Source organism: Martes martes (genome assembly GCF_963455335.1).
Source record: "Martes martes genome assembly, chromosome: 14".
Taxonomy (NCBI): domain Eukaryota; kingdom Metazoa; phylum Chordata; class Mammalia; order Carnivora; family Mustelidae; genus Martes; species Martes martes.
Genome location: NC_137902.1, coordinates 63,520,652 through 63,592,740, shown reverse-complemented (window position 1 = coordinate 63,592,740; position 72,089 = coordinate 63,520,652). Strand labels below are relative to the sequence as shown.

Here is a 72,089-nt window from a genome sequence, read left to right as displayed (position 1 = left end):
CAAAATCTAATTTTTCTATATTTGCACAAGAGGTAACTAAATCCCTCTTAAGAAATCGATATCCCTAATGCTAAGTAGCTCTGACAGTAAACAGTTTTAATTTGTATCATGTTCATGCGTGTAACCATATTAATCCATAATGAATATTACCTCAGAGTTTAATACTATGAGATCCCTGTTAGCTTTCTTAATCTCTCCTTCAATTTATTCATCTATAACATGGTGGTAATTGCACATACCTTGAACAAATCTTAAACTTCTTGCACCTCAGTTTTCTCATCTGTCAAATGGGTATAAAATAGTACCTATATTACAAGTAGGTTGTGAAGATCAAATAAGCGGGTATATCTAACACATTAAGGAAATTTTTCTGCACAGTATAAATGTAATTATATTATTATTATTCCTCATATGTTTATTTTACAAAGGTTTTATGATTATCCAATATTAATTTCCCCAACTTAAGGGCTGGAAATATAGGTTTACTGAAACCAGTACTATATTGGGCTGAAAATTACCATTAAAAAAAATTCATGGTCTGCCATTGCCTCCATGGAGTTCTTTGTTCATATTGATCCTAAATACCACAAAAATTAGCTGCTATAGAGCAGTAGTTCTCAACCAGGTCATTTTGCACTCCCTCACCCCTAGGGACATCTGGTGATGTCTAGAGTTATTTTTGGTTGTCATAGCTGGGGAGGAGTGTGCTAATGGCTTCTAGTGAATAGAGGCCAGAGGGGCTACTAAACATCCTATAATGCACAGGACAGGCCCTACAACAAAGAATGATATAGTCCCATTTGTACCCTGGTTGAAAAATCCTTGTATAGAGTTTCATGACCAAAAGGGGATTAACAGAAGGAATTGTCATAGAACTTGTGGAAATAAAAATCTTTTTTACTCAGTTACTGCTGTTTCTGTGTATTTTTAAATTTTAGTTTTCACTTTTGTCAGAAGCTTAATAAATACGGTAAAAATATGTGACATCATATAGTTTATAAAGAGTCCCAGAGATTGTCATTACCCACCACAAATAATTCTATATTTTCAAAAAAGTCGGTTAGACCCAAACTAAGAATATCAAAGAAATCCATTAGAGTCTTCATTTAACATACATCCTAGAGAAACTTTTATGCAAATGAGTCTACAACATCATTGGTAATGGTGAAATTAAGATACAATCTAAATACCTATGGGAAAAAAGTGGGTGGAAAAATAAATTTAAAAGTAAATAAACTATATTTATATATCAAGTGGATAAAGAGTGAACATAATTTGAGTGAAAAAAAACAGATTGTTAAGGTAATATCATTTCTATAAAAATCTTAAAAATAAAATAATACATTAACAGTTAAGATTGTGTTTGGCTGCATTTAAAGAAATGCAATGACAGTGACTTAACTAAAATGGCAGTTTACAATTTTGTCCTCTAAGAGTTCAGCTGAAGGTGATCCAGATGAAGTGGCTCCAAGGTGCCATCAGTCAAGTCCCACAAAGTGAGAGATGGGACACTTGTACAATTAACCAGGTCTGGTCCAAAAGGAGAACAGGGTATGTACATGTCTAAATATGTTTAATTAGTCCATCTTTGCCGGAGGACTCAAAAAAATATTTTCAGAGGGGCTCAAACCTGAAGCCAGTGTCTTTTTTCCAAGGCTTGTTGCTCATTCTGTCTCCCTCTCTTTCATTCCCAAGATGACGAGATGATAGCTTCCATGTCACACATTGCATCCATGCCTTAGAGCTGACTCTGAATGTATCCTCTTTACCAAGAAAACAATGGTTTTCCTAGAAACCTCACTTTCTGATCTTCTGTGTAAAGCTTCTTGACCCAAACTAGGTCACATTCTTTCCTACCTATCCCTTCACTCCTTAGCTACACCACAGACGAGTGTGTGTGTGTGTGTGTGTGTGTGTGTGTGTGTGTGTACCTTCCTGACCCACTGCTTCCAAGGTAGGACCAGGCTTCTGGTAGAATGGTAGAAGGCAATGTGACAGTGATTAAGTGGACAGTTAGATTTATCTGCTTCAAATATTTAAAGATACATAGTAAAGATATAAAAATGTGGACTGGGAGATTATATCCCAAATTTATGAAAGCGTGTGCCTCTAGAGAGAGCGAAAGAAGAATGCAACTGAGTAGGAGTACAAAGAGGATTTTTATTTAATCGTCGCTTTATTTATATATTTAACAAGAGAAAATCGAAAGCAAATGTGGCAAAATATTAAAATTATTTTGAGCTGGGTGCTAGATGCACACATCTTCAGTTGTTTTATGTAGTTTTTCTAAATTAAGGAAAAATCTTGAAAAACTTTTGTTAACCTTCACTATGCTGGGGTTAGTGGTCGATATTCTTTTGCCTTGGGAGAAGAGAGAAATGAAAGTATCTGGCCAAATAATGAGACAGGAGAGTTCTGAGATGAAATTTCCGGGGAACTACATTCCCACTGGCCACTAAGCTGGACAATTTTTGGAAGCTCCAACGCACAAATCCATATTGTATACAGCATCTCCCAGGTGCATATTCTGAAACAATTAAATGAGGAATCAAGCCGAACTATGGGGAAAGAATTTTAAGTATTCATGATTCATCTTGTTCTCACTGAAAGTCAGCATAAAAGCTTGCACGTACAGTGTTTCCGAATAGCTGACTGTCCTAACATTTTCTTTCATAAGAGATAGGTCATGCAGGATACTCATGTAAGAGGTGCTTTTATGAAGGGTACTTTATCCACCCCACCACCAAAAAAAAAAAAAAGGTATAATGAATTATTTTCTAAAGCTGATGATTTTGGAGCATTCATTTTTATGAAAGTCAAAGTCACCCCCACTCAGTAATGAATTCCTTTTGGATGCAATTCAGACTTTCCAAGGTTACCAATACAAATTTTACAGAAAAAAAAAAAAAATCCTACCAGTATGACAAGAGATATCCATGAGAGGTTGAGGGACAAAAAGTTAAGGAAGCCAAAAACAGGATGAGATGACTGGGCATTTAATGAGTACTTCAAGAACTTACTTTTATGCCAAAGGAAAGAAGCCAGTTCAGGATGGGTTTTAATTTATGCAAATGAAGAAGTCACAGAAAGAAGAGAAAGAAAGACTTACTGGTTTCCTCTTACTTTTACCTGCTGTAGAGTCCTATCCTTGTGACCTAAAGTACTCTTGTGAAAGGGAAGAGCCTGGAAGGGGAGGGAAGGGAGAAGTCTGTCAAGGAAACTCCAAAGCTCTTCTGTAAATGAACCCTACCTCTTCCCTGTCACTATGCCTTTCTTTCATTATCTTACTTGTTTCAGAAAATATGGAAAGGGTTTCTGTGTGGGGAAAAGGAAAATGGAGTTTTATTTTTCCCAGCTCCATTAAATATAGAAAAGGAGACAATCACAAGAAAACACTCAGATATAATTAATCCCAGTACCACAGAAACAACAGCAACCGTTGTCTTTGAACGAATATGCACAATACCAGTCTCTCTTTGGGAAGAGGCAGTCACATTACTTGAATACTCCTGAGGATGGAAGCTGCTGGGAGCACACCAGGTTAGGGACCAAAGAAATAGAGTCATAATTTAATCCCGTTCTGATTATGCTGGCAGATGTTGTCATCTATGGATGCATGGCTTTGGACCCACTCCCTGGGACATTAGAACAATATTGCTGGTCAAAGCTAGGTTTGGAAATTTTCAGACCAATTGGAAAAGCAAATCTCTTAGATTTTTAAGTTGATTTATGGGCAGGGCTGCTTACTGTTGGAATAGAATCATTTCACAAAGCTTACTGGCCTGGGAATCAGAACCTTTGGATACAGGCCCCTGTGAAGACCCCAAATCCTGACCTTTGCAAGTGTTCTAGCCATTCTGAGTGCTCATTTCCTCATTTGTTTAAGGCAAAAAAAAAAAAAAAAGTTTCTAGAGCAGTTGTGAGGATCGAAACAACTGATGTGAAAACATTGTGTAAACTCTAAAATGTTGGGCAGGTAAGATTATGTTTAGGTTATTATAGATACTCAGTGTTATTAGATAACTAAACATGATTAATTTTTTGTTTTGTTGTATATTTTTGTTTGTCTTTTGCTTTTTTTGTACAGGTCATTTTGGTCTAAAATTTTCCATTCGCTAGGGTATATCTAGGATGACCCTGCTCTTCTTCCAGCTTTTATTTCTTCACTTTTATTTTTTATTTCTTCACTTTCAAAGAAGTAAGGAGATCTAACATCGGTTCAAGCTCAAACACTCCAAAGGTATGTGACTCAAAGCACAAATATAGAGCAGAATCTGTCTTGAGTAAAATCCTGTGCGGACAACATCTGAAAGGAAGTCAACAGGATGACACTAAGTGAGGCACTTGAAACTAAAATATAGAACTTTTAATAGTTGGTGTTTGCTTTGGCTTCTCCAAGAAAGTTGGAGAAATGAGGTCTGTATTCTTTGGAAGATTCTGATTGAAAACAGGATTTTTATTAAGTTTTAGAAAAGCCATAAGGCGAGGATGAATTCTCTGATAGCCGTTCAAATATTTCCTGAACATTATCCCTTTCGAGGGATTGGAGCTTTGATGAATGTGGCTGTCACCCCCAGAGATGACACGTACTGTATAATAAATGGATCCGTGCCTGGGTGTTTAGTCTTCTATGGAAGAACACAGAATACAAAGATTCGAGGGTAAGCTTATTTTGCTTGGTGCTGATTTTACATCTGTGCAGGTAGGTGTGCAATTTTAAAACACAAATTACCAGGATGCTATAGATCTCCAGCAGTCGGGCCGTGAAGAGGCACATGTGTGCAGCAGAACCAGAGATGTCTGTGAGTTCAGTCAGGTCTGACTCAACAGTCTCTAAAGTAGAAGCTATAGCAGATCCAGAAATACCAGCCATTGCCCACTCATGGCTGCTGACTCTCAAGCCAAAATAAACTGGGCTGACTGAACTTTTTTGTCACATCTGATTCAGCAGCATGCAACTTAATGGGCTGCTTCCCCCAAAGAGAAAAGTGGTGGACATCTGCTCTTAAAAATGACTGACATGTTCTCCAAGCTAGCATTTTCTCTAAGGCTTTCATGCCATGTATTGCTTCAGTAAAATTTAAAACTTTTTGAAAAGTATTTTTCAAAAACTTAAGGAGAGATTATGCTCTTCGAGTGTAGGGCAGGCATGTCTTCCTTCCAAGACTGTTTTGCTGTAATTGAGATCGCTAGGATGTGATCGCCCCAAGTGTTCTTCCTTTCAGGCCAGTGGATGTGTAAAAATAAATCTCTCTGCTCCCTTACATGTAACAAATGAGCATCTTCTGCCTTGGACATCTGCTAGGAATACACTTTAGATTATCCTGAAGGTCCACATGATGCTTTTAAGTCTCCCATGGTGCTTTCACATGAATGGTGTCCCACCACTTTGAGCCTAGAAATATGGCTGGGTTCAGACAGAAGCCTCTGCAGAATGGCTGCATCCTGTGAAAAGAAGGCAGCAGATTACAGCCAAAATCATTATATGACCACGATGAGCTCTTGCAATGTTTGAGGGATCCCACGGTGGCCATCCTACAGTGATCAAGGGCCATGAAACTACAAAATATGTTTTCAGAAAACAAACAATGTTCATTCCTTTTAAACCTGTTCTCTCAGATCTCCTCTCTTTTTTGCATCCACTCTCACGTATCAAAGTGCATGCTGGGAGCAAGGCCAAGGACTTCAGGTTCTACACAAAACCCACAGAGAACCAAAAGGAACCCTTCACAGGCATGAAGATAGGTGGGAGGGAGTGAAGTTTATGGAGGTTATAGTGGCATTTTTTTGGAAAGATTATGGATATAAATTTCCTCAATAGCAAGGGAAATGTCTTATTCATGTGTGTATCTCACACATAGCTAGCAGTGGCTTGTGTATAGTAGGTATTAAAAGATATTTGTTGATGCCATTGATCATTCACAGAGCAAAAAATTGCTCCACATGTACCATGAGAGTCACCATGGGGCATAAAAAGATGAATAAAATAAGGTCCCAATTCCAGAGTTTACCACAGGGGCACCATTTGGTCCAGGCTTCAAATTCACAAAAGGCCTGAAATGTGGACATTTTTCATTTTTGAACATAAGATTATATATGCCTTCCTAGAGGTAAAACTGACAAGACTGAGGACTGAAATTGTTCATCATACAGATTTAAATGAAGCCACAATTTTTTGCAACTTCTTCTATGGTTTTTATTTTAAAGATTTAATTAGCCTATTATCTTATTTATGTAAACGTGTTTATGTATCCAAGTATTGTCTATCATTTTTCTATCTGAGATAAAAGATTAACAAAAAGTTGGCTTTTATTAATGATGGCATTATTAATGGTGAACATTGTAGTTAGGGGGTTGCTGCTCCTTGTGATTTTTACCTTCTTTTTTGTTTTCTAAATGTTTGAAGCATTACATGGAACACATATGACTTATATAATCAGAGAAAAGCAATAAAATTATATTCATTATGCAAAACAAAAAAAAAAGATTCAGCAAATGTGTGAATGAGGAAAGTCAATCAAAGATGACAGCTTGGTTTGAGCTAAAATGGCTGGAAGGATCATGGTTCTATTAACAGAAATAGAAAGTTCAAGAAAAGGAACTGATTTGGAAGAGGGCTTGTTTTGATCCAATTGTGGACATGTTGATCTGGAAGTGGCAGAAGAGCATCTACATGGAAATGTGGAAGAGAAGCTTGGGGAAAAGCTGGCAATAGAGACTTAAGGGATCATTGATGAGAGCAAAATTGCAAAGGTAGGGTTGAGCCCAGATGGACAAGATAGAGCTTATACATTTAGAGAGTGCAAGAGTCAACAGACCCATGGATGAGAAGGAACAAACAATGAGAGAATATGAGACTCAGAGGTGGGGATCTCACATCACCACAGGAGTGGAGGAAGCCACAAAGAAGAGGCATTCCACAGCACCAAAGGCAAAGTGTCAAGGAGGAGGGTGGTTGGGAAAGCCTATGGTGGTTTCGTTAGGTTTTTTCCTTTCTTTCTTTTTCGTCTTTCTCTTTTTAAAAAGATTTTATTCATTTATTTGAGAGAGGGAGAGAGCACACGAATGGGGGATGGAGAGGGGCAGAGGGAGAGGGTGAAGCAGACTCCTGGCTGAGCAAGGAGCCCAATGTGGGGCTCCATCCCAGGATCTTGGCATCATGACCTGAGCCGAAGGCAGATACTTGACTGACTGAGCCACGCGGGTGCCCTGGGTGATTAGATTTTTCCTACATTCACCCAGAGGAGTAGGTAAACATTATATTCTCAAAGAATAGTTAACTTTAGGAAAAGCTCAAGAAATGATAATAAATGAACAAAGTAGAATATGTACATAAATAGTATGATTTTAGTCTCGTAAAAGAATTAAAGATATAAATAAGCACAGAAAAAATAACGCACTCAACAGTAGTTTCTGAGCAGCTACTTACCATGTGCTAGCCTCTGGGACACAGAGGTGAACAAGACAGATACACTTGACCTTTATATTTTCATTATAGGTAGGATAGACAGTAAATAAATTTATAAAATAAAGATAATTTCACCTAGTGAAAAATGCTAGGAAAAAAATAAAGATTGATGGGATGGGGATGACTGAGGAAGGCAGAAAGTGATGGTCTCTTTGAGAACCTTGCATTTAAGCTGGAATCCAAATAAAAAGAAAGAGTCCGGGTGAGGGTTGCTGGAAGCACCAGTAAGAACAAAGTCCCCAAGACAGAAAAAAACTTGTTTTCTGGGAACAGACAAAATTTCAGTATGTCTGGAGCTGTGTGGTTTTATGATAGAATATAAGAGATGGCCTATGCCCCCAAACAGCTCATAGGGACAGGAGAGACAGACACATAAAGAAATCATTACATACATTATGATAAACACTGGGACAGAGGCAAGTACAAAGTGCTATGAATACACAGGAAGGAAGGAGAGCCACTCAGTTCTGGAAGCTGTGAAGACGTGAGAAGAAAGGAGGAAAACTTCTCAGAGTCGTTGGCCTGCTGCCTCTCCTAAAGCCTCTAGTCTGGGACCATGATAATTGATGAATCCCCCAGTTCTACACAGCGTTGTTTCCTTGAAGGAAACCTTAGAAATCAGAGACCTGAGACTAGAGCATTCTCTACTCTCCAATAATACTTGTGTTCACTCTCCTAGAGTTCCTACAGCGTGCAGAACAATCTTGGCCGATGGGATTGTTTCTCCTCCCCTTAGCTATCAACTCTGGTTGGTGAAATGGGCCACCCAAGAGAGATGAGGGCTGAGAAGACAAAGAATCCCTAATAGACTAGTAGTAATGAAGTGCATCACTGAAAAGAGAAATAGCAATGTGTGCCAACTTTATATTGTTATGTAAAAGATAATGACATGTTTAGGGGAGCATGAGTACTATGTTACAGTGGAAGGAGTGTGTGTGTGTGCGTGTGTGTGCGCGCACATGTACATGGTGATGGGAAACGAAGTTGAAAAGTCAAGTTAGGGTCAGCTTATGAAAGGTCTCCAGTGATTTTCCTGGGAATTTATACTTGATCCTGTTGGCAATGAGGCACCATCATTTTAAATAGAAGAGATACATGATCCACTGTGCATTTTGGAACAGCTCTAAATGCAGTTTGAAATATTTATGGGGGATTAACCAGGAGGTTGGAGGGCCAGTTGGGAAATGACAACAGTCACTGATGCAAGAAATAATGAGATGCTAAAAGAGGACAGTAGCTGCTGAAAAAGAGAGGGCAGGTTAAAGATTTAACGAAATTATGAGCAGCATAACTGAAAGAATGAGGCGATTACTTGGGTAGGAAGGATAAGAAAGAAGAGCAGAAGGTCAAGGATATCTCCAGATTTAGTGTGGGTGCCTGTGTGGCTGGTGATGCTGCTAGACATTACATGGAACATAGGGAAGAGAGCCTATTGGTAGTGGAGTGTGTCAGATATGTATTCTATATAGACTGAGTGTGAGATGCTTACAGAGGAGCTGAGGGAAATGCAAATCCAGGCATAGAGTTCAGGAAAGAGGTTGAAGTTAAATACCAAAAAACCCCACAAGTTACAGAAGTTAGTTGAAACCAAGAGAGCTGATGATATAATTATAGCTTTTGACCCAGCTGTTAGCTGTCATTCAGGTCATATGGGAACCTTTGAATAATAGGGAAGAACATTCTTTGCCAGAAGGTAGAAACAATCCCCAAGATCCCAGAACCACAACCATCTGAATTCTCCAGCTATGCACTTGGCAGACACTGAACAACAGCATCCACAGAGAAAACATATTTTGTCTTGTAGATTCAAATTTCCTTGCCCGAAATTCTTAGTTTGGATACAAAGACTATACGATATCTGACATATGGTTGGTTTAGGAATTTTTGTTTTCCTCAATAATGTGATCAGATTTGCATATGATCCATTTGATCACTTACACAATCAATTTTAAGTTTAGTAAATATTTGACAAAAATCTGAAAAGCTTACATACACAAGTTAGATGGACTATGAATATGGACTTGGAAACAGATGCACAGATTCCTTCTGACTTCTCTTTCAGGGCTCCTTCAGCTCTCTGTCTCTCCTGGGAAAATCAATTTGACTCTGTAATTCAACTGGGAAATTCTTCTGTGGTTTGTTTTGGTGGCTTCAAAAATGTAAGGAGGTGTGAAAGTATCAGACTGGCCATTGCAAAATAGTCTTCGTAGTACCCATCAAGAACCAGTGAATCGTTTTGGTCAGTTTGATTTTTCTGTGGTCTTATAAGTCTATTCATTACTTAATTACCTAAGGTTTGACGCTTCATAAGGCAAGCAGAATTTGACGTGGTTTTAACTGTTGATTCACCTAAAGAGTCTAAAGATTATTTTTAGTTATAATGGCAAAGTCTATATTTTCTTTAGTGAAAATGATTGATGTGCTTTTGCTCTATTTGCAAAATGGTATCAGAGTGTCTGTACATGGCAAAAGGCTCTGTAAGTTGGTGAGGTTTCCTTTTTATTAATAATTATTTTTAAAATTACTAAAGTAATGAATACTTAAGACTTTCAAACTATGAAAAGTATAAAAGCTAAAAACACCCTCAGGAAAGGTGGGAATGTCTATGATCATCAGAAACTTGGGGATCATTTTCTAGGTTTACCAGCCACTTGTAAAGGTATGAATAACATTTATAAAAATAGCAACATATTAACCTCATGGTTTGATCCCTTGGTGTTACCTAACAAAATTTTAAAGTGGTTTTTCCTTATCAGCACTTATGGATCTACTTTATTCCCTTAAAAAGCTACACACTATTATGTAGTATGGATATTTCATAATTTAATAATGACCCTATGGATGGACACTGTGCTGCTGCTACAGAAAATACTGCTTTGATCAGTCTTATACACACATTCTTGTGCACATTGTCTGTAGAATACTTCCTTAGAAGTTGAGTTGCTGGGTCAGATGACAAATGTATTTTTAATTCAGACTGTTACTGCCAAATCATCTTCCAAGTTATATCCTCGCTAGCATTGAGTAAGAATTCCTACTTCCCTTGAGCCCCTCTAATGCAGCATCCTAAAACATTTTTGAATCTTTGCCAAGCTGATAATTGAAAAATGGTATCTTGTGGTTTCATCTGCATTTGAAAAATGGTATTTCATTGTGGTCTGATTTGCATTTCCTTGACTATTCCTTTCACATCGAATCATGTATCTCGGGCTTATTTTTCCAAAGAATTTTTTTTTTCTGATTTGTAAGAGCTCTTTGCTCATTAAGAAAACTAATGCTTTGTTACATTTGTTGAAAGAGTAGTTACCCAGTTCATTGTTCAATTTTTGAATTCACTTATGGTATTTTCATGATGCTAAAACTTCTTAATTTTACAAATTGAAATTTATTCATTGCCTATGGTTTCTGGTTTTGTATCTTGCTTAGAAAACATTCTCATCATTGCAGTTATTTTTTTTTTTTTAATTTGAGTGTTTAATTCTTTGGTCCCTCTGGAAATATTTTGGACATAAGGGTTGAGGTAGGTATTTAATTTGATATTTTAAAAACCTTCAGGCACTTACAATACTTTATCACTCCCCACTCATGATTTATCATATATCAAAATCCTTATGTACTTCAGTTTATTTCTTGACCTTATTCTGTTCCGTTTTCTGCCTGACAGAATTGAATTCTCTTCGTTATTGTAGATCTATAATATATTTAAATATCCTTAAAGCTCTTTCTCATTTTCTTCTTTACTTTTAATATTTCCCAGGTATTCTTTCATGCTTATTTTGTCATAAAATCTTTAGAATTAACATGGTTAGTCTTTAAAAATGAAAATCTTGTTGCTGTCATTGTGGAGATTGTGTTAAATTTGTAGATCAATTTAGGAGAAATTAATACTTTTTAAAATGCCAAGGCATCTAACCATTCCCCAATAGAAATATAACCTCCAATTTGTTAAATTATCCACTGATGCTTTTCAAAATCATTTTGAAGTTTTCTTTACATGGATCTTGCACATTTACTAAGTCTATTCTTACATGTTTTATGGTTCTAATTTATATTACAATGGAACTCTCTCCTTCAAATATCTTATGTAATCTTTGTTTATATATAGAAAAGCATTGATTTTGGCATGATTTTAGATTATTATTTTTAACAGTTTCTTATGTTTTTATGTGCTTTTCTTGGATGTTCAAGTTTCAATCTTCCATAATTAAGTGATAAAATTGACTCCTTTCTAACTTCTATAACTCTCATTTCTCTTGTATAACTACACTGACACCATTCCCCAGAAAGGAGAGTAATAGATATATTTATGACACCTTTGGCCATTCAGAAATTTTAAACCTTTATGTAGGAAAATCTGTCCATCTTTTCTCTCAGAGCTTCTGGGTTTCATGTCTTGCTTTGGAAGATCTTTTCCATTCCCCGAATGCTAAAGACACATCCTGTATTTTCTTCTAATATTTTATAGTTTTCACTTTTATATTTAGTTCTTTAATCCATCTGGAATTTATTTCTATATATTGCGTGAGATAAAAATCTAACTTTATTTTTTCCAGATGGTTCACAAATTCCCCAACATCATTTATAAAGTTGGTCAGCCTTTCCTCGCTAGTTTGAAATACCACTTTAGTCACATTCTAAATAGATCTGTTTTTTAAAATCAAAGCTTAAAAATGAAATGAAATGAATGACAGTAGAGAACAAAGACAAGAAATGCAGACAAAAAAACAGACATCAAGATACTGTTGTACACAAACTCTTTAATGTATATAATAAAATACAAAGGTCATTCGTAGTAAAATAGTATTGATATAAATAATTTGGAGAAAATACTCTCACAAAATATTCTAGAAAGGACTTAGAGGATGGACATGCGTAAAATATAAGGCTGCAGCCGTTGATTATTTGAACACTGTTTAAAGTTCCTCCCATCATGTGGAATGTTATTTGAAGCCTCAGGGCTATAAATGTCCTCCAGCTGCTGAGTTTTACCCCCAAATAGGATATTTGTGAGAGTGGATCAGAATGGCCCAAAGTACAAAGAAATTAGCAAAACCAAACCAAAACAAAAAACCCAAACAAAACAAAAAAAGTAACAGTCTCTTCTTATAATTCAAGATTTTTTGTGTGTGTACGTTGTTAAGTCTCTGCAATATATTTCAGCATTTCACTTTCCTAGCGCCAAAGCAGAGTGAAGATGGACAGACACTTGGCCTTCTACAATTCTTTCTCTCTCTTAACCAGAGAACAGATTAAGAATTGAAACTAAGTGCCAAAGGGAATAGATGTCAGTGCTGAAATCTGAAACCTTGGAGGAAACTTAAACCATGTGCACCTATAATGCATGCTTTTCCAAAACTTTGGAAGCTTTCTATTAAATCACAAATCCACAATTAATATTACAGTAGAGAATCCCAATGCTTCTTGGTTGTGTCTTTCTGGTTTTACAGGGCCTGAAGTGCTGCGACATATTAGTGGAAGCACTACAGGTCCGACTGGTAAATTTGTGTAAGAGTCTTCATTTTGGAAGATTAGCTAGAATGTTATTGGCCAATACAAATTTTTATTTTCCTATGTTAGCAGTTCCAGCTGAAATAAAAATTCACAGAATAATGAAAGATAAAGACAGTTTAAGGATCTTGCAATGGGAAGTCATGTCCTTTGGGACTCATCTAGTCAGGGTCAAAAGAAAACCCGGGCCATGGTTACGTTTCCATGCAACATCATTAAAACATGTACCCTGTGTTTCCTCATGAGTAGAATGATATGATTTTAGGAAAGACATTTGATTGAACTTCCATCAACGAATTAGGTAACAACAACCACAACAATAACGACACCACCACAAACGAGCCACTGTCCTCATTGGCTGGGATTGGTGTGTTGTGGGTCTGTGAGGCATCGTAGAGAGGTATGGCTTGCGACACATCGTACACACGATCTGAACAGTTACCTGCTTACACATACCATGGAAGCAGGTCCCGGGTTGTCAATATACGCATGGTAACTGCTGTTCTAATCACTTTATAGGAAATGCTGGACTGTTTTCAAACACTACAACATTTAGCAATCTAGAATAAAAACAGACAATTACTAACACAAGTTTAACTCTTTTCATCAGGGGTCTTAGAGATACAACCTGGATTTAGGTTTTGTTTTTAAATGAACTAAATGACTATAAAAATAGTCCATGAGAGTAGAGGTACCCGCGGTTAGGTTAACGAATGCTGCCCTTCACAGATTTTCCTGGAAAACCTTGTGGAGTGTGTGTCTATTTCTGCCACCATTCATTGCCGAGATGGTCCTCCATGCCCTTCGCCTTCCTGGAACGCTAAGTAAAGCCAGACTCTGGACTTCCCATTTCCCAGGCCTTTGGAGGAGTGCTAATTACAAAATACTTTCCTGAAACACTAGGAACTCATTCACGAAGCCAAGCCAAGTCTCAGATTTGAAAACGTTTAAAAATATCCTTGCAACAGCCGTACTACTTTATAGTTTATCTATTTTTAGATGCTCAATGTTTGTTTTGCTGGAAGAAAAAAATTAAAACATGAAAAGTATGCCATGAGCAAATCTGCAATAATAAGCAGCACATACATGTTGTAGAAGAAAACATTCAACATAAAATAGTCAACAGAAAAACAGATTCTGCTGAGGCGTTTTTATAAATAGTAGCACTTATTATTTTGCTTCCAATTGCTAAGCATTTTAAATAACATGCCCTTAAAAGTTGTCAAGTTCTTTTCTTTATATAAATATAATTTCCTGATCTTAACGTTCATAAAATTATTATGAAAATTATAAATGTATTCCACTCGTCTCATGTGTAATTTTACAATCATCATACTGTTAAAATTAGAAACATAAGGAAGAAAAGGATGAAATAAAAACATGCTATCAGGCACTGGAAAAGCCAGCGAGTGGAAAATATTAATTTCTCTGTATAAAAATAGAATTTGCCTATGAAACGTTGAATCAAATATTTTGAACAGATATCCTGTCACACAGATTTATAGATAAAATTGTCCCCAGTGGTTGTCAAACGGTCACACCCAATTTAAGGTCATACTCCGGTTTTATCTTTCATGTCCCTTTGAATTCCTCAGCATAATAACAAGGAGGAATTATGCTTTGAACCCTAAAAGAGCAGTTTCGTAACTGCTTGCCTCAAATGTAATCACTGCTATACAGTCAGGTAAATTTTCACACTATATCTTTAAAAGCAAAAATCATTTAAAAGTGTTCCGAATGACCTCCATCTGGAAAGTACAGAGGTGTGTAAGGGGAAAGAATGTCTATTTCAACACCGGGGAGGTGAAGTCTTAATGCAGGGAAGAAAAGCAAATTTCCTGATTTCCACAATGCCGTGGCGTGGCGTACTCTGCACCCGGTCACCAGTCAAGGGCTGCTGGCTGCGTGTTGGGCTGATGCAAGCCTCTATCCCCGACACCTTACCAGAGACCAAAGGCCGACTCAGGCTCCCATAGCGGCAGTTAGGAGGGGTTCAATCTACCTCTGGCTGACTCCAGAAACTATGGTAACACTTAAAGGGCCTGAAACACCTTTACTCCCTGTTCCAGTGCTTCCTTGCATCAACCCACATAATTCGACTTGGCAATACAGAAAATGGTAAAGTAGAGTTAAGAAAAATACTGACGAATACCGCAAATCATGTTTCAGAGTGGAAATTGTGACTTTGCTAGCATTACCAGTATTTCCTGCCTCACAACCGAAATGGCTTGCTGTGAATTTTGCAGTGCCCAAGCCAAAAGCAATAAAATTTCTGTAAGAGCATATGCACCATGACAGAATACCACATCAGCCCAGAAAAATGATTTTCCTGGGAAGGTCTGTGCAGCGATGGAGAGGGCTCTCAATGCTACGGAAGCCGGGCAGAGATTTTCACTGCTTCCAGCTCACAGTGAGGTAATTTTAAAAGCACTTTTCCCTTCATTTGTTCTGCATTCACTGAATGTACATTTTTTGATGTCAGGGACATTGCAGGAAAGATCAGATGAGATAGTCTGACAATGGAGCCAAAGTTCAAAGCTTCTCTATTTTCAGGTAACAGCCGTGACAGTTTGTCTGCACTAAATCTTTTGAGGGCATGTCACTGTAACCCTGTCCATAGCTTTTCAAACAGTTCAAGACAAACAAATCACTTAGTCGTTGAACAACTGTAACATCTGATACCATCGCACAGAAGTTGTAGCGATAGCCACTAATCAAAGTTCTTTCCATTCAGTTGAAAATAGAAAATTCCTCAGCTTTGGTTTAAGATCACTTTTTATGTTGTTCTTTTGAAAATTATTATATGCCAAAGTTAAAAAAGAGGGAGAGAGAGGAGATTCTGTCCCTAAGAAGGACCAGGTAGTCAAACGTTCTAGCGGCTGCCTTGTCAGTAAGGAGCTACGGGGTGGACTGAGAGTCCTCAGGGGTGACTGGTAAGGCCTGCAAGGGGACCCCCAAGTCGCCCTTAGAGCCGCTCTCTGGGTCTCCAGATGAGATCCCACTCGCAGTGGGTTCACACGGGCAGCGGTGTTTTGCTTTCAGGCTTCCGGGCTGATGTAGCAAGGAAGCGCGGACATCCATCGCCAGCACCACCAGGCGGTAGAGCTGTAACACCACCACAAGGAAATTCTTGGCGGCAAAGAACACCAGCATCTGGTTTATGACTTTGAAGTAGGTCATCAATATGAGACGCACGATGAGGAAGGGGCCGTCTTGTATGAAGATACTGATCCCAATGTTCCAAAGATCGGCGCTGTATTGGCAAAAGAAGAAGCTGGGGAACCCCCTCATTGCCATGGACAAGGGGCAGACCACATGCTGTACTGAGAACACAAGACAGACCAATTAGTGCACCTCTGAAATGTGTAAGACAGAATGAAATGGGGACAAGTCATCAACAATGGGGGCTGTACCACTTAACAGTTGGGACTGATTCTATAGTTTAATTCTGGGGGGGAATGAGTGGGCTCATCCTTAACACTGAACACGACGTTTAGCCACCCCTTAACCACTTAACATCCATGGTCATTTTATGTTTAAAATCAATTGTCTGTTGTAATTTCAATAAAACACACAAAAGAAAGCCAGTCCTCAGCTTTCCATCCATGTCACAAATTTTAGATCACCTTCTAGTCCCCATCCTGGGGACACCACACCACCTTTTCTGTCCCTAGGGTCTGCAGTGTAGAGAGACAGCACAGCAGGGCATTTTAGGCCTCAAGCCAGGTAGCCTGGCTGCCTCATTTTTTTCTTAGTAAGATGCTGGCCAAGTTACTTAACCTTCCTGGGCTCCAGTTTTTTCCTTAGAAAACCAAGGTAACAACGATGTCTGTGAGGAGAGGGGCCCTTATTCCTTGGCTCTTTTTATTTCCATGAGAGTAACACCCTCGGCTCCTCTCTGATTTCTCACTTCTTTCTTTCCCTGGGGATAATGAATGATTTAGCTGATGCTGAGTTTGGGATCCTTCTGTATCCTCCCTTTGGGATTTACCTGTTTCCTGGTTGACTCACTTAGCCACACGTGTAAATGATGTTGTGGAAATGCAAGTGTTTATAATTCAAATTCAAACCTAATTCATGTTAAACATATTTTTCTAATGGTGGGTGGACAAAAGCCCAAAATAAATGCCATTGTTATTTTATTTTGTCTAATGCCGTATGGTTTCATTTCACGGTTTACAAGAAACACTGGATATAATTACTGATTTTTCAGTTGAACAAAAGGAGGCCCAATCAACAGATGAACCTTTTTGTTTTAATTTCTAAAATGCTAATTTAATTCAAGGTCAAGGGCATAAAATAATCCTTTATAATAATGAAGCCTTCCATTTGGAATTTTCAAACAAAGAATGCCTTCGTCTACTGGAGCCTGCAAATATTATGAAGCTGCTTTGATATGGGTGAACATAATGTACTGTTTGTTGGAAAATGCAATAGTGATTTAGTCAGAAGTAACATTTGGTCTTTGTTTTTCAAACAGCTGCATAACATTATCACCCCTGAAAGTTTATACAATTTCTTTCCCAAATAAAAATTTTCTTAGCAAGGCTACAAACCACAAGATATAGGAGGGTGAGGAGGAACGGTGTGAATAAAAAAAGAAAAACCAACATGAGATCAATAGTGGCCTCTCTCTCTTTTTTAAAAAAGATTTATTTATCTCTTTTAGAGGGTGAGGGGAGAGGAGGAGAGAGATGGGGAGAGAGAATCTCAAGCAGAATCCCTGCTGAGGGCAAAACCTACACAGGGCTTGATCCCACAACACTGAGATCATGACCTGAGCCGAAAACAAGTGTCAGATGCTTAACTGACTGAGCCACACAGGTGCCCCAATAGCGGCTTCTCTTAAGAAGTTAGGGTCGGGGAAATGGTTCCAAGGGGACCTCCTAAGAGTGTTCTTCAACATCTAAAGTGATGGTACCAAATATTCTGTCAGGAAACACCACCTGATCAAGAGGTATAGATTGGGCACATTACAACAAAATGTGTGTGTGTGTGTGTGTGTGTGTGTGTGTGTGTTATTAGCATACATTTGTTTGTAATTATTAATCGGTAATTAGATTTTGGGTATTTCTAAAAATCCACCCCCATTCTTTCCATCTATTTTGATGACAGTTTTGTTTCAGAGAGTGTTTGCTAAATTCTAAAAGGGCCTCTGAAAACTCTGGGCCTATTAAAGTAAGCCAAAAGAAGATGCAGAAAGATTTAATATCTCTGTTTTAGATTAATTTTAATCCTGAGGCCATAGAGTAGGGCGCCATAAAAAAAGAAGTCAGGCTTAAGGAAAATGTAATTATTAAATCCTAGAATTTCTTCAGGGTAAAGTAGCATCCTGGAGAATTCTCAAGTCAGAATTCCAGGTATCTTTCCTGGAAGTTAGGGATGACTCCAGATTAATGTCATCCAACTGACCTTCCTGTGATGGTAAAAAATGTTCTGCCTAACGCACTGCCTACTACAGCAGCCATACGCGGTAGATGAGCACTTGAATTGTGACTAGTGTGACTGAGGAACTGAACTTTTAATTTTATCTCATTTCAATTAATTTAAATTTAAACAGCCACATATGGCTAGTGGATGCTGTATTGGACAAGCAGCTCTAGATCATCACTAGTATGATATGCTTGGTAAACAGTTTCTTCTTGCAAAGTCTTAGGAGTTGATGTATTTGTTAATATGACCAATGGAATTCTAAGGGCCACTACTGAGGAAAATTTTAATTTTCCTTGTGGCCCCCAAACTGCTCTTACTCCCTGTGATATTCTAAGATACGGGTCTGGCAAAAGAATGAAAATGAGGTCTGAAAATATCACGAGGTAACATTTGTATCCCAGCAACTGTGCTAAGTACTTCACAAACTCTATCTTATTTAGTCATCACAAGAAACTTCAACTCTAGTTACTATGATTAACAGTCCCATTTCATTGGTGAAAATTGAGGCACAAAGGTCTTATATAATTTGTGGGAGATTTTACAATGCATATGTGATGGAACCACTTTTTGAAGTGAGTGTAAAGCTGTGTTCCAGTACACGCAGCTCTCTCAGGATCACCAGGTCCCAGAATGGATCCACTAGCGGTTTTCTTAAGTTTCAGTTAACTTTTCTTCTAAACTGAACCGGAACTAACACTGGGATATCAAAATGATTAAAAATGATAATCTTGGCAAATGCCTCCTTGATTATAGCTTGTAACCAGGAGTTATAATTTTCTGTTTCTTTGAGCAAATATTGAGACATTTACCTGCCAGGTCGAGTGGAAACTGCAGCATGCTCCAGGTCCATATGACAAGGATGGCATAGACTAGGGCAGGACTATTCCTAGAACACAGACAAAATTTTAAATTAGTAATAAAAAATATGATCATTTTTAAAGAAATATTTTCTCTTTTTCCTCATAGTTGAGCATACCTTAATAAACCTCTCAAGTGTTGCCAAAATATCTTGGTGATATAAGAAATCCATGAAAAAAATCCATTCATGATTATAATGGAGTAATGAAGAAGTAAAAGAAACTCTGAGATTTAAAATCCAACTTCCACATGTGCCAACATCTGTGTAAATTATGGCAAAGCCTCTTTGTCCCATATTGTCATCTTTAGTTTTACAAAATCATGGAAACATTATTGGAAATAGATGCTAGGGAAAATGTTAGACTTTGACTCAGAAATTCAGAGGGCTGACTTCAAGAATTTTCAAGGAGAAAATTAAAAAAATTTTTTTCTAAGATCATGATATGCTAACCTAAAGATACATCTCAAAAGGACTACATGATGCCCAAAAATTAAAAGTTCAACACATAAAAGAAAACTACCTTCAGTTCGGAAAAGAAAGTGGGAAGGTAAAGCCAATAATAAAAAATTTACACCAATTACTAGGATGTAAGTCAGGGAATATGACAGTTTCATTCACTATTTTATCCCCAGTGCCTGGAACAGCAAATAAGAGAACCTCAATAAATATTTATGGAAGAAATTATTGAATGTACAAAAGAAGGGCCATACTTGGCAAATATACAAATACACAAACATCATTGGCCTATGAGAATGGTCTTGAAGACTGAAGTCAGAAAGAATAGATGTTATAAAAATACAAAGGATATTAAAGAAATATCAAAATTAAGTTTTTTGGCAAAAATACAAAGGAAGGTAGCAATTTGGGGTTAGTGGTATAATAGCGGATTTTATTGCCAACTTCTCTGTCAAGAGAGATTTTCAGATTGGAGGGGGATAGAAAGGCATCAGGTTGAAACCAAATATAAATGAGGTGGTTGCAAGAGATATCTTTAAATGCTTCAAGTATTGAGGCCTGGAAAAATTGGATCTCAGAAACTATGAGAGAAATTGTAAATGACATTTCTAAGCCTCATTATCTTGGTAGTTAGTGGCAGAGACAAGGGTGATGACAAAAAAATAAATAAATAAAGTCTTAATTTTCAGAATGAAGCAGAAGTGTATCTTAAAGTACAAAATGCACATTTACAATTAATCCCTAGTTAGGTTATATAAGTGGTTATTTAGGAGATTTCTGAAAGCCCTTATGGAAGACAATAATTACTAGGCATTAGCACGGGTTACTTGGAACAATTACACTCAGCATACTAAGATTTTCTCTCTCTGTCTCTCTCTCCAATAGAGTTAGGATTACCAAGCAAGTAATGATATATAAATTAATATAAGACATTTGGGTTTAAATAAGACTTGTGAAAAGGCCTCCCACAGTGTTCTTATTAACAAGATTAAGAAATGTTCTGGGTATAAGCACAGTTAGGTGGATTCCTAACTGTGTAAATGACTCCCCAAAGGGAGCTCTCTAAGGGTTGCTGCAGGCTCTGCCTTTGATTCTATTCCACTTCACATTTCACCAATGAGTTGGTTGCCACATTGATTGAAGGCTTCTCATATGCACATATGACATCGAGGCTGGATAGAAAACAATTACCCCAGAAGACACAATCAGGATCTCATAAGATCCTGACAAGATATAACCGGATGACCTAGAACAGGATAGAAGAGGTAGCTTTTCACAGCAGCTGCCATAAAAAAGGCTCAAGGATTTTCCCTTACTATTATCTAATTATAAGTCCACAGTATGACATGGATTTATGACTTTCCAAAATTAAATGTAATCACAGGTCATTTCATAAGAAGTATAAAGTCTAAAATTTTAAGTGGAGATACCGAGGGAATGCAGTCTATAACTTTATTCCATCTTTGCAATGTCATTGTCTATACATAATAGACCTTCAATAAGTAGCTGAATATTAAATAATTTTACCTAAGTTTCTGAACTCATACTGTTTCAGGAAGTTTCTAATGATTTAACTATGATCACACTTAATCCTCATACCAATTTCACAAAATAATTATACTTATCCCTATTTGACCAGTGAGGAAACTGAGGCATAGAGTTGTAGAAACTCTAGTTGTCCAAAGTAATGTGGTTATTTTAAGTGTTGGAAGCAGAAGTCAGAATTGGATAGCTTGTTTCAGCATCCACACTTTTAACCACGGTACTATACTATTTCCATAAAGGAAACAGAAAGTTTTAGCCCTGGGGTATGTATAATGTTCAGAAAATATCAGAAATATTATATATTGTGCCTAATGTTTTAGGAGGAAAATTTATAAAGTTTTTGGTCTAAGGGAGAGAGGCTAGGATGGTGAGAGATCTGAGTCATGTTATATGTGGGATAGCTCAAGAAATTTTATATATTTAAAAGTCTATCATATGGGGGCACCTGGGTGGCTCAGTGGGTTAAAGCCTCTGCCTTCGGCTCAGGTCATAATCTCAGGGTCCTTGGATGGAGTCCGGCATAGGGCATCGAGCTCTCTGCTCAGCGGGGAGCCTGCTTCCCCCTCTCTCTCTGCCTGCCTCTCTGCCTACTTGTGATCTCTCTCTCCCTGTCAAATAAATGAATAAAATCTTAAAAAAAAAAAGGCTATCATATGGAAAAGGAATTAAACTTATTTCTTGTGACTTCAGAAGGCCAATTCGGATTCAAAGAACTTTAGTGGTGCCTATAAGAATGCAAATTTTATCACAATAGAGAAAAGTACTCTCTAATAATACCAACTCAAAATGGAATAAGTTGCCCTGAGGTTTAGTGAAAATTTTCAAAGAAAGTCTGGACAAAAATTTGTTGAGAAAATTCTGGAGAGGATTTTGCAACAGATGTAAAATAGATTGTTCAATAGATGGCTACTTTTGAAGTTTCTTCTAATCCCAAACTTCAATAATTCTACCAAAAACTCACATGCAATTTGTCTGCAAGGCAGCAGGAAGCAATGGTAAAGAACAAGGTCCGGTGCTAGGTTGCTGGAGTTCAAATACCAGCTCCAACCCTCACCAGAGAGATAGGATGTGGGCCCCTTCAGTCCCAGATCCATATTTACTGATACATGAACAAGTAATTTCACATCTATATGCTTTAGTTTATCCATATTCCATGTGAGGATAACGATAATAATTTATAGCTACTAGATTTTATATGATAATTACATTAAGTATATTATAAAAATGAGTAAACATATAAAGCTCTTAGAACAACACTCAAAACAGACTAATTATGCAGGTTAGGTTTTATTTTTTATTACCATATAAGCTTGAGACCTTCTCAACTTCTCTTGCCTGCCACAGTTCAACTTATGAAATGGTGATAATGACAGTATCTACCTCATAGTGTATTGTAAAGACTAAATAACTTATCATAACTAAAATCCTAGAACAGTACTTGGAGCGCAGAAAGAGATAAACATTAGCTAGCAGTAGTAGCAAGTGGCAGCAGCAGCAGCAATGGTAGCAGTAGTATTTTTGTTATGTGAACATATCTCTTAAATTTTTTGTTTTAATTCTATCATTTTACAAAATAAGGATAAATAATAAACATTAGCCATTAGTAAGCCAAATTCTAACCCTACAATATAAACATATATCTTTTGCATATGCAATATCTGAGCACACACAAAATATAGGAAACTCTGAGTGTTGAGAAACATATTACTAAATTTATCAAAAATAACTTTGGAAAAAATGGCCAGAAAAATTTTAAAGCAGACAAATTTGTACTAAGTCAGATAGCAAACATTACTCAGGAAGGTTAAAAGGAAAGTAAATAAATCACTGAGCTTAAATGGCAATCACTCAAAATGTGAAGGAATTTTGGAGTAAATTTATTCAACATTATTTCCATTGTGTAATTGTCTCCCCTAATTGTCTCACCCTATTTTCTCATGTGTAATGTCTTCATAAATGTCAACTGAGAGGCATGTAAGCAGACAATGGACTCTATTTATAAAGAGACAAAAGATCTTGACAAATATAATTATATACGTGAGTATCACTTCTCTACTTGGAAAATTAGGAGGATAAAAGACTGGAATTTGGTAGATGAGTGCACCAGATTTTTTGGGTGTAAAGGAAAAATAAAGTCATACATTGCTAATTTGCTTACCTGTTTCTTTTTGGACATGTAAATGTTCCTATAGGTAAGAGATAACCAATGGATAGAATTCACCTCATTTTTACTTTTTTTTTTAAAAATATTTATTTATTTTAGAGAGAGTGTGTGTGAGTATGGGAGAGTGGAAGAGGGAGAGAGAAGTTCAAGCAGACTCCACACTGAGTGCAGAGCCCCAACATAGGACTCAATCTCACAGCCCTGAAATAACGACCTGAGCTGAAACCAAGAGTTGGAGTTTTCACTGATTGTGCCACTCAGACTCCTCTAATTCACCTAGTTTTTAGAAAATCATCAACCTCTTCAGAAAAGGGAAAAAAATAAAGAGAAAAAGTAAATGAGAAAATGAAGTATTAACTGACCTTAGAAGAAAAGCAAAAGAGTTAAATGAAAAGAAAATACAGTGTAAACATAGGAAAATTCTCCTTTGTGTGGTCAAATACAGTGAAATAACAATAATGTTATGAGAACGGACTTCTTCCTCTTTAATAAATGATCTGTGTTCAAAAAAAGACTGCACATTAAAAATTATCTCTAAATGTGTAAATAACCAGTTAGCTCTTCCTGGCAGTGATATTGACATTCAGAATTATTAAAAGTGTTGGAAGATGGCTGTAGCAGAATGAACAGTTCAAAAACCTCTCTGCAACAAACATACTTGACAAATTGTCAAAAATAACCACTTTCGATCTCTAAAAAATCAACCAAAGGCAAAAAACAAATTGAATAACATTTATTTATGAAAAACTGGTAGAACTTCAGTTAAGAAGAGTGGGAGTTTGAGGCATTCTTTTCCATGGGATATTTTCACACCCCTCCAGCATGGCTATGTTAGAGAAAAATTGCATCAGACAGAATTAAACAGGGAAGGAAGACTTTATTGTAGATTATTGCAAAAGGAGAGAAATATTGAGTTCATCCTTACTGAAACAAAAGGCAAGAGAGGTTTTAAGCACCGGAGTGAGCTAGTGCAAAGCTACTAAAGGACATTAGAGGGGGAGATTGGTCAACAGGATTAGACCATTTTGTGTGTGTGTGTGTGTTTGCTAATTGGCACTGAGGTAAGTTATGGTTCTAATATCACAAAGAGACAGAGAGATAGGAGTGCTATCTTTCTTGATGATCACATTTGGAAGGGATGACTCTCATCCATTAGATAGATTTCTGGGTAGTAAAATAAGAAAAAGGTTGGAAGAAGACTTAATCTTGAAGGGGCAGAGAAATAACTTATAATTGCAAGTTTTCTAAAGTAAATGCTATAAGGAAAGGGAAGTCAAAGGTCTATACTCAGCAATAGATCTTTTTTTTAATTTTTAAAATTGTATACCATAATCCTCATTTAATTTAAATACTTTAAAAAATACTTCATTTTTTATTTTTATTTTTTTCATAAAACTTTTCTTTTTTGAATGTTCAGTTAGCCAACATATCATTAGTTTTTGATGTTTTGTTCCAATGATTCATTAGTTGCAACAGATCTTTTGAAAGGTTAGTCAAACTGAGAGGAACGTTAAGGCTGTCTTGGTAGAATAGTAGTTTTATGAGGGAGGGTTTGACAATGAAAACCAGAGGCCCCTCGTGGCCATAGTGTGCTGATTTGGCTTGGAGTGGATTGTGAAATCTTATGCTTAGAGTGTGGTCAGCAAGAGTAATAAACTTTGTTGGAAATGAATGGGAGAGACCACAGCCTTGCTACTTTATGGTTGCAATCCCAGTTGGGGTAAATGGTAGACTAACTTGAATTTTAAAGGAGAGAATTGAAAATAAGAGCCTTAGATGGGCTACATAATGTCTCCACATATGCCAGACATGTGTCAGGAAGATCAATGCAAACCCAGTGGAAACAGAAAACTGAGTATATATGAAAACTTTCTGAATTTAAATGTGCTATCCAACTCATACACAGATCCATTGGCAGAGAGTATAGGTGATAAGGGCTTCAAGTGTTTGATCACAAATCCTGTCCAAATCATTGGCTAATCACAAGCTCTGTAGTCATAGCTACAATCCTAATAGGCCATGCTAAAAACAAACAAGCAAAAGAAGGATTAGGAAAAAAAAAGACAAAGACATCAGTGGCTACACTCTAAGGGATAAGAGATTCCTTAGATTAAGTTCAGAAAATTTACTGAGACAACAAAAGCAACAACACTCAGAAACCTAAAGTACAGGGGAAGCTTGAGGATAATACATTGCTACAAAATATAATCTAAAATGTCCAGTTTTCACCAAAAATATAAAACATCCAAAAAAAAAAAAAAAAAAAGAAATAGTGGCTGACCTATACTCAGGAAAAAAAAATCAATAGAAACTGACTCTAATGGGGTTCAGATGTTGGGCTTAATAGACGAAGGCATCAAAACAACTATTATAAGTATGTTCAAAGGATAAAATAAAACTATGTTCCACAAATTAAAGAAGAATATGATGACAATGACTCAACAAACAGATAATCTAAATAAAGATATATAAACTGTAAATATAAATAGAAATCCTGTAGTTGAAAATACAAGACCCAAAATGAAAAATTCATAGGTATACTCTACAATTTGAGTCTGCACATAGATTTGAGATGGTAGAAGAAAGAATTAGTGATCTGGAAGGTAAATCAATGAAAATTATCCAAATTGATGAAAAGAGAGAAAACAGATGGGAGAAAAAACAGAGTGTCAGAAACCTATGGAACACATTTAAGCATATTATCTGTCATAGGAGACTCATAAGGAGGGTGAGAGAATAGACCAGAAAATATGTTTGAATAGGCGATGACTGAAAATTCCTAAAATTGAGGAAAAGCATAATTTACAGATCCAAGATCAACAATCAACAAACTTGTAGTAAGGTTAAGGAGACAAGGAGAACTACACCGACATACATCAGTGTCAAATATCCCATGCCAACAGTATCATAAGAGAATAGAGTACCTAAGTTCATATGAGACAAAATAGACTTTCAGACATATTACTAGAGAAAGAGTGACATTTCATAATGAAAAATAGTTACTTCCTCAGGAGGATGTTTTAAAAAATTAACGTATGCACACCTAAAAACAGAGCCTCAAAATACTTGAAGCAAAAACTGACAGTATTGAAAAAGGAAATAGATAATTCAACAACTAGAGTTGAAGATTTCAATGTCCCACTCTCAAAAGTTGATAGAACAACTCCACAAAAAATCAGTAAGGATACAGAAGAATTAAATAGCCTAATAACCAACATGACACAGCTGACATTTACAGAACACTTAACCAAACAACAGATAAATACACATTTTTTCAAGTATATTTAGAACATTCTCCAGGATAAGCCATACACTAGGTCATAAGATAAGTCTCAATAGATTTTAAAAGATTAAAATAATTTAAAGACTACAGCAGAACTAAAATAGAAAACAACAGAAAGAAATTTGGGAAATCTCCATATGGAAATTAAATAGCTTACTTCTAAATAACCCACGTGGCAAAAGATAAATCACAGTGGAAAATATTTTGAACCATATTAAACAAAAAGATAACATATCAAAGTTTATGGGACACAGATAAAGCAACAGTTAGAGGGAAATCTGTAGCTTTGAATGTCATGTTAGAAAAGCAGAAAGATCTCAAATCAATAATCTAAGCTTCCGTCTTAAGACACTTGGGGGAAAAAGAGCAAATTAATTCCAAAGCAAGCAGAAGGAAGGAAAAATTAAACATCAGAGCACAAATCAATGAAATGGAGAACAGAATAACAATAGAGAAAAATCAATGAAGTCAAAAGTTGGTTATTTTAGAACATCAACAAAATTGATAAATCTAAAAAAAAAAAAAAAAAAAACCCAAGCAACAAAAAACAGAGAAGACACAAATGACCAACTCAGAATATAAAGTGGGGCATAATAAGTGACGCTATAGAAACTGACAAAAGTTTAAGGGAATAATATGAAAAAAATTAATATTAAAAACTTTATATGAAAAACTAGATAATTTATTTGAAATGGAAAAATTCTTAGGAATAAAAAAAATGTAATCAAAGTTTACTCAGGAAGAAACAGAATAACTGAGTAGGCTTATAATGAAATAATTATGCCGAATTTGTAATAAAATATCTTCCCAAAAGTAAAATCTGGGCCCAGATGGCTTCATAGGTAAATTCTACAAAATATTCAAAGAAAAAACAGTACTAATCCTTTACAAAGCTTTTGGAAAATAAAGAAAGAAGGGATGCTTCCTGAGGCATTCACTGAGTCCAATATTATCCTAATACTAAAACCAGAAAAACATACCATTAGAAAATATTACTATAGATCAATATGATCATGAGCATAGATATAAAAATTACTAATAAAATGTAAGCAAACACATATCAGCGATACAGTGAAACCATTATACACCATAATCAAGTTTGATTTATCCCGGGAAGTCAAAGTTGGTTTAGCATCTGAAAGTTGTAATATACCATATTTATAGAATGAAAACAACCATGACATAATAATCTTGATAAAAATAGAAAAAGAATTTAACAAAATTCAATGTCGAAAAGAGAGAGGAAGGAAGGAAGGAAGGGAGGAAGGAAGGAAGGAAAGAAGGAAGGAAGGAAAAAAAGAAGGAAAAGAAGAAGGAAGGAAGGGACCCTCAGTAACCTAGAAATAAATAGGAATTTCCTCCAACTGATCAAGGGCATCTACAAAGTGTATCTGCGCAAAACCTATACCTATCACATCATCCTTAATAGTGAAAGACAGAATGTTTATCCTTTGAGATTGAAATGCCCACTCTTACACTTCTATTTAACATTTTACTAGAAATCCTAGCCAGTGTAATAAAGTAAGAAAAATTAATTAAAATCATACAGACTAGAAAGAATGAAAGCTACCTTTACTTACAAATGGCATTATCCTGTAAGTCAAAAATACTAAAGAATATACAGAACTAATAAAGAAGCTGACATTATTGTTGGGTATAAGATCATCATACAAAAATCAATTGTATTTCTATGTAGTACCAATAAAAACACGAAAATGATATTATGAAATTAAGAAAATAATTCTATAGAAAAGAATAAAATACTTAAGAATAAGTTTAGGAAAAGCAGGACAAGACCTACATATTGAAAATTATAAAACATTACTGAGAGAAATTAAGGGATATCTGAATAAATGATGAGATAATTCATTAAAAGACTTAATATTGAAAGACTTAATACTAAGATGTCATTTCTTCACAGTTTGCTGCTTAAATTTAATACAATCCTTATCAAGACTCCAGCAGTATTGTTTTGTAGAATTTGACAAGCTGATCATAACTTAAATGGAAATACAGAGGACCTAGGATAGCCCCTCACTCCCCCAAATTAAAAGAACAATGTTAGAAGACTTACAGCATCTAGTTTCAAACTTACATAAAATTCCAGTAATCACAATAGTGTAGTACTGGCATAAGGTTAAATATATAGAGCAATGTAATACAACAGAAAGTCTATAAAAACTCTAACATATATTGCCAATTGATTTTTGACAAAGATATCAAGGAAATTTAATAGGGAAAGGGTAGTCTTTTCAACAAATATTGCAGAGACAATTGGTCTCAGGTAGGACAAAAAATGTTCTGGGACAGTGCAAAAAACGAGACAAAATAAGACAAAACACAAATTTAGATCCTTACTACACACACACAAAAGTCAAGTCAGAATATTATAAAGGGAAATATTTCTGGTTTTGGGTAAGGAAAATATGCCTTAGGTATGACTCCCAAAACACTACTTAAAATGTAAAAAAAAAGATACATAGGACTTTATAAAAATTTTTTTTAAAATACTTTTTTTTTTTTTTTTTTTACAAAGAAAGATGCAAACCTTAAGAGACTTTTAACTATAGGAAACAAACTGAGGATTGCTGGAGGGTATGTGGGTTGAGGGCATGGAGTTGTGAGCACTGGTTGTTGTATGCAACTGATAAATCACTAAATTCTCTGAAACTAACAATATAGTATATGTTCATTAAATTGAATTTAAATAAAGAAATTTAAAAAGACCTTTTAAATGACAAAAATGAAAAGCAAGCTGTATACTGGGGAAAAAAATTCACATTTATGTATCTAATGAAGGACTTGTGTCCAGAATATAAAGAATATAAAGAACTCTTAGAATCTCTTACAATTCAACAACAAAAAATCAATCCAACCCCTCAAAATGGGCAAAAATTTGAACAGACACTTCACTGAAGGAAGATACAGGATTAGCTAATTAGCACATGGAAAGATGTTCATTTAGTCATTAGAAATGAAAACTACAAAATGATACCACAAGAACCCAATAGAATGGTCATAATCAAAATATTGAAAAAAATGGTAAGGATGTGAAGGAATGGAATATAAAAAGGTACAGCCACTTTGGAAAACAGTTTGGGAGTTTCCTAAAAAGTTAAACATGTACTTAACATAAACCCATTCATTCTAATCCTAGGTATAGACCCAAGAAAAATGAAAACTGATCTATTCAAAGGATTTTAGTGTATGTTTATAAGCAACATCATTCTTAATAGCAAGATAGCAGTAAGCATGTATATCAACTATTGAATGAACAAATAAAATGTGGTATATGCGTACTATTCAGCAATTAAAAAGGAACTCACTACCAATACATGCAACAATGTGAATGAATCCTAAAAGCATGTGACAGTGAAAGTGAAAAAGCCACACACAAAATGCTACATATTTTATGATCCCATTTACACAAAATTTCTGGAAAAGGAGACTCGGTACAGAAAGAAAGCATATCAGGGGTTGCTTAGGGTTGGTCATGGGAGGAATGAGAATTGACTCCAACCAGCTACAAGGAATCTAGATTCTCACGATGGTTGCACATCAATAAATTTACTAAATATCATTAAACCACAGAATCGTTGAATTTTATGGTGGGTAAAGTCAAGCTCTTAAGAAAAATTTGTAGCATCTCACAAGTCCATGTAAATTCATAAGAATTAGTCAAATGAACTTAAAGTGGGCATATGGAAAGAAATTGACTTAAGTTAAAAAAAATTGGATTTGAGGTATTTAGCAAGGATACAGGAAAGAGAAGTAGACATCATTTCAGTGTACGCATTATTGAAGATTTTCTCCTAAATCTTTCAGCCCAAATTATGGAATAAAATAATATAGAAAATAAAATGTTATAAAAATAGGTAAATGCTAAGCGGGTTATAATGAAGAAGCCAAACAAGTGAACATCTTTTATGAGTACATTAAATTTATTTTTCATGATTGTCTTTTTTAATCTAAAGGGGAAAGCTCTGCCTCAGTGTGAGTTTGTCTGTCCTTTGAAGAGACAGATATTTGCTGTGTCAATTCTTACAGTATAGATGAGACCAGTGACAAAATTACGAGCCAGAAGGTGAGTTTTAAGAGGGAGAAAAAATTCTAGGTTCTTTCTGGGTCTCAACTTTGGAGTGATGGAGACATGTGGGAATGGAGACTACATACACACTGACACAATGCAGTTATATTAAAAATAAAATTACTTCAGTCTGAGACCATGAAGCCTGAAAAGAAATTTTAAAACAATAACCATGGTGTACTTTATTTGATCCCTTCTCAGAATATAATGCAAGTTTAAAATCAGAAAAAAAGATTTTTGAAATATATGATTAATTTGTATGTGGCAGAAGAAATTGCTGAATTGAAATCACCTACGTTGGGAGAGGCAGTGCGTCCAGAATTTCTCTCACCACTTACCATTTGCTCCCAATCTCCATCTAGCACATTGCCCGGCACATACTAGATAATCAGTCTGCAGTTGATGAATTAATGAATGCCTCATTATTTTCAAATATTTTTTTCTGGGAAATTAAGATTTTATTGATTAACTTATTGAACATTTAACATCTATTGGCAAACACTGATCTATAAAATGCATGTTGGTGTTATTTGTGGATGGGGCTAATAAACAGACCATTTAAGTAGCCAAGTTTGGCATTTCTCACATTTATATTACCAGCCCCACAAAACATATCCCTCCTGAATACTCCATTTCCTACCCCATATCCCTCTCATCTCCCTAGATATTAAGCATGTATGTGTTTATTTCTATATAAGTATAGCTAGTCATATTTATTGTTTTATGTCCTTGTCACTGTGCCTGTAGTTATTTATTGTTTTTATGTTCTTGGTTTTGATTTCTTCATGTTTTCTTGTAACTCCATTGTATTACAAGTGTTTTAAAGTATCTGAGCATTTGTTATACAATGTACAGCACTGACCAAATATAAGGTATTAAAGTTACAAAATTAACATCAATATTTTGAGGACAACAGATCAACTTAATTTGGATTCTTTTAAAAATTCTGTATCTACTTAATAAAGTATAAGAAAAATTAGTATAACTGAAACAGGAAATGATCATGTAAAGGTAACCCCTGGTTACAGATATACTTTGTGCTATAATTGGGATATTAAGTTTACTCAGTAAGTTAGTGTATTTTGCTCAGCTTTATGTTTCATTATTTGAGAAACACAGCATAAAGTAAACTGTAGCATTAAAAGCCAGCTTCTTTGCAATTTATTTTTATAGCATAGTGCAAAACAACCCAAGCTGAAAGTACATTCAGGCAGTGAGACTTAAATCCCTAAAGGTAAGAAAGTGGTTCCATAAACAGATGTGATCATGGATTCTGAGTTTATTTGCTTGTGGCAAAAATAAAAGTACCAACTCAATAAGTTTTAATTTATAGGCATCTACACCAGAAGGCCTTTAGGCACTTTGAACAAAACTGACTAAAAATAAAATTTAGTAAAATAAACCTAATCTGCCCCATTCTCCATTCACACCAGGGAATATAAATTCCCAGCTAGGTAGAGAGGAGAGATTTCTCTACGTCTTTTCTAGGTGCTTTCCTGGAATTGTAGCTATGCTATGCTCTAGAAGAGAATTTTATGATTGGCTGCATTTCAGGACACTTGAGAACATGAGAGAGGAACTACGGATGATTGTTCCACCTCCTGAAGGTTTTCTAACAACCATGGCCCCACCTAACACATGGCCACGCAGAAGTATAGAGCTTTTCTGTTCTCACCCAAAGGAAATATTACTTGCCCTTTTTCTTCAGCAGGAAGTTCAAATATATATATATATGTACATATATGTATACACACACACATACACACACACACACACACACACTGGCTGGTACCTAATATATTATACACAAATATAATAATATTATATAATTATAATTATATGTAATTATAATTATATAAATAATATATTATATAATATTATATATATTATATATTATATATATTATATTATATTCTACACAAATAAGGATTTTTAGTCTATTATATGTCCAATCATAGAACATTAGGAAATTCTATGATTCTATCATTGGACATATAATAGACTAAAAATCCTTATTTGTGTAGAATATAAATACATATATTTATATTCATATAATAGACTGAAATAGACATATAATAGACATATAATAGACTGAAAATCCTTATTTGTGTAGAATATAAATAGACAAGTATGGGGGTCCTGACCTTGTAGGCCTGCTTACCTCACATTTTGTTCTTCCAGGGTCTCACTTGTGAATTCCAGTATGTCAGCAGCTGTCCCCACAAACATAAGGAGAAGTTGAGAGAGTTGGTCCCGAGTGATCCCTCCTCCAATGGGTAGGAGCCATCTTCCAATTATGAGCATTAGCAAGAATGTCTGATGGAGTCCCAAAGTCCAAACTTTCTCACATACTGTAGATAAGTTATTTACAAAAACTTGGGCCTGTGTAACAAAAATGTCATACAGGGAGAAGACTGTGAGCTACCACCTTGGAAAGATATGCCTTCTTCACCATGGCTTTCAATCAAGAGTTAGCTTTTGTGGAAGGTCATTTTCAGAAAAATGATCCCTCACTTACTAAAGAAAAGAAAACTCCTTTCAACTGGACATTCTGGGGGGAAAAAGAGGCTAAGATGGTCCGTAAAAAGGGGCAGCCTTATAACAAGAAATAATTTAAACCTTACACTTGCTAGTAGGATTGTAACATTTGATACTTAAAGAGCCAATTTGATGATGTTTTAAAGATCATTTCTCATTTTACTCTTCTCCATAACAAAGTATTGCACACAGCAAAACTGTTTAAATACCATATTAAAATCACACACAAAAAAATCCTGTATTTTTCTTTCAGGGATTTCAAGTCTGAATTTACTAATCTAGGAATATTTTAACATAGTACAGATATCTTGTTTTTTATTGGTTTAGAGCACTACTACATCAAATAAGAAAATGCATAATAATGTTTATACATTACCTAAATGCTAAGAAAGAGATTAACTGTAGTTATTATTTTTATTCTGAATATTTAACATACTATTGAAAAATCCATAAACTAGCAACCAAATTTTATTCTGCCCTTAATCTTGAACTCAGAGAAAAATTTACATCCCTTTCATGGATTCTGAATGATATCTTTTGCCCATTTAATTTCCAAATAAGTTTTAAAATATATTATTGGCCCTAAAGTCTATAATCTTTTTCTTTTTAAGATTTTATTTATTTATTTATTTGACAGAGAGAGATCACAAGTAGGCAGGGAGGCAGGCAGAGAGAGAGGGGGAAGCAGGCTCCCTGCCAAGCAGAGAGCTCGATGTGGGACTCGATCCCAGGACCCTGAGATCATGACCTGAGCTGAAGGCAGAGGCTTAACCCACTGAGTCACCGAGGTGCCCCTAAAGTCTATAATCTTTTAAAGACTATGGGATTGTAGGTCTCCAGTGGCTTGGATAGTTGATTCCAACTCATTTATACAAGTAACTTAGCTATGTCTATGCAAAACCTATTTATTACTCCTACTGATGACTTACTGATGTTGAGTGCAGAGGTAGGGGGAGATAAAGGACAAGGCAGGATGCTAACCTGATTGAAGCCATGCATGAAGATCAATGATTTTTCATTTACACAGTGTTTCATATTTTTTCTATTGGACTTCACATACATCCTACTTGATTCTCACAAGAAGCATACTAGGCAGGGTGAATATTAATATTTTCAATTAGATGAAAAACTGAGATATGGCGTGATTAAGTGACTTGTTCAAAGTGATATCAGTCAGCTGTAATTGGAGCTTGAATTAGAATCCGAGGCTAATTCAATTAAACCTCTTAGAATCAATAATCTATAGTATTATTGAAAATGTGACTTATTGGTAGGAAGGGGTCTGGACCTTGAGTCTCTCCCATATACCATTTTATAATAGGCCATGGTTAGTTTGACAAATATCAGGCAAGTGAAGAACAAAAAACTGATTCATTTTGGCTGGAAATCTTCCATATTTTGTTAATATACACTCTTAAAAATATATAGGTGAGGTCTCAAACTTTTAAGTATATCATTCACTCACAAATAATATGTATCTCACCTTGTGCATGTAATATCTGACCTGTTAAAGGCTGCTTAATGCTGCAAGTTAAATATATCTATTAACATATATAAGATATATGTGACTATTATGTATATTAAATGTGTTTAATAAATAAAAATACAATTATTTCATAAATTCCTGAGCCAAACTATTAAACAACTGGCAAATTTCTTTAGGGAAGAATGAGCTGAAAGGTGTAGAGCATGTTATCCTCTGAATGAAAGGTGATTTCCTAGATCCTTTAAAATACAGTGGAAAAATCTCTCACCGTCCTAATGAGATCATCTGCTCCATTGTCTTGGTCACTTGATATCAGAGTTTGATTGAAGTTTTCTTTGCTACTGGAATTTTGTGATGTTCCTTCAGATTGGCTACTGCAATACTAAGAATTTGGTACAAAGCCAATATGTTAAAAAAAAAAAAACCCACAGTATGTAGAATTGAAAATGGCTTCAATTATCTAAGAGATTATGAGTAGATATGTGTATTTACAAAATATGCACAAATATTTCCAAAATTCAGGTGATAGTCTTAAAATAGAAAACCACTTTTTAATTAATATGAGATGAAAATCAACTATACACATTTTATTTTCCCACAAGTCTATGAGGATGTAGTCTCCAAGTTCATTGTACAGAGCTGTAGAATTTTTTAAGTTCTTATTTTAATTTCAGTTAGGACACATAGAGTATTATATTAGTTTCAGGTTACAATATAGTGACTCAACAATTCCATACGTCACTTGGTGGTCATCATAACAAGTTACTGCTTAATCTCCATCACCAATCTCCCCCACTCCCCCACCCACCCCCACTATGGTGAATATCAGTTTGTTCTCTATAGTTTGTTTCTTCATTTGTCTTTCATTTTTTCCCTTTAATCATTGGTTTCCTTTCTTAAACTCCATGAGTAAAATCAATGGTATTTGTCTTTCTCTGAATAACTTATTTAACTTAACATTATGCTCTCTAGTTCCATCCATGTCCTTGAAAATGGCAAATGGCAAGACTTCATTCTTTTTTGTGGCTGAGTATATATACCCATATATATATGCATGCCACATCTTCTTTATCCGTTCTTCTGTCAATGGATGCTTTGGGCTGCTTCCGTATCTTGGCTATTTTAAATAATGCTGCTATAAATATAGGGGTGTATGTATCCCTTTGAATTAGTGTTTTTTTAATTCTTTGGGTAAATACCCAGTAGTGCAATTGCTGGATCATAAGGTAGATCTATTTCTAACTTTTTGAGGAGGCTCCATACTGCTTTTTACATTGGCTGTACCAGTTTGCATTCCCATCAACAGTGCACAGCGGTTCCTTTCTCTCCACATCTTCACCAACACCCGTTGTTTCTTGTGTTGTTGATTTTAGCCCTTCTGATAGGTGTGAGGTGATATCTCATTGTAGTTTTGATCTGTAATCCCCTGATGGTAAGTGATGATGAACATCTTTTCATAGATCTATTGGCTATCTGGATGTCTTCTTTGGAGAAATGTCTGTCTATGTCTTCTACCCATTTCTTTTTCCACATTCACATAACTTTTATTATAGTACATTATTTAACTATTTTATTTTATTATTAGCTATTGTTAATCTCTTGCTGTGCTTAATTTATAAATTAAAATTTATCCTAAGTATATACATATAGGAAAAAACAGTGTATATTGACTTTGATACTATACACATTTTTAGGCATCCACTGGGGAAACTTAGAACTTATCCCTCATGGATAAGTGGGGGGCAATGTATTTCTTCAGCTGAGAATTAAGAACTATGGGTATATCATTCACTTTCTTTATGCTATCCAATGTATTTTTATTTATTTCTCTATCTATCTATCTATCTATCTGTCTATTGTCTTAGATAGCCTATGTGAGCAGAGTGGGGAAGGGGCACTGGGAAAGGAAGAGAGAATCCTAAGCAGGCTCCAGGAGGCTCAGCATGGAGCCTGACGTGGGGCTTGATCTCAAGACCCTGAGATCATGCACTGAGCCAAAATCAAGAGTCGATCACTTAACCGACTGAGCCATCTAGACACCCCGATCCAATGCATTTTAAAGCAGTTACCTAATTGTGCAGTCACTGAATTCCTCTTAACTTTCATAGTTAGTACTTAATGACTGCATTTGGACTGTACCCTGAGGCTTTGTTTCTGATGATTGACCACAGATTATAATGAATAAGACATTTAGGTCTGGTGCTAAAATACATGCCATTTAGGGTTCCTTCTTAAAATGCAAATGAAATTTTCCTGTCATTTTGCTATCCATTGTTTTTTTTAATTGGAATATTTGTTTTTTGGGTATTGAATTTTCTAAGTTCTTCATATATTTTGGATACTAACCCTTTAACAGATAATGTCATTTGCAAATATCTCTTCCCATTCCATACATTGGCTTTTAAGTTTATTGATTGTATCCTTCACTGTGCAGACCTTTTTATTCTGATGTAATCCCAATAGTTTATTTTTGTTTCTGTTTCTGTTTCCCTTGCCTTAGGAGACATAACTAGAAAAAGTTGCTATGGCTGATGTCAAAGAATTTAGTGTCTATTGTGGGATTTAATGGTTTCAGGTCTCATATTTAGGTCTTTACTCCATTTTGAATTTGGTTTTGTGTATGATGTGAGAAAGTGGTCCAGTTTCCTCCTTCTGTAAGTTACTGTTCAGTTTTCCCAACACCAGGTGTTGAAGAGACTGCTTTTTCCCATTGGATATTCTTTCCTGTTTTGTTGAAGATTAACTGATGATATAATTATGGGTTTACTTCTGGGTTTTCTATTCTGTTCTATTATCTATGTATCCTGTTTTGTTCTAGTAACATACTGTTCTGATTACTACAGTTCTGTAATATAACATGAAGTCTGGAATTGTAATGCCTCCAGCTTTACTTTCCTTTTTCAAGATTGCTTAGCCTATTCAGAGTCTTTGGTTCCATGCAAATTTTAGGATTGTTCTGGTTCTGTAAAAAATGCTGTTGGTATTTGAGAGCTCTATAATTCACAGAGTAATAACTGGGGTTCCTTTTTTGAACCTAGACTAGTTGTAGAACAAACAAATCAATAATGAAAACAGGTATGATCTGGTCAGAACATCCATTCTAAGAGTTTATTTCTTGTCCAGAAGGATATTTATCTAAAATAACATTTGCTTAAGCAGGTAATCCAATTATTTTCAATCTTGCCTGTTAAACACTGAGACAACCAAAAAAATTAACATGTGCCTCTATTAAAATATGTATTTTAGTGTCAGTTTGCAGGTCAACTTAGGTTTATGGAAACTTTGACAAAGACCCAAACTTGATGTTTTTCCCTTTTTGTTCCTTCATTTTGCATGTAAATTTCTACAAGTTAACTTGTGCTTGATTTTTATCCAGATGCTAGGAATCTGAGGTAGAGAAAAAATATGTATGAGAGAAAAAGAGTGGTACTTGAAAATATAAGTGTAGCTAATTATTTATTTCACAAATTAAAAAAAAAAGGTTAAAAAAAGTTGATTTTTTTCAAACACCTGCAAGGCTAATGTACTTTTGAAACATTCACATACATATACACACATCACTACCATCATCATCACCACTGCATACCACACTCACATATTTGGACTTAGAAAGTATTTTTTTAAATGCTAATGCTGTAAGAAGTGTATTTTTCTTAATTAGTCTAGATACTACATCAATCAATCTGTAAGCCACTTGAAAAAAATAAAGAAAAGTCTGTCAAGAATCTACTTTTTTCTACTCCCCATCAAAACAACGAGTGTTATGGGTGAAATAACAAGAATACTTGGGAAAGAGCCATGTGCCATATCTCTAGGAGCAAAAATCCAGCGGTTCGCACACTTTTTTTTTTCTGTGCAGCTAAGACTCCATGGAAAGATAATGAAGATAAAAAATTAAATCTTTGAACCAAGCAACAAATCCTCATTGCAGAGTAGCTTTGTGAGAATCAAAAGGGCAAGAGGAAATAATTTTGACCACTTTATTCCATAGGCATGAAATCTATTTATTAAAAGTGGTGACCTTGATATGTTTTTTTTCATCCTTAGCACTAAAAATCCATAGACATATGATTATTACAAAAAACAAAAAAAAAAAAAAAGAAAAAAAAAAAACTTCATCTGCCTTGCAGGGGCCAATAGCTTGTAGTCCATATTATGATATTGCAACCTGAGTCCCATTCCATTCTTGTAATTCTACTTGTTACAAATTGATGAAAATTTTCCTTTAAGTGACAGCTGCTTAGGACTGCAAAGATCAACTGGTTTGATTCCTACAACATAACTTGGCTTGTATTGTTTTTATGGTAATATTATTTCCATTTAGCATTGTATATGTGAGTTCATTTAGATGATCTGGGTACAAACAAGCCACTTTCTCATGGGTCTTAAAAACTCTTATTAGCTTCAAGAATATTCCTCTGGGTCAAACCAGACCCTAACCCCATCAAGACCAGAAAGTTTCCATTGCTTTAATTCTGCCACTTCATAAATAGACCTAAGAATTATGGTCATAACTGTTGTCATAATCATGTTGTTTCTAGTCATGTGGACCTAGGCAGATGCAGAAATGAAGGTACAGAGCTGATCACCTAGTAGGAATGTCTTTATGAGATAGGTCAGGATGTTTTCCTAATGCCAAGACATAGGTTAGAACATTTAGGATGTAGAATACATGGAAAATGTGAAAAGAAATTAAATCACTCTCCTGTCATGAAAAAAAAAATCAGGTAATTTTGATAACTCCTCTAAAACATAGAACACATAACTGAGAAAGGCAGTGCGGTTTAACAGAGTAGGGGTTAAGACCTAGGTGCTAAGCCCCAGGACTGTTATTGATTAGCTGTGTGACCTTGAGAAAATTACTTAACGTTTCTGAGTCTCGGCATCCTCCTCTGTAAAGTAGAAATATATAATACATGCCTAATTCATGGAGTTGATGAGTTCATAAAGGAGAAAATGTATTTGAAAATACTTTGAAAGAAAGGACTACATAAAGAAAAGTGGTTATTATCACAACCAAATTTTTTTAAATGAATGGACTAAGAGAATTGCTGTACCTTCCTTTATTCTACCATTTCTCGTTTCTTTAAATGCAATCCCAATACTGTTTTGTCTCCCTTATGCTTACTTTTTTTCTACTTCCATCTCTGCCCACCCTGCCCAATTCAATCTTTGGGCATTCATTTTAATTCTTAGTGTCAAAATGAGTCAAATCCATTACTACTAAAGGTCCAATTTCTTTTGTAGTATGAAAATTAGAGAGGTACTGCCTGGGGCTCAAAAATCTTTTTTTATTAAAAAGAGAGCTTTTGGTTGCATGCTATTTGTTGTAATGGGATTTGACCTGTATATCAATTAACTGTGCAACGCATTTATATTATAAAAGCATTTGGGGAAATGAATTGTTATTGTGGATGATAGTCATGTTATAGAATTGGATGTGAAAGAAAGAAATGATTCAAATCACCAGAGCTTATTTCCATACCCCTGAAAGTAGTAAGTAGTAAGGAAATTGAAACAGTCCCCTAACTCTTATGGTATGGTTTTTAAAAACCATGATAACTTGAACCAGTCAATCTAGTGCTGCAAAAATATTTTGCTACAGTCATAGAGATAGCCTATGACTTTAATATTTTTAAACAGGGGATTTAAAGCAGATAAATGTTTTCCTCATGCCTATTTTATTGGTATGTGCTTGTGGAATTCTTCAGAAATAGTCCACAGAGCTAAATTCCCCTGTGTGTGCCTAAAATTTGGAGCAAGCATTTTCCAGACAAGGTTTGGATATCTGAAACATACATCAGAGTCTTAACTTTACTATAAAATGACCAACTGCAGCAAAGAAATCTGTATAGGGGCAAATTCTTATCTTGAATAATGCATTGTATCAGTGAAAGTACTGTAATAATATTATATCATAACCACAGCTTATCTATAACATAGCCCTATAACCTGACCCAGAAGATGTGAAGTCCAGGCTGGCATCTGCTGGAATCTGCCTTTTGCAGTGTGGTACAGGAGCATTAATAGCAATAGATCGTGAATCTAATCCAGATCCTGATACCTGGGGCTGCCCATCTAAGAAACAACTCACTTAAAAATCAGTAGCTCTTTCTCTCTGTATAGATTAGGGACTCTCATTGGAAGCCATTGTTTATTTTTTAAGTCAGTCCTTTACATGTAGCCCACCTCTCCCAATGGTAGATCTCATACTCCTCTTTTTAACTCTTCATATCTGGCTCCAGAGCAGAATACCTATTTCACTAAAACAGCTCATGGGACCCTCAAAAAGGAATCTTTTGTAATCTGTAAGGCCTGTATTTTAAGACAGACTGTTTTTAGTAGCCCCTCCAAGTTTGATTGCATTTACATAGCAGAGTCTAGACAATGGGGTTTCTTTTTAATTTCTGCTACTTTTATTTTATAGGATACTAGATTATTGAGCCCTGCCCATTTTCAGTACAATATAGAATTCATTGAATCTGCAAAGTTTAAAACCAAATTTTTACACACAACCCTCCTGTACCCCATGTAAAAAAAACTCTAGCATATTTGAGGTCAGGAGTGCTTAAGAACAAGATCTTTAACGTAAGTTGTTAATTATATAATCTTAACTCTTAACTGTAACATTTTTATTGGTTTTGATAGATCATGAATTCACTTTCTTTTGCTAATGGCCTCTTACTTTTTCAATTCTTGATAACTCCAATTCCTTTGAGAAGTGCCTTTCTGAAATAAATTAGATTATAGTATGAAAGTAGTTTACTGATAAATATCCCACTTTCCTACTTTCCAAAGGGTCATACCTGGGTCTCATCATGCATTTCAAGAAGCCATAATGATGGAACAATGCTAATCAGATATAAAAATATGGCTGGTGAAAACCTGTAAAAGAGAGAAAAAAATTTCAGTTTTTACCAAAAAAACCCTCTTTTTTAATTAAAGAAAAATAAATACACATACCCTGATCACATTGAGTTAAACCTTTTTATCTCAAGTGTCTATTTCAATGGGGATAAAAGCATTATGTGATTTCTGCCATATGGATTGTAGAGAAACAAAGTAACTGCAAAAGGCACTAGCAGCTGTCATTCTCACTGAATTTCTAATCCAATTAATAGAAGTTAATTTTAATATGGCTTAATGGGCCACTGCCAACTAGTTTCAGGCACAAAACTGGATATTTTGCATTTAATATGTTTTACAACAAGCAAATACAGCAATAGTAAATCTTCTTGGATTTTTTCAACATTGTAATTTCAAGAAGATTAGCTACATTTTTAAATATTAATCTGGAATTCTGAAAGCTCAAATAGTAACATCCTACTAGAACACAAAAATCAGATGATAATGAATAGGAATGAACAAAATCAACTGACTTTGTGATTATCTGATAAACCTAGTAAAAATTAAAATGCAAAGAAACAACAGCAGATGAAGTGCTTGGTATTGTTTTAAAAGGCCATCTATATTCATTATTTGCTGGCTTAAAATTCAGAGGGTAGTCCAAAGAGTGGGCTTTTATAGCCAAACATATTTAGGTTCAAATACCAGTGGCTCTGTCTGCTTCTTAGTCCACAAAATGGAGACAGTCACTGTAATAGTCAGCATACCAATATACCACAGACTGGATAGCTTAAACATCAGATAGTTATTTTCTCATGGTTCTGGAGGTTGGAAGCATAAGCATGGTGAGGTCTCCCTTCCTTGTTTATAAATAGCCACCCTCTTGCTGTATCCTGGCCTCACATGGCCTTTCCTCAGGGCATGCACATCACAAGCAGAGAGAGACAGAGATCACTCTCTTCTCCTCTTAAAAGTTGACCAATCTTATTGGATTAAGATCCTACCCTATGACCTCATTTACCCTTAATAACTTCCTAAAAGCTATATCTCAAAATAGAGTCACACTGGGGGTTAGGGCTTCAGCATACAAATTTTTGGGAAACACAGTTTAGTCCAGAGTGGTCCCATTTATCTCACAGAGGTCTTTATTACACTTTCTGTAAAGCAGTGCATGGCAGAGGTGGGTATTCCATAATAGATAACTACTATTAGTATTTTTATAGGACATTATATAATGAAAATATGCCCTTAGAAATTCAAAATAAGATAAGAGTAACATACTTTCCAAATTTATTTCTTAAAATTGCACTTCATTTTAGATAGGACTATTGCATCTCAAAGAAAAAAATTGTGAGTTCATATAATTTTATTAAAATACTTTAAGTATATGCATGTGATGGTTTAAAATGGTTTGAAAAACAGAAATGTTAATTGCTCAACAAATAGAATTATTTGAGATGAAATGGTATTAAAACCATATGATCATAATCTAGGAGAGAAAAGTGAGCAAACCTAAATGGAAGACAACATCTAGAATGGGCTTTTTCAAGACTGTTAACAATTTCACTAATACTGCCTTTCAGCTTTTGGAAAGAAGGGAGAAAGGACAAAAGAAAGTGAGGTCTTTTAAAAAAATCAATATTTCATATAGATACTCTTCCACCTTTGATTTCCTGCAAAGAACCAATTTTGAAACAAAAGGTTATGGCTCATGATATTATTGAAATCTGACTTGGAAGATGGCTGGGTGACAGAGAGATAGCAAAAGCCCCCATGTTGAACATACTCTTAAAAGAATGGGGAAACCTTGGTGTGCCTGGGTGGTTCAGTCGTTAAGCCTTCTGCTCAGGTCATGATCCCAAGGTCCTGGGATTGAGCCCTGCATCAAGCTCCCTCCCCAGCGGGAAGCCTGCTTCTCCCTCACCCACTCCCACTTGTGTTCCCTCTCTCATGCTGTGTCTATGTCAAATAAGTAAATAAAATCTTTAAATAAAATAAGGAAAATTTATTCCTTGACCTTACATATCAAGGGAAACATCAGCAGAGAGTATTTCTTTTGTGAGATTGAGAGAAGAAATGAATTCCAATGGCAAGGACATTTTGGAATATGTGAATGTTTGTTCGGCTATGTCAAATGTTGACTGGATTGCAATTTTTTTGACTCTCTAGGAATTAAGTTTGGGATTGACTCCCCTAAAAATAGCATAACAATAATATCCAGGAAAACCATGGACTGAACATATAATAATTCTTGAAAGAGGTTCAACATGAAACAAACAACCCTTAACATCTTGCATGCATAAGAATGATTTCTATAATTGGAAAAAAAAATACTATCCTATTTCAAAGTATTTCCTCTAATTAGGAATCTAGTTATGTAAAAAAAAAACAAACAAACCTAAAAAACAAAAACAACAACAAACTTTAAGATCCGAGATTGTCTACATTACCTGCCACAGAACATCTAAATTCCATAATCGGACATTCAAAGACTCCGTATTCTAGTTTTTCCACTTCCCGTTTCTCTTCCTGCACTACATCCTCAAAACAAAATGTTTTCTACAAAGTTCCCCTCACTTCAATCTGTCTTCATAATCTTTTTCGACATAAGTGAGAAGGGGGTAGAAAGAAGATATCACGCTGAGAGCCTAGGAATTTACCATATTCAACTCAGTCCGTAGCGTTTCTCCCCGTATGTCCCACCCTCCTAACCCTATACCGGAGAGGATTTGCTGGAATTTCGGGAGGCTTCCAGAAAGAGTTACTGGTGACGTGGATAGCACGCCTAAGTGATCAACAGCAAATCACCATCCAGAGCTTCCTCCTGTCCTTCCTCTCTAACTCCCCTGTAGTCAGCTGTGGTAGTTGTACAGCTGAAATTAAAACAACAAACCTTATGGAGAAAATAGAAGTCTCTCTTATCTAGGGAAGTATTAAAACATGTCTAAATATATTTTATTTTTTGGATACGAGGAATACATTTCAGCCACATATAGCATATGTTTTGTTTGACCGTTCGTCCCTGTTAAGAACAAAGTGCTCCGACAGCTTGATTAATCTGAGAAGAGAGGTTCTGAAATGACTTTAGAGGAAACGTCCCTCCAAATTATGACTGTCTGCTTTGGAATGCTCTCCTCTTGCCTCTCTAGCCATGAACATCCTACCTGTATTTCAGAGGCATAGTAGGAATTAATCTTAGCTTATATTTCTCTTGTGACCTAACACATTCTCCACTATTTCATGATTACGTGTATATTAGCCTTAGCTTTCCTAATACAGGCTCCTTGAAGGCAGATTCTGTCTTATTTATATTTATCTCCCTCCCTTCTTTCCTCTCATTCATCTTTTCTTCTTCTCAGTGATATCAGGTGTCTTATTAAGTCTTTAATAAACGTTTATTAAGAAAATGCTTAAATGCTTGAGTGCCTGAATTTATGAATAAAATGGAGGGAATGGAGGGTACTGGCATCTACAAAGACCTTTTTTATTCCCATTTCAGGAGATCCAGTAGCAAGTACACCCCTGGAGTTGTGGCCTGTGAAGAATTACTACACAAACCTAGGAGACCCAGATCTGAATCACCTGTTCCAAGGCACATCTTCCAAGGTAGTGGAAATTTGTTACCTTCCCTATGAGTCAGTGTCCTCATCTATAAAATGGAGATAAAATATCCAGGTCATAGGATGGTTGCAAGGATGAGAAGAGTGTGTGTGTGTCATGGGCCTGATACTGTAAGGCTCAACACATGTGCATTGCTGCCTTACCTAGGCTCAGCTCTGCAAGTAAACTCATAGCTACATATTCAAGACCTACACCTAAAGAGGACCAGAGGATACCAGGTTAGAAGGCTGTTTCTTCAAATAACTCACAATCAATCCTATTGTCAAACTATAATTCCCCAAATGAAACCTGTTTAAGACCTCTTGAATCAGAGGAAATTGTCTGCACTGCTAAAGACATCATTATCCTTAACTCCACATTTGATGTTAAGGCAAATCCCGTCATCCAGTCATGGTTTGCGTGGGTCATTTGCCCATAATAGCTTACAGAATGCTGCACAGTCAGGGCCCTGCCTACCTCTTGGGCTTTGTCCCTTGTCATTTTTCCTCACTGTGCTCCCATAACATTGTTTTTCATTCAGTTCTGGAGAAAACCTACTTACTTTCCTAACTCAGGACTTCACACATGTATTTCTCTCTCGAAACATCTCTTTACCCCCACTCTTCACCTGATTATTTCCTTCTCATAGTTCATGTCAGGTGTATGAGATCCTGTGGAAGAACTTTCCTGGTCCTCCACTCTAAATTAGATCTCCTTGTTATATTTGTCCTATAGCACTCTTCATTTTTACCCTATAGATCTTCGAAATTTATAATTATATATGTGCACATGTGTGTGTGTTCGCTGGCACTTAACTGTCTCCCAGCAACTGTAAGTAGTATAAGCACAAAAGTTGTGTGTTCATCCTTATATCCTCAGTGCCTCCCACAGTACTTGGCTGTGTGTTCTCCACAAATATTTGTTGACATGGTAAGGTCCTGGTTGATTTAAAATTTCTATTTTCTTGACACTCTGTTGCTTGTTTGACTAGAAACCTATTCTTGATATATCACATTAGTTGATTCTTATCAAAAGTTTTTTTGAGGGAAACTAATTATTCTGTTCTTACATGAATTTAATATTATTTTGCTACTATGAAAGATTTAATATTCAGGGTGACATTCTAGCCATTACTTATTAGTTGGAAGGTTTGCCAAATTCTTGATCATGTGTTGTCTGTGCAATTCAGTTTCAGAACCAAGGAGAATCTGAACTCTAAAAATTATAAACTATGCCTGATCCTACCTTTTTCTGTGCAATTAATCAAATTGCATGCCTTTTCTTAGCAGCTACAAAATAATTTTATTCCAGACTTTATGTCAACAGCATCAGAAGTAAGTCAATGCCAAGCATTTTGTATAAAGTCTAAAACCATAGAGAGGGCTAGCCAATCCAGAAATAAATTAGGTTTCTGGATACTTGTTTATGAAAATAAGATACACTATTTATTAATAAGCTAACAAAAACTGATAAACATGATAAATTCATAAGACACGTTCAAGTGGGAAATTTTTAGAAAATGTGTAACACCTTATTACTAATCAGCTATTTGGCCTTAGAGCCTCAAAGATACTATGATACAAATTACCATTATCCTGTCAGAAGACAAAAGGTTCCCAACATTAATAGTTTAATGATAAATTTTGTTGCTTAGTTTTTTTTTTTTTTCAAATTAAAACCTTTAAAAAGATACTCTTTCTTTCTAAGAAGTTTGGTGTTTTTGTTTTGTTATTCATTTATTTATAAACTTTTTTAAAGACTGTATTTATTTATTTGATAGAGAGAGTGCACACACACACAGAGAGCTATAGGCAGAGAGAGGGAGAAGCAGTCTCCCCACTGAGCAGAGAGCCTGATGAAGGACTTGATGTCAGGACCCTGAGATCATAACCTGAGCCAAAGGCAGGTGCTTAAACAACTGAGCCACCCAGGCATCCCTTGTTTTGGTTTTTAAACCACAGCCCTTATCCAACCCACCAGTTTTCTCTAAAGTAATGGCAGGAGCAACCTCTTAAAGGATTTTTTTCTCTATTTGTTTATGTACTCATTTGTTTACTAATCAAATGTGTTAAAGGTCTTGCTATCTGCTAGACACTGCCCTGAGCTCTTAAAGAGCTATCCTCATTTTTTTGTTTGTTTCATCCAAAAATAAAATATTACTAATCATACAAAGTTGTCATTTCAACAAATTACAGTGTTTTTCACAAAATAATTATGTCATGACATTTAGCAATTTAGCCCTACAAGGCATCTTATTTATTTTATCTTATCATTAGTCTACAGTTAGGGTTCCATTTTCTTTTTTTGAAAAATGACAGCTACCATTTTCTTGTTGGGAAGTAACCTTTGTTCCTTTTAGAAATGTATTACAATATATATCAGCAAATAGAAAAATTAACCATAATATCCCCACTACCCTGTATGGCTTTTCTCTCTGCAAACAGTGAGGATTCTAGTCTTCTAACCATACCCATAGATAATAGATAATATTTAAGTGAAATAGATACTGTAAGTAGTATAAGTGAAATAGATACTGTAGGTAGTATAAGAAAATAGATAATATTTAAGTGAAACAAAACTACAGTTCCAAGATTACTTCGGTGTGGATCACGATTTTATTTGTACTTCACTCTCAGTATTTCCTAAGCTAGAAAGGCAGACTGGAGTTGTAAGGATACTAGCCCCAAGATTCACAGTCTCATATTAAACTGCCTTGAGTGTCCTCAATAAAATTTCCAGAGCACTTTATAATAATAGGCCTATTTTCATGGAATCAAGAAACTAGGTCAAGATACCCTTTCATGAGCCCCCAAACGGTGTCTAACTGTTTAAGGATTGTCTGTCCTCTCACACAGACTACTTTGTCTAAGTGGGCCTTAACATCCGCGATTTCCATCTGGGCTGTTCAGCAGCGGCGTGGTGTCCGTCCACACTGGGAAGAGCAGCCAGCATGACGCCTCCACACACAGCTGAAGACATTCTTGCAGAACACAGAACCCTGCACACCTGGGAAGACACGGATCCAACCCCAGATACCCCCCCGTCTGTCTTCTTAAGCAGCTCACCCTCCCATAGCCTTTGCCTGTGCCTGCCCATCAGGCAGGCAGAAGGCCACACCAAAGGGCCATACGCTCATGAGAACTCCCTCTGAGAGGAAAACGAGTAAGGGTTGAGCATGATTTAATTGGTACCCAAATCAGATGATTGGTTTGTGTTCTCCGTGATCTTCTGGGAGAACAGGTGAAGTACAAGATCTCAGGAGACTGGAGGAATTTCATATGGGCTGGGAATGCCCCTTCTTTATGCTTTGAAAGCCCTTCACAAACGCCCACATTTAGGTTTGCCAAGAGAATACTTCTGGAGGTGAATAGTAGGGCTCTTTGTTGTAATTTTCATTGTTATTGCCAGTTGTTTTTCTAATAAAGTCATATTCCCAAATTATGATATAAACTGGTGGCAAAATTAGTACTAGATACTTCACTTAAAAATTTCCCAAAGTAGGGGCGCCTGGGTGGCTCAGTGGGTTAAAGCCTCTGCCTTCGGCTCAGGTCATGATCCCGGGGTCCTGGGATCGATCCCAGCATCGGGCTCTCTGCTCGGCAGGGAGCCTGCTTCCCTTCCTCTCTCTCTGCCTGCCTCTCTGCCTACTTGTGATCTGTCTGTCAAATAAATAAATAAAATGTTAAAAAAAATTTCCCAAAGCATATTTAAAGCAAGAACAAGTTTTATTAAATTTGAAGCTGCTCACATTCAAAGCTCAGCAGTATGCTTCAGTATGACTAAAAAATTTATAGGAACAAAATATGCATCAATTTTAAGATCTATGTACTATTTTTCTCATAAAATTTCTGAGGCAAAGAAAATCACAACATCTTCTTAAATGAATTGGTTCCAACAAAAACCCTAACTACTGCCGTCATGATATCCCCTCAACCTGAAAAACCTTTCTCTCTTTCCTGCACTCTTGTAAAACCCCCAGCTATTACAAAGGCCAGTACATAAATCACTTACCTGAGAAGTTTCCCTTGCCTAACAAGCCTACTGTAGTGATCGTATCTTTATTCTGCAAACATTCTTCAATCTTGGACTTAATTTGTGGAAAATTATTTGGTTCTTCAGGGTGTTGTTTTTTTCCTGTTCTCATATAACTGCATGTATTTTATATTCCTTCAAGAACATCATTATAGCACTTAGTACAATAACTGATTGTTTAATGATTAAGTGAACCTAAGTGCTAATGACTACAGGAATTTTAATGGTCTCTGAGAGGATAAAATGCATGATGGATGTTATTTATGTAATGCTGTAACTCATTTCATTCTATAAAAGACAGTGGTATTTATTTCTGTTCTGTGGAAGAGCTTATTTCTTCACCTTAGGAACAAAAATACAGGCGCTCGAGGATTTCCCCCCTCTTCTGTTTTGTTTTACATCCTGTGTTGGCTTTCCAAGCATGTCTACTTGTGCAAGAGTCTCTGAGCCATGTCCATGTGTAGCCTGGACTCTTCTACATTCCGTTCTAAGCAAAATCATCCCACTGCTCATTTTCAAGTCACCCCAATTTTGAAAAAGACAAAATACTCTGACCCTTTGCCCACTATCGGGAATCCTCGATCCTAAAAATCTATGTAGTTGTATTTTCCACAGATAAAACCCAGTCTGCTTATTGAATGCAGAGCACAAGAAATCAGCTGATGGCGTTCAGAACTGGGATGAGGATGCCTCTGAGCCTTTGCTTCCTCCTGTGTAGAAGCAAGAATAGTGCCTCCAGGGCTCTAGTGAGGACGAAATAAGGTAATGTGGGCCCTGTACGTTCCCAGCTCAATAAATGTGAGTGCTCTCTCCCTTCTCTTTTATAATGCACTTTCTGAAATTGAAATATAACATGCAAACAGAAAAAAAAAATAAATGGGAACACTAACCAAATGCTAGGAATTGTTCTGTGATTTAGTATAATTAGTTGTGACCTTAGACAAGAGGTGGAGCCTTGCTGAGCAGCAGCATCCTCATCATCAAATGGTAATAAAGAGTAAAGCTCTCTTCTAGGGTCCTCGTGAGGCTCACTGACATAATGGATGGGAAGCAGGCTTGGAGCATTGTCAGTACTCAGTAACTGATAGCTGTTTCCACCCCCATTGTCACCATCACCATCACCTTCATCATCATGCTCATCACTACTATTAACGGACTGTCAGAAAATGGCACAGCCAATTTATTAGGAGGCTGTTCAAGGCAGATTAAAACAGGTGTGTGAGACAGGAAGCTCAATCAGGGACCTACAAAAGCAAAGGAATACTGGAAGGACCCGACCAGGACTGGCAGCAAGGCTGATAGTAGACAGGACTTCCTCCCCCTAAAGAATACTAATTTTTATTCTAATAAGCATACAACATTAAGTCAGTTGTACATCCATGGTCTTTTTAAAATCAGTCAGACAAACTGAAGATAAAATACAACACTCTTCTCTAAACGATTATTGTAGGTTTGTATTCAGAGAAAAGAAACCAAATCAATCCCAATCTGGCATTTTATATTAACAATCTGTGTGTCCTTAATATCACTTAAACGTGACTTTCAAAGAAAGTTCAATTTTCAATACCTGCATATAAAAACTCCTGTTTTGTTTAAAAACAAAACACTGTTTTTTTTTTTTTAAACAAAATAACTTATATCTCCTAAGTCTAACCCTCCTGATACCTGTGCTCCAGAGAAACTTCTGGAGTAATGAGGATCATGCATATGAGGAGAAGAGACCTTGAGTGAAAGATGATTTTTCCATTGTTGGAAAAGAAGTTAAACTATTCAGATTTGTCCTGATGCTCTATGCAAATAATGGCACTGCATGAGAAGGAGAAATGCATGAAATTGAGGAGGAAGGATATATTTATACCAGCTCATGGGAGCTGCCCACATCAATTTGCACTTTGTTTTTCTCCCTGTCAAGTATAAGAAGTTACAAAATACTAGAACCTTCATTTTTAGTTCTAAATGTCTATGTTGAACATACTCTTGAAAAAAGCATGGACATCACTTAATGGTTCAGTTTTCTGGGGTTCCCATTCTAAATGCAGACATAATTATTGCTTTGATCCCAAGTCCATTGTAAAATAAAAGAAGAAAATATTACAGTTTCTTAGGAGTGAAGTATTTTACTAATTCAAGTTAAGGTAAGACTCTTCTTCCTAAACCATGAGTCAGATCACTAAAAACAAAATCATTTGCTGATAACATTTAATGTGTGCTTCCAAAACAGATGCAAACCTAAGTCATCCTTGTGCACTGAACTCAAGGCTCAGGATATAAAACACATACACACAGCCTGCGAAGACAATGAATATTATAAAACTCTGGATACACACTTCAGACAGGGCTGATAAATCCAAAGCACATTGGAAAGTGTTCCTAGAATAACTTAAAAGCTAAACAGAGATTTCAAGAAATCTGGACAGCAAGTGCGAACAATAAGAGAAATAGTCTATCTGCTGGGAGAATTTCCATTGCCCAAGTTGGCCATATGGAAATCACAGGGTCTCCTAAATCTCTCCAATTCATCTTCCTTGATATCTGAAAAGATCAGCAAGAGAAGAGTGCTTTTATTTCCCACCTTCCTCCCTGGCTAAACAATTTTGATGAAGGAAGATACACACTGTCAAATACTACAGAATGACAAAGACCAAGAATGACACAACCCAAGACTTGTTCAAGGTTAGGCTTCGGCTTCATATGGTTTCTGTCAAGTCTGGGTTTCCACTTCTGCTGTTGAACTTTCTAAATACAACTGAGTATTCAGAACAGACTACATTGAGGGTTTTTGTTTGTTTGTTTGTTTGTTTTGTTTTGTTTTTTTACAAAATTGGTTTGAATTTGAAATCCATTTAGGATAGACTCTCTTCTGATTCCCCATTTGTCTTTCCTGTTTGTAGTTGGGAGCCACCCAGACATTGTCTAACACATGGTGTCTCAAATGAGATATGGTAACAATATAAAATTTAAAAGGAATTTTTCACTTAGAGGCAAAGGACCTGGGGAAGAGTAGAGACCTGGAGGAAGAGAAAAGAAATGCAGTTGTATCTGTCTTCTGGGGAGTATGTCAGAAATGTCCCAGGGCACCCTTGGCCTTTCTCTCTCCCTCTTTTCATCGCCCTGGCTATTCCCACATTGACTCCTTCTCCTCTCTAAACAGACAAGCCTCCGATGTCTCCTCTCAGCCAGGCTTCTCTAACCACCCAGTGGGAACCCTCCCCTGCTCCTTTATCCCTCTGTAACTGCTACCACTTAGGCCTCCAGAGTTGAGATCCTTCTTTGTTACTTTTTAGCTCCCTTGTTTCTTATTGACTTCTTTATTTTCTGAGTCCCTGGACTAAAACGTGAGTTCCTTCAGGGAAGAATTTTACCTGTTTTTTTTCACCCTCCATATTCTTGACACTCAGTGTCTAATACCTATTAGCTATTCCACATACATTTGTTGAATGAAGATTGATAAGGCTTTCCAGAGAAATCTGCTCAAGGTTTCCTACACTCGCCTCCCTCAGGACATCCTTTAACTACACAGCCTTTGCACTCCTGTCTCTTACCCGTATCTCCTGTTCCAGCTCAAATGCCATGATGGCCCTTCTCCCTACTCACCCCACCCCCATACACTTCATCACATCCCTTCTCCCCTAAACAGCTGGACTCTTGATACCCCGCTCCTTCAGTTGCCAGCTAAGTAATCGTGAATAAAATGACCTCATAGCTCTATGCCTGTTTCCTCATCTAAAAATGGGGAAAAACAGAGAAACAAAATCATTGCGGCTGCTGTCAGGATCACATGGAATAATCTGTGTAGGACGAAAGAGCCTGATCATCAAAAATGCTAAATATTCTTAATTATTCCTACATACTTGAGCACTTAATCAGAATGCTACCCTTAAATTTAAAATCTCAAATATTTTGGTTTTCTGTTCTTTCTGCCTATTCACACAGAGTCTAGCATAGTATCATATGTACTTATTGGGTAATTCAACAAATAGACATTTGGTTAAGCTCAATAAAGGAAATAGGAAAGAGATATAATGAAGAAAGGTGACCAAGTAGGTAAGGTCTTTTATTAACTCAATTATATTTACCTTATATTCTTGAAATTCTGATGAGGGAATCTCAAGGCTTGATCAGTATTTTTGCCAATAAATTCAACTTAGATTTCTATTTATTTGCAGATACTGCCTCCTTTCAAGTAAACAGTCTTCAAACTTTTCACAATCTTGGTCATTTTTCTTACTCCTGAGAAATATTTTATTGGTATTGGCAAATAAGCAACAGAAACATTGTCTTGTGTTTGACTTTACCTAAATGGTAATTCATAGATCTATTAGACTGTTACCCGGATAATAGAAAATAAAATCAAGAAAACAAAAAACCAAGCAATACTAATCTCCATCATATAGGAATGTAAGTGAATGTTCATGTGAAATTAATAAATACCAGGTGAAAAGGAGCAAATTACACCAGCACACATTTATTGGGCTTAACAAGGGATGTGTCATTGGCTCACCCTCTCTATCCTATAGGATTCCAACAAATTAAACTTCTCCAACTGAAAGTTATGAGTGTTGACGTAATGTTGCTGTCCCTGGACAGCTGAGCTCAGCAGCACTAGTTCCATGTTTCCTTTCCAAAGGATAGCTAAAGAAACATTCTTTTGACAAGTGTAATATGTTTGCTATAGTTCAGGAATTTTTTTTCACATTTTCCTCTATAGCTCAATGTATCGTTCCATGATTTCTGTGGGTTTGATTTATGTGGGGTCAGGTGCAAAAGTTAGTAAAAAGCACAATGTTCAGAATAGACCAGAGTAATCTAAATGAGGGTCATAGATTCGATGCTCTGGAAAAGAAATTTTCACCTCCTGTATGTATGGAGCTTCATCTACCATTCAGGCATTATTTGACTGGTTGATTTATTTTAAGTATGGGAAGGTTTCGCCTTATTCTTCTTCTTAACTTGTAGATGGATAATGTATCCAACTGATACAAAGGATAATTCTTTGACAAGTCCTTTAAAAGAAATTAACCCGTAGTATACATAATTCTGTAACTTTATTCTCCTGACAACATGTCATAGGCATCTTTCTAGGTCAATAGTAAACTCCAGCTCATCACTTTTTAATACCATCAAAATATACATCGTGTGGGTATATTAAAAATTTTCAACCAGTCTATTGATGGTTAATCAGGTTGTTTTTAAGTTTATTTTTTAAAAGATTTTTTTATTTATTTGACACAGAGAGAGAGAGAGAGAGGTCACAAGTAGGCAGAGAGGCAGGCAGAGAGAGAGGGGGAAGCAGGCTCCCTGCTGAGCAGAGAGCCTGATGCGGGGCTCGATCCCAGGACCCTGGGATCATGACCTGAGCCGAAGGCAGAGGCTTTAACCCACTGAGCCACCCAGGTGCCCCTTAGGTTTATTTTTAACTTACAAGATGGAAATTAATATTTTCGTATGTATGCTTTACATACGACCACCTTGGGTTCTATAGGGTAGATTCCAAATTATAAGACCAATGGATCAAAAGGTGTATAATACATAGATCTGTACATAAATCTATATATTTACATTTTTTCTGTAGAAAGATCTAGATACTGTCATATTTACTTAATTTTTTTTTTACTTCATCAGTCTTGATTTCCTGATGGAAATTGTTTTTTTAATCACACAAAAATAACAAAAATCATGCCTTGCCTTACTTAGAAAACTTCAACCCAGCAATGAAATATGTCTCAAATCAAATACTTTTTAATTGTTACCATGTTATACATGGATAATTGTCTATTTTTCAGCATCCTAATTTCTGATTTTTTCCTCCTTAAACTTACTGACAATAGTGTGTAAGCTTTGTCCACCACAAAAATGACCACATTTTCAGGCTCAGCAGAACAAAGCATTTAGTAATATCAGTAGAACAAAGCATTATTAATCACATTTTTATTTAGATCATTTACAAAGACTCAGTTCTTGAAATTTTCTAAGTCAAATCTACTATTTTCTTTGCTTATTTTCCAATATTAGTCTAGATACTGAGCCAGCACAATTTTTTCAATAAATGCTAAAATATACATTACACATCACGGCCTGCTCTGAAATAAAGGTGAGAAATTTTTTCTACTTTCTGATTCTGAGCCAATGGTTTATTGGCCAGTCCCTCAAGTAAAGTTGCTGGACTTGTACAGACAGAAAATATGTCCAATTGACTCATAATATTTTTTAATAAGAAGAAAAAAAGAGAAAAATCCTAGTATTTAAAAAATAATTCCTTTTTATTCATCAACCATAAAATATATTATTTCATTTAATTTATAATAACCTATAAGTATTTATAGATGAGGAAACTGAGGGTCAGAGAGGTTCAGTAACATGCCCAATACCTCAGAGCAAATAAGTATTGCTCCATTGCTCCATTTTCCTTCTGATTTTGAGACCACATTACACACGAATAGGTCCCCAGTTCCCTATTTAATTCTACACATTGATCATCTATTTTTGCCCCAATCATTTTTCCTCTCATGGTTGTAATCAGCTGCCAGTGATGGTATAGACATGAAGGTAAAGTTTCAATGGGCTACAGTATTTCTACATAACTGGAGGGGAATTCTGACTTAACATGAGTGAAAGCCTCTGGTCTACTCTTGGAGCACAAGGGAGAATATTTCACGGACCATTGGGTTGGTCCCCCTTTTAAGGCTGACCTTTCTCCCAGAAGCTGTGTTGGCTGGTGACAGAACTACGTTCCATGGAACAATTTTTAGCCTCAGATCGCAGGCTCCTGCTACTGAAGATATTTTCCACCCTAGAATCTCAAAGCTACTCAGTAAAAATGAAATAAATCTCATACGACCTGTTGGGTGAACATTCTTCTCCCCTTCTGTTTTTTTAACCCTAAGACTTATTGGGGAAGCTAATGACAATTTTCTTTGAGGTTTTTAAAGGACACATTGGAAAGTACTTCAGATCTCTCCTCCTTAATAAGCTGATCATAGGGTGGGGGGAGGGGTTGTAACATTTCCATCCTTATTGCATTACATTAGGATTCTACCTGAATAATTTTTTCACTGATAATTCTGATAATTTTTAAAAGTGGGAAATTTAAGCAAGATTCACTTCATCTTAAGAGACACAACAGCACATTCTCACCCTTGGACTGTCACAAAATACAAAGCTTTTTGCAGTTTAATATGCAAAATTATAGACAAGGGGTTTATCCCCCCCCAATATGGTGGCTGACTATAATGCCATTGTGTATGTAATTCTTTGATTTGACTAATAATATATTCTTCCAGCATTAAGTATTTCTAAAATTACTGACATGTGAAAATATTGCCTTACTGTTTTTTAAAAACTAATGTATAGTATAATTTTACTGAATTTTTATGTGACTCTAGTCTTACTGTTTTTAAAAATTAATACAGGAAGAGGCCTAGCTTGGAGAAGTTTGGATAAAAATCTACTGGGAGTGGAGGGATGGAGGTGGAAACTCTCTGTAAATGGCAAGAGACTCTTTTTCTCAAGTCTTCTATTGCCAGTCAAGTCTTCCGGGAGGAAATAAAACATCACACAAAACCTGTAGTTCCTGCAGGTCGAGGTTAAGTTCGACCCTTCCTTGCTAGTCCCTCCACCCGCGTGGCAACCCTTCTCTGACAAGGTGAACTTCCGTTAACCGAGGTCCCACGGAACCAACCTGCGGCACCTGAAGCCGACGCAGAGCGGCACGGAAGTGCTTCGAGGGGCTTCTTGCCCTAGGCGGCTGTTCTATGCACACAAACTCTTACAAAAGTCGCTAGTGCTCAGCGAAAGGCACCCCCCCACCCGCAGGCACAGAGTAGCGAGTGCACACCCACACACCCCAAGTTCAGGAAGCTGGGCACATGGGCATGCCCCCGCCCCACGACTCCCCCGCTCTGGGGCACCTTCTGCAGAGAAGGCAAGTGTTTCCCTTCTTTTTTCACATCTTCCAAGTTGCCAAGCCTGGGACTGGGTGACACGGGGCAGAGACTGAGCCTGCCCTGTGTTGCCCTGGGACAGGAAGGACCCTGAGGTACCGCGGCGTGTCCCAGAGATGCGCAAGCATCTCGCGCTCCTTGGAAGCTCCCGGCGAGGACAAAGAGGGTCAGAATCCGAGTAAGAAATGGGCGGGCTGCGGGGAGACTGGCTCTTGGGCTGCGGGCGAACGCCATAGGGAACAGTGCCCAGGGACTCCGCGCGCCCTCCCTTTCCCGGGGTGCGCTCACCATTTGTAGCCTCTGCCGCGCTTGAACTTGAGGGTGAGCCCAGTCTCCAGAAAGAGCAAGAGGTTGAGCAGCGCGAGCAGCCAGTACCGCGGCTCCTTCTTCACCTCGGTCACTCGCCAGACCCCAACCAGAGAGTGCAGCACGAACAGCAGCCGGGTGGCCAGATCGTTGAGCAGGACCAGTCCCTCCATGCCGGCCCGCGCGCTCTGCCCGCCGCCCCCCGCCCCCCGCCCCCCGCCCCCCGCCTGCGCCCCCGCGGGCCCCCTCGGGAGCCCCGGAGCCCGCCCGTGGGCGGGAACCTGACAGCTCGAGACCCGCCGCTGCTGCCGTCCCTCCTCAGCCTCCCGAGCAGGGAGAGCAGGAGACAGCGGCTCGCCCCTCCCCCAAACTTCCTGACAACTCTCAAAGAGGGGAGAATCTAAACCCAGCCTGTCTACACTGCTGGGCTTTCCAGGGAGTTCTGGGGCTGCACCTCCGGGATCTCCGGGGCGTTATTCCCCGGCGCTGCCCATCTCCCTCTCAATCCCGGGAGCCAGGCTCCAGCCCTGCAATCTCCCCCATCCCACCCCCGCAGGGTGTCCTCCAAAACTTCCCGACTCCCAGAGATAGGGTGGAGTGAGGGTCGAGGTGCTCCATAGCCCGAAAGGGGGGAGGAGGACGCATCTGGGGCATCTCCTCCCTGGCTTTTCCACCGAAGTAGTTTGATTCACTCACACTTCTTATGGGAACAAGCTGTCATAGTGACTCTAAGCTGGAACGGAGGAGGGCCAAAGAATCCGCTGTCCAAGCAGTTTTGGAAACGCTGTTCCTGCGCAGTTTGAAGAATAAAACTTCGCAGGACTAGAGGAAATCAGATGGGGGTTTTCTGAGAGCGGCCCCTGCACCTCATTTAAGGAGTGGGTAGCCCAGGTTACTCCCACTCTTTGGTCAATGTGTTATCAAAGCAAAGAGATATTCTTTATTATGTCGTCCCTACTCTCACTCCCCCCCCCCCCCACCTCTAGGAATTTCTTCTGAAAGTTGGAGGTTAGCAAGGCAGGAAGGCAGAGGGCAAACAGAGGAAGGAAGGAGAGGATAAAGCCAGGGGTTGGACTTGTGGGAGCAATTCATGTAGCTGGGAAGGCACCCTTGAGGTCAATGACCAATGAATTCAACTCTGGTCTTTCTAGCATCCAAGGTGAAGAGGAAACTGAAGTCAGGGTTTCCTAAAATACCTTCATGATTTCTGTTCCCTTGTTTCCCTACTGCCTGTACCACGATTTATTTGAAATTTTTCTTTAAATGAACTCAAATTTTTACTGAAATAATTTTTAAATGAAACTTTATGTCACTTACAAATGGAAAAACCAGTATAGTAAGCCAGAAATAGAAGGTATTACAAAAACAAATAAAACAAAATGAAACTAAGTTATTGAAATCTCACTAGATATTAATTATTGCCTTCTAAGACTCTGTACCTCAACCCCCTTCTTTCTGGGGAGATAAAGAAATGCCAGGGGGTGCCTGGGTGGCTCAGTGGGTTAAGCCTCTGCATTCCCCTCAGGTCATGATCCCAGGGTCCTGGGATCAAGCCCCCTCCCACCCATAGTGTTTTCTGCTCAGCAGAGAGCCTGCTTCCCTCTCTCTCTGCCTGCTTCTCTGCCTACTTGTGATTTCTGTCTGTCAAATAAATAAAAAATAAAATCTTGAAAGAAAAAAAGAAATGACAGTCGTATTACTACCAAACAGGGATCTTCTCTTGACCGCATTAGTAAAACAGAGAAAAACACAAAAGGAGTATCTTGTTTAGGTTTATTCAACTTATGATCATCCCTTACCTTTCTTAAAATTAGGTTGAAAACTCTGAATTATATGATTAGTGTGTTCATGAAGTGAAAAAAATCCAGTTGTTTAGAAGCTCAGTTACTTCTGATACGGTTATCAGGAAGTTTTTCTTTTCCCTGTGGGTGTGTATTCCTCCATATCTTTCAGGAAACCCAGCAGTGATTTCCTGGGACTGCTTATCATAGTGCTTTTCATTGTGGGGTGATGGCATAGTGACCAGTGACCTCACGCTATTCAGTGACACACAAGAGCACAGTGTACTGGTGCAGAGGGAGGCAGGGTGGTATGGACACTGGAGCCTAGAGCCCGGCCAGCTGGCTGCCTTGAAGTCCTGGCTCAGCCACTTAGTAGTGTTATAACCTTTGTACCTCAGTTTCCTTATTAAGCCTATTAACTTATAGGGCCATTGTGAGGATCAAATGAGTTAATCTATACAAAGCACCTGGCAGGTAATAAGTACTTGGTAACACTGGTGATTATTTCCTGGACCAAAAAAGTTAGTTCCATGAACCGCTCTTTGATGATCTGTGACAAGTAACACTAGGAGTGGAGCAGGCAAACATAACACCCGTCAAAGCCTCAGTCTGAACACCATCAGGAATACATCTGTTGCTGAACAAGTTGGGTTTAGTGGTCTTTTAGGGAGAAAGAGCATACTCCAGGGAGAACTGTGGGCATCTCAGGAAGAAGATATTAGAAGGATTAGAGAGAACTTACTAGAAAGGATATGGGCTTGTGTTAGGTGCTTTAAGGAGGACTAAGAAAGTGGGGCTTGACTTTAATTGGATGCTCTCAGGAAGTGGGGTTAATTCTGTAATGGGCTGTCTTAAAGCTTACTTAGATAGGGGACTGTTTGGACAGTTAGGACAATGTTCATGTTTTGTTTGAGTTCAGACACAATTACAGAGTGATCCTGTCTTTATCTTGATCCATCAGGCTCACAAAATGGCTTTGCTTGATATTCATACTCTGTGAAAGTTTTGTGTTCAACAGGAGAATGGCAAGGCCTGGCTGCTGGGCAGACCAGTTGCCTGCTCTCAGGGTTTGCTTCTCTCTTTCTCAGGCTTCCTAGGAAGAGCTTCAGGAGAAGGGTTTAACAAGAAAGGAAGAAAGTCAGTCTAACAGCTTCCAAACATCTTTGCTGCTCTCTGTTTTGAAGATTTAGGTCAGTATAGGTTCCATTTCCTCTGGGTCTGAAAAACAAAACTGTCATTAAATGGAACTTTGAGGTTATTTAAAAAAAAAATTCTCCTAAGCTCATTTTAGAAGACTGGAGGTTGGGGTACCTGGGTGGCTTAGTCAGATGGGTGTCCGACTCTTGGTTTAGGCTCAGGTCATGATCTCAGAGTCATGATCTTAGGGTCGTGACATTGAGCCCTGCCTCAGGCTGTACACTCAGCGCAGACTGTGCTTAAGATCTTCTCTCTCCCTCTGTCCCTCCTCCCACTCATGTATGTGCTCTCTCTTTCTCTCTAATATAAATAAATAAATTTATCTATCTATCTTTCATCTATCTATCTAAAAGAAGACTAGTGGCTTTGAGAACTATCTTGACATCTCCAATCCAATAGAGCAGCAAACTTTTAAAAAGAAAAAAATAAAGCATTTTTTTAAAAACTACTCTTCTCAAAAAATCAATTTCAGCCTCATGCAGCCTGCTCTTGTGGTATAGGATTGGGTTGCACAAAGTGGAGCTCACCTTATTGTCCCAGGGGACAGCAGTCACCAGGCCTCTCTTGCCTTCTGAATGCAAAGTGAAACCCTTGTCAAACATTTCTTTCATTTCGAGTGATTTTGGTTGCATGCAAGAGTCTGTCTCAAGCTAATTCAAGTAAAAGGAGTAGTTATTAGAAGGGTACATATGGTCTTATAGGAGATGGAACCCCTTGGAAATCAAGCACAGGCATTACAGTAGAGACTTGGGCTGGAATTGTAAGACAGCTGTGGACTTGAGTGACTCTGGGATCTCATGGTTACAATTTGTAGACCTTTTCATATCAGCTCTCTGACCCTGTCCACCTCCAGGCAAGTCTTTCCACATTCTGAGTTTAAATTCCTAGGAAAAGGAATTTACCGAACTCTTTCAACTCTAGTTACCAGGTCACATTATGGACAGTGAGTAGGGTATTGAATGACTGTAATCTGGTCCCTGATCATCCCTAAGGGAAGACCAACATTGATGCTACTTTATCATCTTTCAACATGATATTCTGGGTAGGGCAGTATGAGCAGGGGAGGAAGGGTCATAGCAGGTACATTGACTAACATCTAGGACCATTAACCGCTCGGCTGATATGCACACATCCTATGCCTACAGTCCTAGAGATGTCCCTCTCTGAAACTACTTAAACATTGTACATGCAGTTATGGGCACCTATGACCTCCCAACAGCAATGCGATCCAAAATCATCTTCAGCCTGAGGTCACCAAAGCAGCAGTGGATCTCAAAAGCTACAGCTTCCTAGTAATTTTCATGCTTCCTTTGGCTCAATTTTGATGCTATTCAGACATCATTCTTTTAAAATTATTTATTTATTGTTATTTATTTATTTATTTATTTGAGAGAGTGAGAATGGGTATGTGTGTGTATGTGTGTGTACAAGTGGGGGAGGGGGTGAGTGCAGAGCCCAACATGGGGCTCTATCTCATGACCCTGAGATCATGACATGAGCTGAAACCAAGAGTTAGAAGCTCAACTGACTGAGCCACCCTGGCACCCCCAGATATCATTCTTATACATATACACACATATGTATATATGTGTCTGTATACATACTATGATGTATGGTAAAAATTATACGGTATAGGAAAGTACACTTCTACTCCTCAGAGAAATTATTCATAATTAATACCTTCCTTTTGTATTTATCCTGGTAGTTACAATTATATTTTTTAAAATATACCTTATGCTTCTCCATTTCTTAATTTGTCGACTTACAAAATTGTTGATTTCTCAGTTAAAAAGCTGGGGAATCCATTACTTCCACAGTATTTTCTTTCTTCCTCACTCCACCTCTACTACCCAAGTTTTGTCAATGATGATGCTATAGCAACAACACTTTGTTCTCCCCATATAATTAAGTATGCTGTGCTGATACTAAAAATTGAGAATCAACAAAAAATATTTAAAATATGTAATTATTATTCAATGCATTTTTCATATGCAATGTATGTTTCCCCTGAACTTTGAAGACATCCATTATCTTCTGGAATCCAGTATTACTGACAGGAAATCTCATATACATCTCATTGTCTTCCCTTTGTAGATAAGTACTTTTAAAATCTCTGGACTTTAGAATTTTTTTCAAACCTTGGAAGGCATATTTGAATGTGCATAGATATTGGACTTTTTCCATATACTCTACCCCACATGGCAGTCATGTGTCTTTACACAGGGAAGTTAAAACTTCTGTTCTTTATTTGATAACTTCATTTCTATAGTTTCTGTTTTCTCCTTCTGGAATGCCTTATATTTTCCTTCTTTGTCTTTTTGATCTATGTCCTAGTAGACTTTCCTAACCTTATCTTCTCGATGTCTAACTTAATCTTCAGATGATTTTATTTTATTGTTTAACTCTTATCAATGATTCTTTTGGCCAATTTATTTTGTAACAAGGCTTTCTTATTAATTGGTTAATTAATTGGTGTCTCAATTTTTTCACAACAGCTTGTTCTTATTTGATGGATGCAATAGCTTTTAAAATTCCTCTAAGAATATTACTTCTAACTTTAAATTTTCTCTTTCTTGAATTATTTCTGCTTTCACCTTATCGATTGCTCAGTTTATTCCATTCTTTCTTTCACTTTCAGGGTTTTATAATCTGGCAATCCTCAAATAATCAAATGATCCCTTGTTGTCTATTTATATTTGCAAATAATGAGCTAGGCTGGCCAGAAGAACATATTTGGTATTGGTGTTCTGAGTTGCTATCTACTAAATGGGAGAGTTGGTTATGGTCCTAAGGACTAGGGCAGGACACCCTTATCAGGTCAGCTTTCCTATCGGATTCAATTAGGAGAAGCAGGCTGTGTCAAGGTAAGGAAGGTTCCTCCCACAGATGGTGCTAAGTGCACTTCGTTCTGTCCTTGGTAGAGCTTCCTTGATTTATCTTCTCTACTTCATCCCCCAGCCCTGGCTGTTGTGCATATCCACACCCCCCAAGGATGCTCTGATTCTTTTTATACTTTTACTAGGAGTCTTACCCCATTCCTATCTGTGTCCAAAGAACAGCTCCCAGATTTAGCTGGAAATCATTGATGACTCTGAGTAAGGAAGCAGACAAGATCTTCAACCATTTCTGCTGTCCTGAATACAGTGATTTCACAGACCCCTTAAGCACAACTTCTCTTTGCTCTCTCTGGTAGGACTTCAGCTTCTTGGGGGCTCTCACAGAAGAACCGTGCTCACCTCTGCTAGCTTTGGCTATTTCCCTTTGCTCTGGTGTCACCATGGACTCCAACCCTGTCTGTCCAATGCTATATTCCCGGAAGTCCTCAACATTCTGGGTCCACCCCTTCATTCTTCCTAGTACTGGTTTTATTGCATACTCTTTGGTTTTAAAAATTATTTCTAATATTTCAAAGATGAAGTCTTAGTTTCTAGACCAAAATTTGAATCAGAAGACTCATAGATTTCTTTGCTCTTGTGAAATATGTGGATTAAATTAGAACAGCAACTCTTGTACGTGACAGTGCAGGAAAGCAGAGCTTTACTAAGTCAGCATTAACAGTAATGGTTACTCTTCTTTTAAAAAGGAAACTAAAGGTCAGTGGAGTGATCAAGTTCCAAAGCTAGCAAGGAAGAGAAGTCTAAAGTGCCAGTGAAGGAACAGGAGTGAGGTTTCCTTCTTCAGATTGTCTTCTTGGGCCCTGGCTTCACTTCCTAAGTGATGCGACTGTAGGTCACAAATTCCTTAATCTCCTTGAGCCTTGGCTTCTCATCCATAAGGCAAGAATGATAGTATCTTTGTGTCTACTGTACGGATTAAATTGGTTGATATTTCAAAAGTGCTTATAAAAATGCCTGGAATATAGCAGGCACTCTGTAAATATTTGTTGAATAAGAAGATATGAGTGAGGGTTGAATAAACAACATCTGAAAACAGACATGTGTTATTCTCCAGCTGGTACCATCACTGAGTCTTCTTCTGAGGCCAGCCGCTTGTACACGATAGGGGAAGTAATAAAGCCAGTAAATATCATTGGTCTGAGCTCAAGGCCTCATTCCTGGAGGAGATCCCGAAGAGATCACAGATAAGTAGAGACACTGCATGTTTGCTGGTGATGATAAGCACGTCTAACAACGCTGGTGGTTTTACTACCCTGAGTAGTGTGAGACTCATCTCCCAGGAGAGCTGAGTTGTTATGAGTAGTTAGGATTTTGACTTTGGAGTCATACAGCTTGGGTTTGAATCACAGCTCCTATTATGGACTGAATTATGTTCCCCCAGACCCACATGTTAAATCCTAACTTTCAGTGCCTCAGAATGTAACCAGATTTTAAGATAAGGTCTTTAAATAAGCAATTAAATAAAAATGCAGCCATTAGGGAGGGTCCTAACCCAGTTTGACTAGTGTCTTTCTAAAAAGAAGAAATTTGGGCACACAGAGAGGTATCAGGGATGCACCAGCACAGAAGAAAGACCATGTGAAGACACAGCAGGAAGGCTGCCATCTGCAAGACAAGGAGGGAAGCTTCAGAAGAAATCAAACCTGCCAACACCTTGATCTTGGATTTTCTGTGATCCAGGTTGAGAGAAAGTAAATGCCTATGGTTTCAGCCACACCATCTGTGCTGATTTGTTACAGTAGTCGGAGCAAACTAAAGCTTCAAGCATGTGATCTCAGTAAAGGTGGGTAGGTTTCGCTCTCTCTCAGAGCCTCAGTTAACTCATTGGCAGAATGAGGATATTAGTAGGACTTAATCCATAGATTTTTGAGGATGAAATGAGGTTGACATTTAACACAAAGTCTGCCTCACAGTAAGAGCCAAACATGTTAGCTGTCATTATTATTATTATTGCTATAAACAGTGATAGTTATTATTGTTGTTATTAATGTCTTCAGAGGGTACAGTTATCAGGCACCTTCCCTATGTGGTTGGAAAGTGAGCAGCATGGTTACACACCCAAAATAGTGCATCTTTTTTTGGTAATCACAACCCTATTTTACAGATGCGAAAATCACCTTCTTTTGAATGATTTTTGGGGTCTGGTAAGAAGGTCTGAATATTTAACAAAATAAAGTATGACTATAAAACACAAAATAATCAGTTTGAAGAAGAAAGTTTATCCGAAACAGGAATTTAAATCATGATGCTTAGTTCATGTAGTTCGTGTGCACCGTTAGGTAAATGGACATTTTGATCCATTTTGAATTTATTCAAATTAGCCAAGGGTTATAGCTATCGTTTGAAGATACTACCTGTCATCTAATCATGAAAATTCTCTTATTCTAAGTTTTTTTTTATGTGTAGTTGACATACAATATTATTTTAGTCTTAGGTGTGCAGCATAGTGGTTCAATAGTTATACACATTACTTGACGGTCACCATGATCAGTGTAGTTACCATTTGTTACCATACAGTTATTACAATATTATTGATAATATTCCCTATGCTGTACTTTCCATTGCAATGACTTATTTATTTTATAACTGGAACTTTGTTCTTCTTTCTCCACTTTACCTATTTCACCCATCCCCCTATACCCCTCCCTCTGGCAGTCACTAGTTTTTTCTCTTTAATGGTGAGTCTATTTCTACTTTTTTGTGTTGGTTCATTTGTTTTGTTTCTTAGATTCTACACGTAAGTGAAATCATGTGGTATTTTTTTTCCTGTCTGATTTATTTCACTTAACGTAGTATCTTGTAGATCCATCTGCGTTGTTGTGAATGGCAAGATTTCATTTCCTTTTTATGGCTGAGTAATATTCCATTGTGTTTATATACCACATCATTTTATCCACTTATCCACTGGTGAACAGTTAGGTTGCTTGCATATTTTGGCTATTGTAAATAATGTTGCTATAAACATAGAGGGGCATATATCTTCTTGATTTACTGTTTTTGTTTTTGTTAGTAAATACCCAGAAGTGGAATTACTGGTTCATATTAATTGTGAAAATTCTTAACCACAGAAGCACTAAAATGAACTTACACTGGAAACCATAGTAAGGTGTTGTTTCCTATAAATGCTTCTTTTAGGTTTGATTTGGAAGAAGTGGTCAGGGTGCAAAGAAGAGATTAATGGGGTAACAGTCATAATGCCTTAGTTCTGGCTCTGTTTCAGGATCTTCCTTTGTAAAATGGAGCTGAAAAGACCAGTCTTGTACATACCATTATCCTTTAAAGAATCACATGAGATAATGATTATGAAAATGCTCTGTGAAAATACATCAAGGTCAAGGTTAACATACTAGTGCTGAGTCGTGTCCATAGAATGTACCCTTAATATGATGTGATGAGAATGGCACTTTATCTCTGTGGTCTTACTCCCCCAAACCCATAACCCTAATCTAACCATGAGACAAACTTAAATCGGTGACATTCTACAGGATACCCTACCAGCACTTCTCTAAACTGTCATGGTTATGAAAAACAAGCAAAAGACTGAGAAACTCTCACAGACTGAAGGAAATTAAGTAGACATGATGACTAAGTGTATTGTGGTATCTTGGATGGAGTCCTGGAAGACAAAAAGGATATTAGCTGGAAAACAAGTGAAATCTAAATAAGATCTATAGTCGTTGGTAGTAATATACCAATGTTGGGTCTATAGTGGTGACTAATTTAATTAATGTGATGAGATGAGAAAAAGGAAACTGGGTGGGGGGTTATGGGAACTCTGAATTGTCTTTGCAAATTTTATGAAAAAACTATGATAGAATTTAAAGTTTATTTTAAAATGCATATATATTTTATTTGGTTATTTAATTTGATTTGAAAATGGCTTAAAAACTCAAACACTCACTTTAAAAATGTTAGAGAAAGGAATTATGTGATATTGTGAGAATATTTTCAGAATAGAAGAGTCAATTATTCTTTTCCTGTTTCCCATGAATAGAGTTTCTCCTTTATTATCATTGTCATCTACAAAATTATCTCAGTGCTGAAGAGACCAGAGAGTTTATCATCCTCCTTACCTTGCATACTGAGCCCCAGAATGGGCAGGTGACTTGTCCAAAGTCACAATTCATTTAGCTTTTGGCAGTGCTAAGAATGTGAAAGAAAAGATTTTTTTTTAATTGCACATAAAGTATTAAAAATATGGATATATATGTGTGTATTTGTGTAGAAATATGTACACACACAAAACATATATCATATATTGCATTATGTATATAATCTTCCTTTTTAATAGAAATGAAAGCTGGTCTATTAGTCTGCTGGATTTTGTTTTGTTTTGGTTTGGTTTGGTTTTGGTCTGGATTATTAAGGAAACGCATCCAGCTCAGTTCAGGAAGGAAGTTTGAGAACGAAAACAAATAAAACTCTGTCCCTGTGACAGGCCTGTATGAAACATTAAGGATTTAAAGGGGTGCAGATCTGGTCTCTAATCTTGAGGACCTCACAGACTGGTCTACAAAGCAAACACCTAAGCAGCTTTCCATTAGAACCTCGAAAGTCTAGGGGCAGCCATAAGCACTGAGAAAGCACAGAGGAGAGACACCTGACCTAACTACAGGATTGGCTTTAAAGACCCATTCATGGAAGAGTGACCACTGGAGATGTCTTAAAAGGTGACTGAAGAGTTAGCCAAATGAAGAGAGAGGAGGAAGGGATTCCAGGCAGAAGGGACTTGTCCTTTGGGATTGCAAGCAAGGAAGGAAGGGTGTGAGTTTAGATAAGGCAGGGGATGAAGGGCGACTGGAAGTCAACTGAGATCAGGCTTGAGGACATCAGTCATCACAGTGAAGTAGGATATGAAGCCATGTGCTGATAGTGAAGGGTGGGCACTGGGTGGGCAACTTGGAGAGAGAGGTAAAGATTTGGCCCTGTGTCTGAGGGAAAAGAGAGTAAAATGTAAGCAAAGGTAAATAAAGGGCTAATGAACAATTCTGAGCTGGCATTAGTACAAACATATGGGAACATGAAATTTCCTCTGGCAGCGTTCAGCTGTCCAAGTGTAGAGAAATTACAGAGGAAGTGGACTGTAGCATTCATTTTAGGTTCAGTATTCCCAGTCAGGGCTGGCAGAGTATAGGGATCTAAGGGAACCAAGAATGGCTGATATCATCTGTTATAGACATCAGCTATGAAGCCCAGGATGGGCAGGGCAAAACGGAAAATTGAGGAAATCAAGAGACTAGAAGAAAATCAAGGTAGTAGGACATATGATGTCTCTATAGGGATAAGGGAGAGTAAAACTCTCTTAAAACTAAATTTGGTAGAAGACTAATCTACGTGTGGAGGTCCTGAGTAAATGAATGAGATGCCCAGATGGCGGAGAGAGGGGAAATGGGCATTCAATCCAGGCGACTTCAACAGAGGATGACACTTATCTGAGGGTAGAAACTGGGTGCGGTGTCAGGAGAATGCATCCCAGGTGCAGGGTTTTCAGGGGTGCAGAGTGGCAAAGCAGTAAGGGAAATGCAGCAAGGAAAGGACATGGTTAGAGATGACTTCTGTTTAGGGACCAAGGATCACAGAAAAGGGAGGAAAAGCTAGAATGGTTTGCTTCGAATATAGCCAAGAGGAAAACAGTTCATGTTGAAGGAATGGGCCTTGGGATCAGTCCAACCTACCTGTGTAACTACAGGCAAGTCCATTAACTCCCTAAGCCTCCCTTTCCTCATGTGTAAGACCTCTCCTCTAGGAGGCTGTCATGGCCCCAAAGAAGGCCATGTGCCCCTACCTCAGTGTGAGCCAGTGGGTTTTTTCTCCATTTGACTGTGGCTGGGAGTCCCGGGGGGTCTAGCCTGTCTGACCAAGGCCTGCACACAGTGGATAGAGAGCCCTAGCTGCTACCCTGGTCCCAGGCAGGCAGAGTAACAGTGACAGGTTCTGACAGAACTGAGGGCTCTGCCTTAAAAACCAGTAGCAAGAAAGAGTTCAATATTAAAGTCTATTTTGAGATACAAAAGATGGGAAAAGCCAACATCCCAAATCACTTCTGCAGATACATGTTCTAAAAACAATTCCTATTGGAGCCCCGATTGTTCTCCAAAGGGCTAGTCTTTTGTTCTTAGGTAAGGAGGAGGCATAGACACAGCGGAAAATAAGGAGAGAAGGAAGAGGAATCGAGGAAGGGGCAGGAACAAAGAGACGAGAAAAACCTGTAAAGAGGCAACACTGTGAAGTGAACTCAGTCGAATTCCATGGCTCTGGGCTCAGGTTGTATTTATAAGGAAAGGGACATTCACGAGATCTATGGGGTCTTTAATTCTCATTATATATAACATGTTGGTTATATTTATAAAATAGAATAATAACTACATCTGGAAACTTTACACAGAAATTAAGGTTGACGTATGTGCCAGATTGATTTATATTCCCTGATAAGATGGTAAAGTAAAGATTTATTTTACTTTGCACTCTTACAGCTTGGATTATTATTCATACTTTATTTCGCAAATTGGTGGTAACCCAACTGCAGCCAAATCAAGAGTTCACATGCCAAGTTTTGGTCTGAAAAAGTCTTTGCATCCAATATATATTTGGCCACAAAAATAAGGAGATCAAATAATAGAAGAGAGAAGAAAGTGCTTTATGTACTCTGGAGCTCAAAAACAGATGTGAATAAAGTTCTCATGGAGTGTGGCTAGCTAACATCTGGTAATCCCTAATGCATTTCACTGTCTATTTGTAAGTTTCCCCCAATGTTTAATATCAATAGCTATACAGGAACATAGTGACTTGCACAAAGAAAAAAATTTATAGATATCAAGGACAAAGCCAGAAAATTACTCTGTTCTTGGCATCCATCCTTCCTGGGCAAGGACTTTGTATTTTCTTTCTGTTGATGCTATGTTTAATAAAGCTATGTGATTGGTTAGATTTCGATTGAGCTGAACATGTTTTGTTTTGTTTCTTTTCTATGACTCAGTGACAAAAGAAACATAAAACCTTCTGCTTACTTTAATCACAGACCTCAGGTTTCTTCTATGTAATTTGAAGAAGAACCGAGAAAATATCTGCAGAAGAACTAGTTGTACCTATAGAGGGGGAGGAGGGGGAGAAAGGGATAGGGAGGAAGGTGAATAATTTAGCTTATTTTCCTCTTTTGGCATGCAATCTGTTTCATTTCTTGCTCCCTTTCAAATAACTCTCTTCTGCAAAGACAACTTCCATTTGTAAGGACATTTGCAGAGGAGAACAGACACCTCTGTGTCTCTGACCACAAAGGTTAAAAAGGCTGAGTGATGTGCGGCAATGCTGAAAAAGAAGTTATGATTCTCATGGTTAAATGCAGTCAGTAGCTGAGATTGGATATATGTTCTCCACCTCATCCACAGATCCATATTGCCTTACATAAATTAACAGGAATCTACACATTCCTTTGACAGAACAGGCTGGCCCACAGAATTGATGGATTAGTAGCAAACTCAGAGATGACAACAAAGTATCAACTTGTGTGCCTACTTAGGTCCACTGGTAGAGGCTGCCAGGAATAGGAAGCATTAGAAGAATCCAAAAGCTCTTTATAAACTCAGTGGGAAAGTGCCTAGCTAGTAGGTTTTGGATATTTGTCAGGGGAGGGGGTAGAGAGAGTAGCAGCCCATGAGCTACTCAGTTACTGTCCCTGGTTTAACCAGGAAAGTTTGTCATAGTATCTGTTTCCAAAGGTTGGGAATTTTTATTTTAAGGTCAACCCACAGTAACAAATGCATATGTGTATTATGCAGTAATAGTAATAAATCCAATCATATGATGATGCTTTCTGTCTTCAGAAGAACTTTCATATCTATCATCTCATGAGATCCTAAAGTGATTTCATGAGATAGAAAGGGGATGTATTTGTATGCCCATTTCCAAATAAGGAACTGAATTTCAGAAAAGATAAGTAATTCATGCTCGGTCATGTAGCTGATAAGTTAGAGAATTTAGGAAATATTATGTAGTCATTTGAATATTTTGCAATCACTGCAGGAACTATGTCTAGGATTTTCTGATTCCTAAATTGTGCAACAACAAACTGTAAAGTTGACTACATGGGAGACATTTGCAGTAAATGTGTGCATATGTGATTACGTGACAAGTCAGAGATAGCCAGCCTTTGAAAAGAATGGATGATTGTATTAGTCAAGTCCAGAAAAAATACATAAATAGATTTATCATAAACGATTTGTCCGTATGATTATGGAGGCTGGGAAGATGAAAATCTGCAGGTTTCATGTCCCAGTTGCAATCTGAAGAATGGCAGGCTGCTATAGAACCAGGAATAACAGATGTCTCAGTTTGAAGGCCATGAGGCAGGAGAATTCACTCTTACTTGGGGAAGGGCCTGGCTTTTGTTCTAGGCAGGCCTTCAACTGATTGGATAAGGCTCACCCACATTATGGAGAGCAATCTGCTTTACTCAGTCTACCAATTTAAATGTTAATCTCATTCAACAACACCCTTACAGAAAAACCCAGAATCATGTTTGACTGAATATCTGGGCCCATTCAAGTGGACACATAAAATTAATCATCACTAGTCTACTCCTTGTCAATTTGTCACCCGTACACTTCTCCTTAAACTGTACTTAATCTCAAAATAAAGCAAATAACAAGATCACCTAACATGATACA

General features: G+C 37.1%; 1 protein-coding gene across 1 annotated transcript; it reads right to left on the bottom strand.

The window, feature by feature from the left end:
* Positions 1-15,874: 15,874 nt before the first annotated feature.
* On the bottom strand, positions 15,875-57,724 carry TMEM26 (transmembrane protein 26; the record flags this gene model as incomplete). The annotated part of the gene is made up of 6 exons (XM_080823700.1): positions 15,875-16,299; positions 19,219-19,295; positions 32,965-33,185; positions 35,096-35,209; positions 41,634-41,712; positions 57,534-57,724. 6 exons carry the CDS (start codon positions 57,722-57,724, stop codon positions 15,875-15,877), a joined length of 1,107 nt encoding a protein of 368 aa, XP_080679826.1.
* Positions 57,725-72,089: the final 14,365 nt, after the last annotated feature.